This window comes from Cajanus cajan, chromosome 2 (genome assembly GCF_000230855.2).
Source record: "Cajanus cajan strain Asha chromosome 2, NIPB_CcT2T_4, whole genome shotgun sequence".
Taxonomy (NCBI): domain Eukaryota; kingdom Viridiplantae; phylum Streptophyta; class Magnoliopsida; order Fabales; family Fabaceae; genus Cajanus; species Cajanus cajan.
The window spans coordinates 17052654-17124742 of record NC_138518.1 but is presented as its reverse complement, the minus strand read 5'-3'; the positions used below and the strand labels follow the sequence as shown (position 1 = coordinate 17124742).

The following is a 72089-nucleotide window of genomic DNA, read 5'->3' as shown; positions in this document are numbered from 1 at the left end:
CTGTCTCTCCAGACTTTGAGTATCGTCTCTCCAGACTCTGAGTACTGTCTCTCCAGACTTTGAGTACTGTCTCTCCAGACTTTGAGTATCATCTCTCCAGACTCTGAGTATCGTCTCTCCAGACTCTGAGTATCGTCTCTCCAGACTCTGAGTATCGTCTCTCCAGACTCTGAGTATCGTCTCTCCAGACTCTGAGTATCGTCTCTCCAGACTCTGAGTATCGTCTCTCCAGACTCTGAGTATCGTCTCTCCAGACTCTGAGTATCGTCTCTCCAGACTCTGAGTATCGTCTCTCCAGACTCTGAGTACTGTCTCTCCAGACTTTGAGTACTGTCTCTCCAGACTTTGAGTATCGTCTCTCCAGACTCTGAGTACTGTCTCTCCAGACTCTGAGTACTGTCTCTCCAGACTTCGAGTACTGTCTCTCCAGACTTTGAGTATCGTCTCTCCAGACTCTGAGTACTGTCTCTCCAGACTTCGAGTACTGTCTCTCCAGACTTTGAGTATCGTCTCTCCAGACTCTGAGTACTGTCTCTCCAGACTTGTGCATACCTCGGTGCTCTCGACAACTGGGTAGCTGAGTACTGCCTCTCCAGGCTTGTGCATACCTCGGTGCTCTCGACAACTGGGTAGCTGAGTATTGCCTTTTAGGCTTTGAGATGATTTTGTCTCCACAGTCCACGATGCTGCTTCGACGGTTTTTCTGATTTTGTGCCGCTGAGGGCTGGATAACGCAGGGATCCGTCTAGGGGATGTGCAGTCATTCATAGGTTCCTGTGCCCCAACTTGCATTGCATTGTTGGTACCCATTGAGGAATTTCTGTTTCCTTGGGGTGTAGACACAGATGCTCTTCTTGAATTGAGCGATGCCTTATGTTTGGCTGACGTCCTTTGACGTTGGTGGAGTATCCCGGTTATCTTTATTCGGGTGACTCTTTTTGATTTTCTGGTTTTATTGCCTCTGTGTAGGCTGTTATCCACTGGGGGATTCTGTTGTGATGATTTTGTCTCCACAGTCCACGATGCTGCTTCGACGGTTGTTTTTTTGATTTTTGTGCCACTGAGGGCTGGATAACGCAGGGATCCGTCTAGGGGATGTGCAGTTACTCATAGGTTCTTGTGTCCCAACTTTCCATTGCGTAGTTGGTGCCCACTGGGAAATTCTGATTCCGTGGGGATGCAGACACAAAGATGCTCTTCCTGAGGTGAGCGATGCCTTATGATTGGCTGACGTCCTTTCGACGTTGGTGGAGTATCCCGGTTATCCTTATTCGGGTGACTCTTTTGATTTTTCAATTTTGTTGCCTCTGTGTAGGCTATCATCCGCTGGGGGATTTTGTCGTTTTGTTGTGATTAGCCTCTTCTGTTAGGCAGATCATCTTGACGCTTGATGTTTGGCTGAGAGCCGGATTCCACTTGGGGAATGATTATTGATCTTTTTTGGATTTTCTCTTTTTGAAGGAGTGCCTCTGAGTAGGCGAATTATCTTGATGTTCAATGTTCGGCTGAGTGCCGGATTCCGCTTGGGGAATAGTTATTGATGTTTTTGATTTTTTCTCTTTTTGTAGGGGTGCCTCTTGAGTAGGCGACTGGGGATTTGGGGATCTTATGTATCCCAGAGTATTATTTAGGAAGCCTCTACAGGCTTAGACTCACTCAACGCCTGAGTTGGAGAGCTATTTTCCACTGAGGAAGTTTTAAGTCCTTTGACTAGATATACTGCTTGGGTGATCGTACTTCCATTGGGAATTTTGTCGATCTTGCTTTGATAGCTCTCGCTGGGGATTTGTTCCATGAGCTTAAGCTGAGGTTTCTCTGGGGAGTATTATTTCTGCGAGCCTCTCCAGGCTCATTTATTCTAAGAGAGTATTATTTCGGCGAGCCTCTCCAGGCTCAGTTATTCTGAAAGAGTATTATTTCGGCGAGCCTCTCCAGGCTCAGTTATTCTGAAGGAGTATTATTTCGGCGAGCCTCTCCAGGCTCAATTATTCTGAAAGAGTATTATTTCAGCAAGCCTCTCCAGGCTCAATTATTCTGAGAGTATTATTTCGGCGAGCCTCTCCAGGCTCAGTTATTCTGAAGGAGTATTATTTCGGCGAGCCTCTCCAGGCTCAATTATTCTGAAAGAGTATTATTTCAGCAAGCCTCTCCAGGCTCAATTATTCTGAGAGTATTATTTCGGTGAGCCTCTCCAGGCTCAGTTATTCTGAAAGATGTGAAATCTTTGTCCTTTTTTTGTCGACTTTTGACTTTTTCTGTATGTTTGCCTTTTTTGTCATTTTTTGGCTTTTTCTGTATTTTTGCCTTTTTTGTCATTTTTTGGCTTTTTCTGTATTTTTGCCTTTTCTGTTGTTTTTCGGCTTTTTCTGTACAGAAATGTCTCAGTTATTATGAGAGAGTATTATTTCGGCGAGCCTCTCCAGGCTCAATTATTTTGAGAGAGTATTATTTCGGCGAGCCTCTCCAGGCTCAGTTATTTTGAGAGAGTATTATTTCGGCAAGCCTCTCCAGGCTCAGTTATTCTGAGAGTATTCTTTCGGCAAGCCTCTCCAGGCTCAGTTATTCTGAGAGTATTCTTTCGGCAAGCCTCTCCAGGCTCAGTTATTCTGAGAGTATTCTTTCGGCAAGCCTCTCCAGGCTCAGTTATTCTGTATGACGCTGTTGATTTTTTGAATCTTTGCATTTTGTTTGCTGCTGTCATACACAAGCAATTTTTCTATTTTTTCTATTTTATGTGATTGCCTCATGACGAGGTCTTTGAAAATTTCTTTGTAGCCAATACGGCCATATCCATTTCAGTACGCCCGTATTGAATTGAAAATTTGTTCATAACCCTAATTTTGGTACGGGTGTACTGAACGTGGTATGGGCGCATTGTTTTTTCTGAAGTTTATTTTTGTTTTTTTGTTTTTTTGTTTTTTTTGTTTTTTTTTTTTGTTTTTTTTTTGTTTTTTTTTTTTTTGTTTTTTTTTAATAAACAGAGAATAAGTGATCTTCCAGTACACCTATCATCTGTATGCATGTATGCAGTATGATGCACCTAATTCTATTTGATTCACTTTTCAAAAGAATTAACCGATGCGTTTCTCTGTTTGGATTTTTGCCATTCCTCTAGACGGGCTGTGCGCTGCCGACTTCTATAACCGAGGAACGATGCATATTACATTAAGATTTGGTGTCATCAACCAAATGATCCTTCCCTTCCTTTAGAAGATGTGTCAACCCTCCTATTGACCACTATATCTCCATGTTTCCACTAGATTATTAAAAAATCGTTGGGACAAGAGAGAAAAGAAGGAAAGGATATATTTTTTCGAAAGTTTGTGTTTTAGAGGGGTTTTTATTTTTATTTTGAAAAATGGTTTTTGTAAGAATGGCTGGCCAAGGTAGGCTTATTGTGTTTAGGCTTGTTTGATTAAACACTTATGAAGTTAAGCACGTCTTGGTTATTAACATTTGTGATTTGACAACTTGGATAGCTTTTCTTGAGCCCCTTTGTTGAATTCAGTTGGTGGTACCATCATGGATTTATTTTGTTTTTTCTTTTTTGACGGCCCTAACTTTTGCCTAAAACACCCATTTGTGGAGTTTTAGCGGGCTTTTGTTTTTGTTCATTATTTTGTAACCCTAATTTTTGCTTAGGTCACCCTTTTGTGGGATTCCTAGCGGGTCTTTTGCTCTTATTTTTGCGCAGTCCCCTTTTTGGGTTTCCTGCCGAGCTTTTTGTTTTTTAGGATTTTTGTCCTGAATGGATTTCTTTTTATCCATGACGGCACTTATTGAGGCCAAGGAAAGGTGCTCCAAGTTGTCACACACTTCCACATAAAAATGATGCGGGTTTATTGATTATTAAGATGATTTTAACCTCATTTATGTTTATTCAAACAGGGTTACATAATGCGGTTTAGAATTTTATTGCAAGCAAGAAAAGAAGCAATAAGAAATAATGAAGAATGATTTTATTATAATCGCAGCGGAAACATGTGCCCTATCGAGGCTCGGGGGTCGGGCTGTCCCCGAGGAGTGATCTCTAATAGTCACTGAGTCTATACATCCCTATCGGAAGGAGAAAAACATTTTGACGACGACGACCGGCCTTGACGCTTGTGAACCGGCCTTCCTAAAGATCTGGCTTAAAGAACGTCGAGAAGGATCTTGATTCCTCTTCGTTCTTTGATCATTAACAGGGTTGTATCCTAACCCTTGTTTCCCCGGATTGTCCTTGATAATGGGTAGCTCCGAGATTCCTTGGGAGTCCTTGCCTAATCCTTTGTCCTGGCAAGTATCCGTTCTTAGTGAGCATATGGGCTACCTTCTTCATTTCTCGGGGAAACGTCTCAACATTGGCAATTTCCAATGCTTGGAAGGCGGTTTCCAAAGCTTCCTCTGCTGCATCCACATAAGGTATGGTGGATGGCTTGCTGATGAGTATGTCATCTTCAGCTTGTACAGTCACCAGTTTGTCACCCATTATGAACTTGACTTTCTGGTGGAGCGTTGAGGGAACAGCTTTTGCATCGTGAATCCAAGGTCGGCCGAGGAGACAGCTTTATGCAGGATTAATGTCCATCACTTGGAATTCGACATTGAAAATGGTGGGCCCAAATTAGATCGGAAGATTGATTTCTCCCACCACTTCTCTTTTGGACCCGTCGAAGGCTCGAACGATCATGTTGCTCGGGCGCATTTGGACTCCCTTGATTGCCACTTGATCAAGTGTTCTTTTTGGCAACACATTCAAGGAAGATCCATTATCTACCAAGACTTTGGCGATGTGATACTCCTTGCACTTTACAGAGATGTGCAAGGGCTTGTTATGGTTCGGTCCCTCGTCGGGGATTTCTTCATCGGTAAAGGTAAGGTGATCATTAGCCGTAATGTGACTAACAATCCCCTCAAACTTGTCTTGGGAGATGGAATGCGACACATATGCTTCGTTCAAGACTTTCAACAAAGCTTATCGATGCGGTTCAGAGCTTAGGATCAACGACAGCAGAGTGATTTTCGCTGGCGTCCTGTGAAGTTGATCCACGATGGAGTACTCACTTTGTCGAATGTACTTTAACAGCTCGTCTGTCTCCTCCTTGGATTCTTTTTCCTCGGTTTTTTCTTCTTTTTCTTTCTCTTTATTCTTGGGAGCTTTGTTATGAAGATCATTGGGAGTGTAGATCCTGCCACTCCTAGTCATGCCCCCAAGTCCAGCGATGTTGGAGATATCGCTGTCGGCAGAAGAGTGGATGTCGTATATCCACGGCACAGCCTTATTTGATTTGTAAGGGAAAGGCCTTGGAACTGTGATCCTTAATGGTGTTGGACCTTCCCCTTTGTTTACCAACAACGGAGTTGACGTGTGCTCGCTTGGCGCAGTTGTTGGCTTACACTTGATAACGAACGGCGTGTGATCCATTCTTTGAATATACGCATCGATTATTTCTTTCTTTTTATTAATGTTTATTAATGGATTACTAGGAGAGATGTATGAATGACTCCTAGATCTCTCCATGATCTATATGCATGATATGAGATGATGAGGTTGAATATGCATGCATTGTGTTTATTCAACTAAGCATTATCATGTTTTTAGGATGTCCCTAAGATGATGCATGATATTGCTTGGTTTTGGGTAAATATCATTTTTCTTTTGGATATTTAATTTGTATCTTTTTTGTATTTTTTGGGTGAAAAGGGAAACTACCTATATGAATGTGATGAAGGTAGATGTTAACACCATGTAATGGAAGATTTTTATTCCTATTTATTCTTTTTTATTTAAAAAAAGAATGTTGTATGTTTAAAGAAATGCAATGTATGCTCAAACAATTTCATATAAACAATGCACAAACAATTCACTCATCCACGAACAGTCACGAGCGAATCACGAGGTAGGGGTATCCTGCAGAAATGGTGCATATTCAAGGTAGGTTCTAACTGTTCTCACCAGTCCAAGGCCCCCAAGGTGCCCCCATTATAGGGACCCAATTCCTCTCATCGTAGGTCGATGGAAAGCTCCAACGCACCGTCGGACTCAAGTTCATGGTTATCACCTTGAGTGATGTTTTCCGACAACGGTCTACGGGCACCTATAGACCCATTCGACAACCGGCCGTACTAACATCCACTCCCTATGGTTAATCACTCATGCCCCCGGGTATAGAGGGAACTGTTGTGTGCAAAGGTTTGTGTGCAGTTTTTATTTCAAACAATTGCGGAATTTAAACATACAACAGTTATTTAAAGCCATATAATAAATCATGTTATCATACAAGCAAGGGGTAACGAAGTAATTTTTAACTATTATTTGTTAAAAACAATCTGTCACTAAATGGGACTGACTCTCGAAAATTCCCCAGTGGAGTCGCCATCTGTCGCCACCGGCCCGAAACGGGGCTTTCGGCATTCGCGAAGGATGGTTGGACTCTTTTATTTGTTTAAAAAATATGGATTGCCAGAATGACTTATTCTCAAACTGAGACCTCGTCAAACGAGCAATTTTATTAAAAGGCTCACCAATCCATGTTAATCCCAAGCGGGACCCTCCATGGATTAGCGGTTTTCGTAAAAGGAGGGTTCTTTGGAGTCGCCACCAATGTTTTACTCAAAACATTGGAAAAAGGGATAAGGCAATCGATTCAAAAATCGACTTCGGCCATTACAACCAGAGTCGGGTAAGGGAGTCGGTTACGCGTGAGGAAGGTGTTAGCACCCCACAGCGCCCCTTTCGGGTTCCCTATGACAGATTATTTCTAAAAATAATAATATAAAATTACTAAATTACCCCTATTTATTATAAGCGATTATACTTTAAATATCTACATGATGACAATTTTTAATATGCACACAGAAAGCAGTAAAAGGAAGGATTTAAGAAGAAACCTTTGAAGCGTGCTTTTATATATTTCGAGTAAAACTGGGAAGCTTTTTGGCGTTCCCTCGCTCTACAAGCCCGCTCGCTCCCTCCTATAAAATTTTAACTATGGAAATCCGGAGGATTTCCCTTCGACTAGGTTCGATCCTCAAGCAAAATGGCTCGGGGCTCAAGAACTTCGTCGGATCAACTCTCCGAGTGATTTCTAGGGCAGAACACTGCTCAAAAACCCCAGAATACTCAAGGAGAGGGTTAAAACTATGTTCCAAAGTCCCTCATGACGTCCAATTGACGTCATATTTATAGGGAACAGGCCCAATACGGGCTACAGAATCAATACGGCCGTATTGAAATTTTTGAACTTCAATACGGCCGTATTGAGTTCAATACGGCCGTATTGAAATTCAGAAATTTCAATGCGCCCGTATTGAGTTCACTGCGGCTGTATTGAAGCTTCAATACGGCCGTATTGATTTCAGTACGGCCGTATTGAAGTTTCAGAAACTTCAATACGCCGTATTGAGTTCACTGCGGCCATATTGAAGCTTCAATACGGCCGTATTAAGTTTAGTACGGCCGTATTGGGCTTCATTCCCTCCACTTCCTTATTTTAAGCTATTCTAAGACCTCTAGACCTACAGAGAACCCTCCTAGGGCCTTCCAGGAGTCCTTCTGGCTGATCTTCCTTCAGTCTTCGAGAGTCTTCAAGCTTTATTTCCGACCCGGACAATTTTAGGGGTCTACATCTCACTAGAAGGATATACTACCAGAGTCTCGTCGGGATAGCTAAGCCGCGCAAGATACATCCCATGCACACAATGGGCGAGACTGGGACTTCCAAACCGAGTTATCTCCAAGGACTAATCCCCAAAGCTTTTACACTAGGGGGCCTTCTCTGGCGGTGTATTCCATATCGTACCCTTAAAACACTTATGCAAATGATGCATGTCAATCAAGACTCTATGCATTCTCATATCACATTATCATTTCCCATGGTCATATCACATCATCACATTATCTCATCATATTTCATTATCACATTTCATATCTCATGTCTCAATCACATTTCACATTATCACATTATCTTATCATATTCACCAAGCTTCACAGAGCACTTTAATTTATATCAAAACTCGTTAATTTATAAAATTAAATACATATTTTTTTTTACATCTTATCAAACAATAAATATAACAGAGCAATCAGAAATCAAAACAGAAAATATTTATATTTTACCTATTTCTCATAGGGTTTCCCGCAGGAATCCATAGAGCACTCTAAATCATATCAAAACATATTTATTCTCAAAATTAATCACATAGTTACACATTACATTTAACAAGGAATACAATAGAGCAATCAGAAATCAAAACAAAAAATATTTATATTTTGCCTATTTCTCATAGGGTTTCCCATAGGAACCCATAGAGCACTTTAAATCATACAATTAATTACATATAAGAAAAATAATAAGTAAAACATATACGATTGGGAGAAACCCCTCATACATGAGCATACAAAAAAATACAGCAAACACAGGATTGGGGGCCAATCCCACTACCCAGCATATATTCCCACACCCAGAGCAAGATTTCTCACTCCCCCCCCTTACCTCGATAAGCAGGAGTCGAATCTTGATGGTTGCCCCCTCTAGGTTCCCCTTCGTCTTCAGAGAGAAAGGAGGAAAAAGATTAGAAAATGAAGAAATGAATTTTAAAGAGTGCAAAACGCTCTATTTATAGGCACCAGGCCGCGGCCAGAACGGCCTGTTCCAAATCCGGAACGGCCCGTTCTGGATTCCTTCGTCACCTAAAAAATATGCCACCGGAACGGCCCGTTCTGGACTTATTAATGCTATGTAAAAAATGTAACCGGAACGGCCCGTTCTTCATTCAGAACGGCCCGTTCTGGATTCAAAATTTTCTTATAAAATCGTGTACCGGAACGGCCCGTTCTTAAACCGAAACGGCCCGTTCTGGTTTCAAATTTTTCTCATAAAAACATGTCTTGGAACGGCCCGTTTCGATGCAAGATTTATATGTTATTCTAGTAGTTTGGAACGGCCCGTTCCAATTTCGGAACGGCCCGTTCTGGGCTACTAAAATATAAAATATTTTTTTTGTAAATAATTATCATTAAAATATTCATATTCATTAAAAATATCTAAAATACTTTATAAAATCCATTTAATTGGTTAAAATAATCATAAGAATTAATCTCCATATATAAAAATAATAATAACAATTAATTATTACATTAGTAAAAATTTTCAGGGTGTTACATGAATAGTCAAACACACTCCATCCATTATTTATACCATAGCATGATATTAAAAAATAGTTACCTCTAGCAAACATAATAACTCATAATTGCCACTATCAAACACAACCACTTATTCATAATGCATTAATCATAAATCTCCAGATACAATTAGTCACATGTGAATATGAAATGCAATGGACACAAACTCTCAATTTTCATGCATGTGGCACTAATCTCAAAATGTGTAATGCATACTAAACAATTTATCAAGTTATCATTTTGTCGATTTTTGTGCATATGATGCATGTCACATAGACTCTCTATCATATCATGAACCACTACACACACTCAACAATTTGCCACACATACAAGTTGTCATACATACAATTTGACATAGATGCAATTTACCATACATACAATTTATCATACATACGATTTACCATATACACAATTTGCCATACAAAAGTAAATTATCTCATTAAATCAATATATCAAAACATACATGTTTATTTCATACTCATCAACATTCAAATTACTCAACAAAACCACTTTAGATTAAGTGAAGAAATAATTTTCATACATAGGTAGTGCCCAACGAAAGTCAATCCACACCTAGCCAAACTCATCTAGAGAGCACTCATAGCTCTCAGGATGACTTACGCCCGATGAGATAGCAATAGGGACTTCCCTAGAGCCCCCACACCTGAAGAGCCTCAACCTCAACTCACGCTCGGTGTGAATGTTACAAAGACTCATAGTTTTGATAGCAATTGGCAAGGCATATCCCATACCTAGTGTAAATCGAACAGAGAGCACCCTTACTCTCGACCACAACAACACCTAGCATGATGCATATGGCACTTGACGCCATTGTAGAAAAACCAATTCTAAAAAAGTGTGACACATGCAATTTACGAGTCCAACACTTGTATATTACAATTTAATCAGTAAAACACTCTAATATACTCATAATACATCCATAAGGCACAAATTTCATACAATTACATATTTCTATTAACTACTCACACATTAACTATTCAACGCATACCTTCAGGGTTTTCGTAGAAAACCATAAGCAACACAAAATATACCAAGAAGTCTCATCACACGAAATTAACTATCGAAAATTACAATTAATATCAATAAGGGAGTTGAATAGTCATGGAACAAACAAAAATCACCAATAAAAAAAAAACAATAAAGTTTCCCCCTTCATACAATGCATGCAACATGTAGAGGTTGGGGGCCAACCTCACTTTCCATCAATTATCCCATACCCTAGAGTGAGAATTCTCACTCCTCCCCTACCTCGATCAATAAAAAGTGAAGAACATGGGTCTCCTAAATTATCTCCTCTTGGTTCTTCAGAGCATAAAATGAAAATTAGAGTTTGAGTAGAAAATTAACAAGTCTATCCTTTTATTATTAAAGGTAACTCAACCTTTATCTAGCCCATCCATGGTTACTTGACCTTTTGCCAGTAATTAAGAGGGTCTCTTAGATAACTGATGCCCAGAAGTTGGCATAGGGGGCATGGAACCAGTCACACTTTAATTTAGCAAATTTTGTCCACCCAACATTGTCTAGATACAACCTTACAAGATATCCTTCATCCTACATCTTCTACACAAAAATCATGTTTCTAGGCAGAAATACATTCTCAAGGCACTCCTCTATATGCACCTTCTGACTGGTAGGGGCAGTTCTTGGGGCCATTTCGTTTAAGTCAGACGAAGCAATGCCCAGCAAGGTTTTGAATGAGACAAATATAATACATGTTGTTATTTCTAACAAGTGTGTTAGTGTTTCAAAAAAACATAAGTACAGGAAAAATGAAGAATAGAGCATGTGCCACTGCCTACACCAGAACCAAGATAAAGGATAAAAACTTCAAGCATCAAATGGAAAAGTCAACGAACCCAAGACTAGCACAAAAGGCAAATGATCAAGCTTCAGACAATACAGACCACAGATGAAAGGCCAAAACAAGTATCAAACAAGACTAAGTCAAGAACAAGACAAAAGTGGTTAAGCACCAGATGAAGTCTGAACAGATGAAGGACAACAGATGAAGCTTAATGGTCAACTAGATAAAGATGAGACAAAGCAAAGCACATCATGAGGATCAGACAAAGCAAGCCAAATGATAGATGGAATATGAAATGTGCGCCAAACAATAATAAATCAAATATCAGACGAAGGTGTGTCAAGGACAACCTAGAGTAGAACATAAGAACTCAGACGAAGGCTGGTCTAGAATCAGAAGAAAGTCAACCACGTATCAGATGAAGGACAATACAGACTAAAAATTATTCCAGATGGAAACAAAGCCTGTCCATCTATAATGTTGACTAGACCAAAGAAAGTCAAGGCATTAATGACTAATTCTTAGACGAAGATCAAGACTTGAGATGCATATTGACAATCAGACGCAGACGAAGACTGCCATGTAAGTATTTGAAGAATCAAGTCTCAAAGGACAAATCAGACATCGTCTACGACCATACAAAAGCTCTCAATAGGATCGCGCAATGAAAAGAAGAAAAAAAAGAAGAGAATCAAGCACAAAAGTGAAAGCATGCATGTGTCAAAAAAAATAATTACTTTTTCAGATAAGGACAACGCTCTACAGCTACGATGACCGGAAAAGGACAAAAAGTTCTTAGGTCTCAGTTAAAGTCAGACACAATAGCTAACAAACGTAGAATACTTCACGTAATGTCTATAAATAGGAAGCAACATTTAATGCAAGATCTAATGAATTAAATGAAAAGATCTAACTAGTCATGAACAACTACATTTTGCTTCAATGGACATGATATCAAGCCCATGAAGCGATGAAACTAGAGACAAAGTTTATAGAGTCAAATGTACCATAGTGTATTTATCTCTGTATACTAAGGAGTTCTAAGTGTAACTTAGGAACATGCACCTTAGTGAGTGTACCAAATATTTGTATCCTCTTTGTGAGAGTAAACCAAACACTCAAACCGAATCATCTATCTATCATTTGTAAAGCCTGAAGAGGCTACGGAAAGAATACTTGTAAAAGCCTGGAGATGGTTGTCAAAGAATACTCACTACGAGCCTAAAGAGGCTGAACAAAGAATACTAGCGAGTGAAGTTAGCAGGCCATGAGTGGTCGACAAACCTCACTAAGAACCTAAAGAGGCTGAACAAAGAATACTAGTGCTAATAGCCTAGGAGTGGTTGACAATACTTGGGACCAGGAGTAGTCAAGAATACTCACTGAGAACCTGAAGAGGCTAAACAAAGAATACCAGAGCTAGTGAGTGAAGCTAGCCAACCAGGAGCCAACCAGGAGTGGTTGAGAATACTTGGGACCAGGAGTGGTCGAGAATACTAACTGAGAGCTTAAAGAGGCTGAATAAAGAATACTAGTGCTAGTAGCCAACCAGGAGTGGTTGAGAATACTCGGGACTAAGAGTGGTCGAGAATACTCACTACAAGTCTGAAGAGGCTGAACAAAGAATACTAGAGCTAGTGAGTGAAGCTAGCCAACCAGGATTGGTTGAGAATACTCAAGACCAGGAGTGGTCAAGAATACTCACTATGAGCCTGAAAAGGTTGAACAAATAATACTTGTACTTCATTGAATATCTAGTGGTACCCATCATTTGAAGGAGACTGGACGTAGCTCAGTTTGAGCGAACCAATATAAAATCTTTGCACTTTTTATTTATGTTTCAAACGCAATTTCACTTGACTAACATATCATATTGAAAACTTCGTCCAATGCTTAACTTTCACTAAAACTATTTTCAGACAAAAAATACACTTGTTTCATTCATTACCTTAAGAAATAGTTTTCCTTTAAGAAACATTTTCTTTGTGCAGACAATGAATTTTCAGACGCAAAATTCTTGGTTAAGCAAATCCTGCACAGTTCTTAAGAATTGAAAATAATATTTTTACTGGACGAAAAAGATTCCCTTTGCGAAAACGATTTTAAAATTCCTCCGTTTATACACACACATATTTAACCCCCCTTCTATGTGTTTTTCATTTAACTTCATTTTGCACTTAGGATTTTGAGAGAGAAAGGCGGTTTCTCACAAGAAGGAAGATGAACGGTGATGAGTGTAGAGAGAGTGAGTGATTAAGCATTTTGAGGGACTTGAGTGGTAGAGAGAAATATGCACGTTACGTGCTTGATAGACGCACTTCTATCGTGTCTACTCTTCCATGTATTACTTTTCTCATTTGTTAATGCGCTAATGATTCCTTAAATTTAATGGTCTTCAATGCACTTATTACCTCTTTCAAAAACTTTAGATGAGACATTAGAAAAATATATATTTATTAAAAATAAATGCGTCAAATTAATGAAGATAAGATGATGCATATTAGACTTAACAATAACCAAATAAATCATTTAATATGATCAGATGAAGCATAACGAGAGGATCTATCATCATCTTAGTAAAGAAATGAAATTAAAAGATTTTTCAATAGAAGCCTTTTGTAGAAATATCAACTTTATTTGCAAATATCCATAGGAGCTGTGAACTACATCCTTCTTGTACTCTTTCTTTCAATTTTGTCCTTAGCATAATCTACATTACACAATCTTGCTAACCTGTTATTCCTTAAATGAATAGACTTAGGTTAGTAGAACTTGCAATATATCTGAGTATTTATTTTACAACTTTCAAATGAGATTCTTTAGGATCAGATTGAAATCTAGCATAGAGATAGACGCTAAACATAATGTCAAGTCTACTAGTAGTTAGATAAAGGAAGGATCCAATCATACCTCAGTAGATCACCTTATCTACTGGTTTACCTGATTCGTCTTTTGATGACCCTACAAATGGATGTAGGCTTATGCATATAATCAATCATTCTTAACTTCTTAAAAAGTTCCTTGGTGTATGCCTTTATATGTCTGCATGATCTATCTTACTTGAACCCTTTATCTTCCTTTTGATGTTTCCAAAAGACACAAACCCTTCATGTGATTGGAGATCTAGGAACATAGACCTTTGTCCCATCATGTTTCATGAGCAGCCACTATCTAGGTACCAGCTTGAATCCTTCCTGCCCACCAAGGAGATCTATAATGGGAGTAATTTTTGATTTTGGTACCCAGATCTTGTTGGGTCCTCTTGTGTTAGTCCCACTATCTTTAGTTTGTCCTTTTCATCTGCCTGGAGGTTTTACTCCTTTTCCACTAGCATAGAAGGTAGACTTATGTCTATTTGAAAATGTCTTTGAATTAGACTCAAAGCCAATACCACTTTTGTCAGAAGATAGTCTTCTATGTCTTAAAAGCATGTCTAACTTAGAAGACCCATCTACAAAAGTCCTTCCTGAGTTGTAGGTTTTTAGTTTTTAAAGCTTCTACCTTAGGGGGAACATAAGCGAATGATCTTGCTTTTAAGATCCTTTACTTCTACCTCAGATCTCATTAGATTTTTCTTGGGTTCAAGATTTTCTTTTCCTAGAAGTTTTTGTTTTTCTTTGAGTTTCTTGTACTCAAGAAAGATCATATGAGAGTTGTCAAGTAAAGTGTCATAAGACATTTATTTTCCCCCAGAGACAGATAAATAGGAATTGGATTGAGAGCTTACCTTAATATTTGTTTCAACGTCTACAATTAGATAGATATTTGCCTTATCTTCACTTGAGTTGTTGTTACTACTATCAAGGTCTTCCCAAGTGTCCATCAGACTCTTTTTGGTTTTCCTTTTGCTTGACCATCTTTTCTTAAGAGAGGGACAGTCTCAAGGGATCCAAGCTTCTTGGACCTCTCTTTCTTTATGTGGAAGGTTCTCAACCTTCCTTTCTTTTTCAACATGTTCTTGAACTTCTTAGACATGAGAGAAATCTCATTGTCTATGAGTCTTCAAAACCTCCTTCTGAGTTGGATTTAGACTCAACTTTTAGCATTTTTCCTTTTTCTTTCCTTTTGTTGGGTTGACCACCCTTTAAAGCAATGGTGTCATTTGCTTTAGGTGTTCTCTATTGTTTAGATGAACCTCATGAACTCAAAGAGCTCCATGAATTTCATCGAGAGTAAGAACTTTAAAATCCTATGCTTCACTAATGGTTGTGGCCTTTGACTCCCAGATCTTGGGTAGACTGTCCAAGATCTTTAGATTTTCCTGAGCTTTTGAAAACACAATTCCTAAGGATTTTAACCCATTGAGAATTGTTTGGAAGCATCCAAACATCTCATCAATGGTTTCATTCTTCTTCATGGAGAATAACTCATAGTGCCTCTAAAGTGTGGCAACTCATCTAAGCCTCACATCTTCAGTGCCCTCATGAGTTACCTTGATGGAAACTCACATATCCTTCACCATTAAGCAACTATAAAACTTATTATACTCAGTTCTAGACAAGGAGCAAGCAAGTATATATCTTGCTTTAGTATTGAGCTATAAGGTATTGTAATCATCTTGAGTATACTGGCTCTTAGGCTTTGTGATTGCTACATCTCCTTACATGATGATTCTCCATAGTTGAAATGGATGGATTTGATGAACATCTCCATCTTATCCTTCCATTACAGGTAGTCTTCACCATTGAAGATAGGAGGCCTTGTGAGAGAAGTTCCTTCTAGTAAGTATTGTCCTTCGTTGCTTCCTATATGGATCTTTTTCCTTTAGCACAATTAGATGCTCAACACCATCAGAGGTTGATCTTTGATACCAAATTATGGAGAAAAGGCACACACTAGAATGGGGTTAAATAGTGTATATCAAAAACTCACACTTTTGTGCAGTGAAAATAAAAAAACTTATCAGATGAAGCACTGGAGAAGAGTTAGATGAAGCATCAAAGATTTTTAAACTGGTTCGTCTCAACTACCGAGATTACGTCCAATTCTCAATCCAACCAGAGTATGTTCACTAACTTTCACAAAGTGATGGAAACTCCAAGGAAAGACTTGATTGATGTAGTTTCTCCTTCAAGCTTTTAGAATGGATCTTTCCCTTCTTGGTCTCCTTCTAGCTTCATTAATGGCTTCCTAAGGTGTTGAAAGCCATTTTCAAACACACATGGAAGGGTAGGATTCTCCCTTGGTGACACCACACTCATGTGAGTGATAAGTCCTTCCAATTCTCACCACACTAGAGAGAGGATAAGAGAAAAGGATCAAGTTTCAAAAAGAGAAAAAAGCTTTTGAGAGAGAATTTGGAGACAAATTTCGTCCAAATCAAGTATATTACTCAAAACTATCACAAAATGGGTACAAAGAAACAATTAATAGAGTTTAGTTGACTTATGGTGCAAGCTTGATTAACCATGGTTATCTATCATGTACTTAAGCTAACTAACTCTAGTTAAATGTTTATAAGTCTAGTTAGTTGTCTAAAAGATGATGAAGCAAGCTAAGCTAATCCTAGTTTAAGAATAACCTAGGTTAGCTTAAGTTAACTCCAACTATCTAACCTAATCATTACAACTACTAAACTAATAATTATTTTTAATAAGTTTGTTGAGATTTCACTATCAAAGCCATATGACTTAATTTATAGCTTGGATGGCAAGCTTGGCATGTTTTGGATGTCCAAACCAATTGCATGAGCAAGTGAACATCCAAATGTATGGGAGATAAAAATATTTGGGTCATCCAAGCCCAAATAATTCTAACAAGACTTTGCTAGTTACACCTCCCATAATCTACTAATTACACCATTAAGTAAAAAATAATAATACAAGGACAAAATTACCTACATTACTTGAACCAAAATACAAGGTCAAAATAAAGGAAAATATTTACATGGAAAATATAAAAAAGCAAGAATGAACTATGAAATAAGTCTATATCTCAACAGAAGCTTCAGCCTTGTACCTTTCACCTTAAGCCCACTCCTCTTGCATTCTTCTTGTCATTGTTTTTTTTAAAGGTCATGTACCTTCAAGAATGGTTTTCTATCATCCCCTCTTTCTTGATAATGATTTGTCCTCAGATCATAAGTTTCTTCTTCTCCTGTAAGAGAAAATATATTGCAAGCATTAGAAATGTTATTTACTTGATGATCTAAGAAACTTAGTCGATTGCTTCTCTCTAAATGTGGAATGAACCTATCTTGAAGGAGTTTTCTTTTCTTGGGATGGGGTCCTCTTGAACCCCTTTTATTCTATCTACACTTTCTATACCTAAGCTCTATTTTCCTAGAAGAGGTATACTACTAAATTGTAATATGTATAAAAGAAGAAGAAAAAAAAAGGGTTTTAGTAGCTTTCTAGCCTACTCCCTCAGAATCTTAGATAGATTCATCCCTTTCAAAGGGTTCCTTAGGTAGAATTGCATCAACCCCTCCCCCTTCGAGAGGATTTACTCTCAAATCTCTAGGCTCCTCCACAATTTCCTTAAAACCTTTAAAAGAAGTTATAACATATTCATTAGAGATGTTTTGCACAGTATAAACATGAAGGAGTGTAGCCTATAAGGGATCTTTTCCCAAAAAGCTAAAAGGATTATCTAATCTAATGAGAAAGATAGACTCCCTATTAGTAAGGAAAGCATCCTCACTAAAGTGAAGTCTATAGTGGAAACTAAAACCTAAAAAGGTAAAACTAGTAAGGCTAAAACAAAATAAGTTTCTATTCCTAAAAACAAAAATATCTTACCTAAGGTATCATGTATGTTTACCTTGGCTCCTAGAACTAAGCAAGTTGAAAACTACTAAAAACACTTCCTAAACAACTCTTAAACATGTGGTTTATTAGATGTATGTAAGAATTTGGTGAAGTGATAAGTCTAAAAGACTTAATCAAATTATATCATATAATCCAACATTAGTCTTAAAAATAGTATTAAATGTAGTTTTAATGTGTTTTGAACCACTCTTAATACTAATATTAAAAGATAATGATGCACCGCAAAAAAGGTATAAAAAATCACATACTTTAAGAGTTGGGTGCTCAAGCTTAATATATAGAAGAAAGTGTTCTACTTATATACATGTTTTCTTCCTTGGGCACCACCAATTTAGAATAGGCATAAGGATTAAAACTCTTTGAAGTCCTATCCTTCTTAAAATCATCATGCATGTGCTACTAATAAAATCACAATATTATAAAGATATCAGGATAATAATTATAATATAATTAAATAAAATAATAAAAATAATTTTAATTAATTTGATTGTCAGATTATCAAATCTATAAAATACAAAATCACGAATCAAACCAATTAAAGTTTAAATTTATTTTGTTTGAATTTGAATTTGATCCAATTTGATTATGAAAAAAAATCAATTCAATTTAATTAGTTTAGTTTGGATCATCAATTTTATTAAAAGGGGTTGTCACTCGGTATTTTATGTTTTACCAACTCTATGCAATTAAATACTACCTCACACCCCACCCCACCCCAATTGCCTTTCCATTTTATTTATTTTAACAATTGTTATTAATTTCATATTCGTGATGCTAAAATCATTATTGCTCATTTTTATTCTTTATAAATATTTTAGTATATTCATGGAGGTAATCGTTATGAAAATGATCGTTTTCACCAAGAAAGCTATAGCTTCGGAAAGCTGGTAATTACCTCAATCAGATATCGACACCACACCGTTGACGAAGCTACTAATACTATGTAGCTAGGGGGCATGGTCCCCCTCAATTTTCTAAATTTAATTTTTCTTCTATATATTAAAATTATTATTTTATTAAGAATAATTGAACATAAAAATAATAACATTTAACTATTATCTATTGTTTATTTAACAAAATAATGTATTCTCTCTTTATAGTTGTTATCGTAAATATTTTTATAAATAAATATTCTATTTTTCTTTTTATGATCTTTGTTGGGGTGATAATTATATTTTTTTTCTATTTTTAAGCAAATTATTTACTAAAAAATTAATTTTTTTAATTGGTTCTTTTCTTTATATAATTTTATAGAAAATTTAAAAGTTATAAATAATGATATTTATAATAAAATGAATTTGTTTTCATCCCTAACTTTTGCATGAATTTATTATAAATTAATTTGAGAATTAAAAATTGTTATTAATATTTATTGATAAGACAGACATTTTTACTTTATATAAGAGATTGATATATTGAACTTTAAGTAATATTAATATAAAAAAATTTGATATTTTACGACAATTTTTTTTTCTTTTCTCATCTCTTTATGGTTGAATGATATTTTACTTTCTTCAATTCTTATTGACTATTATTGTCTTAATAAATAATTTGGTGAAATTCTTTTATATATATATATTTGATAATATTGTTGACTATTATTATAAAAAAAATTGATTAGTAACATAATTTATTTTGATTTAATAGATTCTTATAACAAAATTAATAATACTTATTTACTATTAAACATATTCTCTAAAAAAAATTGTTAAACATTTTAAAAATGAATAATTATCAATATTTTATATAAATTTTTTTGATATTTATATATTTTTTAAATATTTTTTTATAAAATTGATCACTGTTATAGTTTAGTTCCGACTTCGTCAAAATAGTTTAGTTATTTTAATCATAAAACATACCTTTCGAATTTTTCAATATTTTATAATTTATGTTTTAATCTCACTGACATAATACCCATCTCACTTTTTCTTCCTCTTACTTTTCTCTCTCTTTTAGTTACCTTAAGTTTTGTAAAAGAATAAGAGCAAGAATTAAATTTCACTATAGTTATATATATATAGTAGCCATTGTGGAAAATAAACAAGAACCACTTGTTGCAAAAACAAGTCTTCAATGCTCTCTCTCCTATCTCACTAGGGAATTGTCATTATCTATTGTTCAACCACTTTTTCAACACTACACCGATTCTTCTCCACTTGTCTCCAACCATAGCCAAAAAAATCTCTCTCTCTCTCTCTTTGTGGTTTCTTCCTTCTTCTATTCCCATAAAAACACTTTTTAATTTCAGTCCTGTTAATTTTGCGAGAGTGAAAAGCTTGAAGAGCCTAAGCAAGTTGTGCAAAGGTATATATTCTATCCCCTTACTCTATCTCTTTTTACTGCCATGTGTGTTTGTTCATCATCATCCTAATCCAAATGAACATAGGTTAAATAATTTAATTTGTTGCTTTTCTTTTGGACATGCTTATTATATATATGCAGAAAGCGTCAATGATCAAGGGATGAACATTATAAACAGTTTGTTGACAGAAGATAGAGAGCACAGTTGAACATACCCAAAAGGTCTTTGTGTGTGAGCAGTTTTGTGCTCTCTGTTCTTCTGCCAACATACCCAGTTTTTCATCAACTATAGCTTGTTAGTCTCTCAAGTCTTAACTCAACATGGGAATTGAATACTCTTTAATTCGTAATAAACATGCAAATTTCTCAGGGAGAAAACTCTGGTAAGTACTTACTTTTACTTTTAACTTTTTATTCATAATCATACCAAAATGAAATATTCCTTGTCAGAAGTAAATCTCTATAAAAAATCTTGAATATATACATACAAGATGAATATTTCACTCGGTTTTGTTGCAATTGTGACGCTGCATTCCAAATTTAAAAGCTTCCTCTTTTAATTGGTACTTGCATGATTCGTTGTTTAGTTCACTGTTATAGACACTGTGCTATAATGTAGTGTTGGCTCAATAGCACTTGGAAGTGCAAAGCAGTGAAAGCACACTTTGAACATCAGAAGTTGACTTGACCGAGTAACACGTTCCTTGTCAGTGATTAAAGTGACGTATAGCTTAACCAACATGATGTAGTTTAATTAATATAGTTGATAGATAACGTGGTACAGTGTCAAATATTCGATATTGAAATTCAATGTACAGATGAATGAATATACAGTTTCTAGATTTTTGATTGGAAGATATATACTTAATTCAAGTTAAAAAAGAAAAATGTGAATTATAATTTCAACAAACAGATTTGCACCTGGGGCCGGAGCTGGAATCAGGATATGTGTCTATTCAAATGTTGATGCGATGTGTGGAAGAAAATATGAACAAAATTTGGATGATGCCAAAGTATCGAGAAAATAAAGGTCAAGTTAAAGCAAGCTGATCAAGAAGCAAGATCTCAAGTAATAACTAGATAAGTCTTGACTGCTTAGCTTAGTATGTAAAATAAACTTTTAGAATTTGCAAATTTGACTTGGCCATTAAAATAAGAATTTCAAGAAAACCTAAACTTAATACTTTTGAATATAAGAATAAGTTGTTTGAAAAGAAAGCAAAAAGAGTATTCAAAAGATTAAATAAAAATATTTTTAACTAGAAAATAGAAGCTCTTTATATCTTAGGTTTTCATAAGCCAAAACAAGTGACATGTTTCTGGTAATCAATTACCACTTGCTGTAATCAATTACCAGAGAAAAAAAACCTTTCAAAATGTTAAAATGCTATCTGGTAATCGATTACTACCAGAAGAGAAATTTCAAACTTCGAATTTGAACTATACAACGTTTCAAACATTTTGAACTTAAACTGTTGTAATCAATTACCAAGACTTGTAATCGATTACCAGAGCCTATTTTCTGAAAAATTATAGAGTTACAACTCTTCATGAAAAGACATAACTCAAGATACAATTGTCTATAAATACCTATAATTTTTCAGAGAAAGGTGACGAACTCAATTGTGAAAAATTATCTTTACAAATCACTTGGCCAAAATCATTTGCAAAATCTCTAAAGAGTTCATCAAAGATCATGAAAGTGTAATATCCACTCTTCAAGAGAGTCATTCTGTATTACTTAACAGATCATTGGATCTGTAAAGGAGAAAGGGTTTTTCTCCTTGTTGGTGTTTGAATCTCAACACAAGGAAAGGGAGTTCCGAGGTGTTGGAGGATTCATTTTCTTGTAAGGTTTACAAGAGTAGTGGAATTCTCAAGTGGGAGACTTAAGGACTGGATGTAGGCAGGATTGACCGAACCAGTATAAAATCAAGTTTGCAATTCTTCTTCCCTACACTTTTATTTATTTTTTATTTAATTGTGTTTGAGTTGTTCTTCATCATCATTCTTTACATGCTAATTTGTCTAAGGAAATAAAGTGATAAGAAAATAATTGGAAAAATTTTTATAAGAGGAAAATTTAGAAAACTTAATTCACCCCCCTCTTAAGTTATACAAGGCTAAGGGACTAACACGATGGAACAATGACAAATGCTAATGTACATATTTTAATTAACGTACTCATTTCAGCATATATTTTATTATTGGTAAATCTTACTTGGATTTCATTTTGTATTTTCTATTATTGGGAAAAATATTATTAGTAGATCTTAGTTCTTCATTATTGGAAAATTGAAAATACCAGTAGATATTACTAAACCGGATGGATCTGAGCTCATATCACTGTATAAAGAAAATAAAAAAAAAAAAACACTATCTTGTAATGATACGATATAATATTTTTTATTAAAAATTATTTTTATTTATAATTGTATTCTTATAATTGTTAATACATATTACTAAATCACATTATTTAATATCAAAATTACGAATAGATATATTAAATAGATTTATATTTATATATATTATATCTAAATAAAAATTTTTATATGTAATATTTTTTTTTAATGTTTTTAGTAAGTCTTATTAATCTCTTTAGCTTCCAGGTTCATCTAATACTTTCATTTTAAAAAATGTTTATATATATATATATATATATATATATATATATATATATATAATATTGAGCACATGATTAAGACGATAATTGATATGGTCGGTGTATACACACTTGTTTGTTTGTATTCTAATGGCAATATATATGAGGACAGTGGCATGTTCACTTTTGATGCGTTTTTCTTAAATAGCCTAGGTTAGATTTTAGGGGTTTTGTACACTTATAGATAGAGAATCTTCAAAATGCATTATGGGGAAACAAACTTTAGCTGTCATAGCAGATAAGTAAGGATACGTGCTCCCTCCTCATATCTATATATTTTGGAGAAATAGGAAAACCCTTTTGGCTTTTTTCTTCCTTTCTCATTCAATTTTTAGGGTAGATGCGTTCCGTAGGAGAGTAGAAAATGACAGAATCTTTTATCATAAACAATTCATGCCAAACACATGCACACACAACAACTGTTCAATCTTACACAAATTAATATTAAATAGTGGATTTAATTTCTCTTGCCTATGGTGCTCCAATATGATGGCCATTAGCTAGACCAAAGAGACAATTGTTAATTAATGAGTAAAGGGGTTGTCAATATCCTCGTTAAGGTGGAAGCCATATTCTTTATTGACAAAAATTCTATTTCGTATCATGAATATGCATATTGAATTTTCTTTAGCTAAAGATATGTTCTGGAAAATGTATATTTGTATTACTTATCTACTAGGTGGTAGAGGAGGCAACAACAATTTTCTTCAAGCAATTGGTTCTTCCACTGTAGATTTGCAAAGCACTATAATACTCAAGATAGGAGAGAAATTCATTGCTTGAAAGAGACCTTTATTTATTATATACTTTATAGCCTAGTAAAATGAGTAATACAAATTCTTATAATAAATACATAAAACACAATTGTCAGAAATTTTATTTTTAATAGTTATTGTGGGCTACATATATTATTTATAGTATTTATATTAGTTATTTACATTTAGTTGGGCTCTATAAAAGTGATCTAATTTTAGTGAGTATTTAGACTGTCAACAGGAAAAATTGATATTGGTTCAAATAATCAGATTTGGTCCGTTAAGGGTTAATGGAAACCCTAATAGGTTTAAAATCGTAAAGATGGTCATGGTCCCCAATATGTCAAATCAGAAATACACGTCTCTCTGTCTCCTCATCAGAAAAGTAACATCAAGTCCCATTAAAAAATTCAGTGATTTGGCTGAGGAAGATCATTGCACCAAAAGACTATTCTGCTGCAATTTTTTGATCAACGTCAATGAATACATGTATGTGTTATTAACATTAACTCTATAATCTGAGACAACGGTTCTTAATTTTGATTAATGAAAATTTTTTATTTAACTTAAGAAATTTATCCCAACAACAATAATTTAATATTAAATCATACAATTTTGACTCAAAAGACATGTAGTGCCCATTACTCTACTAAAAAATATTTGGCTTGAGGTCCAAATCTTGTTGGAGGTTGTCATCTTTGTTAGAGGTATCAAAACTGGTCAGAAAGTTTGGTAGATTTAGTTGAACTTCGAAAGAAGTAACTCAAAAAATGATTAGTTTAATTTAGTTTGACTTTATAAATTAAAAAGGTCAAGTTAAACTAATAATTTAGATTAAATTAAACATCGAAAGAAGTGACTTAAAAGTAATTAGATTTAAACATGTTAAGTGAAATTAATAATGTATAAGCTTAAAATCTACTACTTTTATTTGATCTAATATTATTTTTTATTTTCTTACAAAATAAAATAAAATAATTCAATTTAATTTTATAGCTAATCACAAAATATATAATTCATAAAACATTTGGATCAGACCATATCACTCATCAGTCCACTTACAAGTGTTGATCCCTATATGTTAGGCCGACCATTTGACAAGTCTAATCTTTGCTAAATACATTATGTAGGTAAAATTAATATTAAAATTTTTCATTATTATATAACTAATTGATGCAGAAGTGGTTATACACACATCCACCAATACATATAGTTATATATACCTATATTTATAAGAGGTAATCTCATAAATCGTAAGGTAAAAGAGCTATATTTAGCTATATAATTATGATGAATAATTAAAATTTATTTTTATTTATTCATTTTAATTGTATGACTAAGATTACTTCTCTCAAATATCTTCTCTCACCTAATACGTGCATTGCCTTTTTTCTTCCCGATCGATATATTTAAGCTTTCCATTCACGTATAGGTTAGGTTGTGTCCTATTTATAATGTTTAATTTTTACTTTTTTATATTTTCTCTTATCGGTAAAGAGTTTGTTTGGAAGTTGAAATTTTCTTTCTTATTTGCTGATTAATGATTTTTTTATTTAATTTAATCCACCTTATCCAAAATTATTAATGTCTTTTCAATGAATGAGAATGATGCAATGAATTCACATGTTGGGATTGTCAATTTATATTAATTAAATCGGCTATATTAATTAAATCAGATTTCCTTAATTTTTTGGTTACTCAATCTAATTTTCCTGCAATTTTCACTATGTACTATACATTTTTTTATTCAAATATTAGTTGTGTTTTAAAGTTTTCATGTAAGTGATTCAAAGAGACAAATTTCAAATTTTAAATAAGTAAAAAATATTTAAAATCTTGTCTTAAAATTGAAAATAAATATTATTTAAAATAATTAATTGACTAAAATTTTAAAAATAAATGATCTAAATAAATATTTTAAAAGATAAAGAACCAAATCAATCCTAAAAATAAGATAAAGAACTAAAGTATAATTTAACTTAAAATTTTATTTATTATACCTTTTTTATTTAATTTTCTTATTTTATAGGTTTTTATATGTTTTTTTTCTTTTTTACTTATTATGTAGAAAAGAAAACTTAGCTAAACATCACCTAAACTTATATCGTCATATCTCTGATACACTGAAAAACCATGTATGTACTTGGACTTCTCCAAATTGGTGACATTTCCAATATATGTTTTACCAATCAATTTGTTTGAGCTGCTATACTTTTTTCACTTGAAAGTCTATACATGCTAAAATACTAAAGTTCTTTCACATAAATAAACCCTTATAGGTTTTGAGATGTTATTAACTAAATATCATGATAATGGATTTATCCCTCCAAGGAAAGGTTTATTTTATAGAGTAAAGTAAGCATTCCAGTTATTAATTAAAAATTTAACAATTGAGATTTAAAAGATTGTATAATCGATATAACTGCACTATTTAATAACAAATCATTCAATTAGTGGTTCTAATTTCTTACTCTAATCTTTCACTTTTAAGAACGCGAGTGAGAAAGAGGCATATATTTATTTTAAAATTAAAATAAAATGAAAAGCACATATATTTGGACCTCATATGAAGATAGGGGAAAAAGATTATTGTTTAGGGCATGCATTCAAAAAAGTGATGTTTATTCATTTAAAAAATATTGAAAAAAATTTAAGTCTCATATCGATAAAATAATTAAAAGAATATATAAATGGAAAACAACTCTCACTTTATAAGTCAATTTTGTAGAGTTGAGTTGTGTTAGTTAAATAGCCTCATATAACTTAAGATGAGGGGTGAATTAAGTTTTTCAAATTTTCCTCTTATAAAACTTTTCCGAATTACTTTGTTACAAATTAAATTCCATAGATAAATTTACATGTAAAGAATGAATGATGATGCAAATTACTCAATCACAATAAATAACAAGTAATTAAAAGTATAAGGAAAGAAGAATTACAAACTCAATTTTATACTAGTTCGGCCAATCCTGCCTACGTCCAGTCCTCAAATCTCCCACTTGAGATTTTCATTATTCTTGTAAACCTTACAAGACTTGAATCCTCCAACACCTTGAAACTCCATTTCCTTGTGTTGAGATTCAAAAACCAACAAGGAGGAAAACTTTTTCTCCTTCACATATCCAATGATCAATTTGAAATTACAGAATAACTCTCTTTTAAGAGTAGATATACATTTTTATGATCTTAATGAACTCTTTTAGAATAATGCAAATGAATTTGGCCAAGATGTTTTTGTATATGACTTTTTCATAATAGAGTTCGTAAACTTCTTCTGAAAAATTATAGTTATTTATAGACAATTATTTCTTGGGTTGTGTCTTTTCATGAAGAGTTGTAACTCTTTATAATTTTTCAGAAAATATACTTTGGTAATCGATTACAAGACTTGGTAATTGATTACAACAGTTTTAAGTTCAAAATTTTGAAACGTATCTTTTAAATTCAAATTTTTGAAGTTTTCTCTTCTAGTAATTGATTACAAGGTCTGGTAATCAATTACAAAGTCTGGTAATCGATTACCAGAACACATTTTGTATTCAGAATATGAACTTTGAAGTTTCCTTGTTCTGGTAATGGATTACAAGGTCTGGTAATGGATTACTAGAACATATTTTTGCATTGTTTCAAAATCTTTTATGTAGAAAACTTCTTATCAATAATTTCTTTCACAAATCTCTTTTAATAAATGATTTGAACTATTCTTTAAAGCTTTTGTTAAGTCTTTAAAAAACATTTTTACTTCCTTTCAAAAGATTTAAAACTTGCTTAAATTTAAAGAGATTAATTTGAGGTTTTTGAAAACTTATTCTTGAGGCCAAGCATACTTGCAATTTTAAAAGATTCTTTTACATTCTTAGCTAAGTTGACAAGACTTATCTATGTAACACTTGGGATCTTGTTCTTGCATCAACTTGTTTTAGCTCAACCTTGATTCTTCTTCAATGCTTTATAATCACTTTGGCATCATCAAAACATTTGTGCATATTTTCTTCCACATTCTCCTCCTTTTTGATGATGACAATTTACTGTAAAGGGAAGGAAAATAAAATAGTATATTCCGATCACTCCCCTTTAAATTCCCCCTTAGTAAAGCATTGATTGATGTTACTTTTATTTTTATAAAAGGAGTTGTACTTATGTTTTGAAAAAGATTGTAGAGATCAATGTTTATATTATAAGACATAAGTTTCAAGTTGAGCATTAAGAATATTTTTGTCAAAATATTTTATTCAAACTTAGCCCAAAGTAAAGTTAGACAAAAATAAACATTTGCTTTTCCTTTGCGATTATCTCTCCCAATTTGGCAACATCAAAAAGCCAAGTAGAGTATTAAGATAAATGTTATTTATCTTTTTCCTTTTGTGATCCTTATCCTTTCTCTCCCCCTTTGCCAACATCAAAAAGAATATAATAACAAAATTATTCAAAGGTAAAAAGCAAGCCAAAATATTAACCAATGTTAAACAAGCTAAACATGATGTCAGACCTACTTGCAGATAAATAGAGAAGGGATCTGATCATACCTCTGTATTGTTTTAAATGGACAGACTTACCACCTTCATCTTTGTCCAAGTAGCATGTAGTGCTCATGGGTGTGGCCATTGGTTTAGCATTTTCCATTCCAAATCTTTTGTGTAATTTCTTACAATATTTGCTTTGATTTATAAAAAATTCCAATTTTGGTTTGCCTTATTTGTAGTCCAAGGAAAAAATTTAGTTCTCCCATCATGGACACTTCAAATTTACTTTGCATATCATTTGAAAATTCCTAGCTTGCACAAGTAGTCATTAGTAGCTCCAAAAATAATATCATCAACATAGATTTGTACTAAAAGAATGTCATTCATTTTTCTTTTGATAAATAGTGTTGTATCAACCTTTCCCCTTGTAAATTCTTTTTCCAAAAAAAAATTTTACTTAGTCTTTCATACCATGCCCTAGGAGCTTGTTTTAATCCATATAGAGCCTTTTTCAACTTAAAGACATGGTTTGGAAATTCTGAGTTTTCAAATCTTAGGGGTTGTTCAACATAAACTTCTTCTTGAATAAAACCATTTAGAAAAGCACTTTTGACATCCATTTGATATAGTTTGAATTCCATTATAGATGCATAGGCAAGTAACATTCTAATGGCTTCTAGTCTTGCTATAGGTGCATATGTTTCTTCATAATCTATGCCTTCTTCTTCTTGATTATATCCTTTAGCAACTAGTCTAGCTTTGTTTCTTATAATTATACCATTTTCATTTAATTTATTTCTAAATACCCATTTGGTTCCAATAATTGGATCATTATTTGGTCCAAGGACTAGTTTCCATACTTGATTTCTCTCAAATGGATTTAACTCTTCTTGCATAACATTTATCCAATGTACATCATTTAAGGCTTCATCAATGATTATTAACTTCTATTTTAGAAACAAAAACCAAATTATTGCATGCTTCTTTGAGAGAGTATATAGTAGTTACCTCTTTTGATATGTCTACAATGATATTTTCAAGAGGATGATTTCTTGAGATTCTCCACTCTCTTTGAGGATTCATGTTTGGGTTGATCTTCTTGGATTATTGATCCTCATTTTCTTCATCTTCATTGTCCTTTTGAGTTTGCTTATGAATATGAGTGTCTTTAAGGCTTTCTACAATATCATTAATAATATCTTTTCTTGGACAAACAATGTTAGTCTCATCAAATACAACATGAAATGATTCTTCTATAGTCATGGTTCTTTTATTGTATATTCTGTATGATTTGCTTTTTAAAGAGTATCCAAGAAATTTCTAGAGAAATCATCTACTAACATAGTAACTTCCACCAAAGCTCATAGTTCTAGAGGGTCCAAAAAAGTCCATATGCAAGAGTTCTAAGGGTCTAGAGGTTGTAACTATATTCTTTGGTTTGAAAGATACTTTTACTTGTTTCCCCTTTTGTCATGCATCACCAAGTTTATTTTTCTCAAATTTAATTTTTGGTAATCCTATTTCTAAATCTTTTGAGATTAATTTATTTAAGTATTCCATGTTTATGTGAGCAATTCTTTTATGCCATAACCATGATTCATCATCTTTACTCACAAGACATTGAGAATGACTCATATTTTTCTCTAATTTTATCTTGTATATATAGTTTACTCTAAATCCTATTATTTTAACATGTTCATCATTTTTATGTTCAACAAGCCATTTTTGTGAATCAAAAGATACAGAGAAACTTTTATCACATAATTGACTCACACTTGATGAACTATGTTTAAGACCATTCATAAGTAAGACAATTTCTATGGAGGTTGAGAAATTTGTACCAATTCTTCCAATGCCAAGTATTTTTCCTTTGTTGTTGTCTCCAAATATTACATGTCCACTTTTCTTAGGAGTAATGTCAATGAATTTTGAAGTATATCCTATCATGTGCTTGGAACATCCACTATCAATGTGCCAAGTTTGGTCTTTGGAATCCTTCAAGACAAAGAATGGATTGATTTTGGTACCCAAGTTTTCTTTGGGTCCTTAATGTTAGTTTTAACTAGAGAATCTTTTGGAATTCAAATCATATTCTTAAGATTGCTAATGTTCTTTCTAACATAGCATGTTGATATACTATGACCTTTCTTACCACAATAAAACATGTTATAAAAGGAGAGGTAGAAACTTGAGAACTTGTAAAGAAATTCTTGTAATTCTTTTGTTGTTTTTGTGGGTTGTATCCTAATCCTACTTTGTCAAATCCACATCTTTGTTTTCCTAAAATTATATCTAAATTATTTCTACCAATGGTAAATTTTGAAAGAGTACTCCTTAAGTTGTTAATTTCTTCTTTAAATTCATGACATGATGTACATGGATGTGTAATGTTTGTAATTTCCAAGTTACTTGTAGAGCAATGATTTCCATTCTTGGAATTTATCATTTTAACTTCTGATTTAAGACTATTTAATTCTTCATTTAATTTAGTAATTTCCTTTTCCATATTTGAATTTGTTTTCTTATAGGATGATACTAGTTTTGCAAGTTTTAAAGATTCCTTATGTAAATCATTGAATGCATCTTGTAGTTCATCAAATGAAATTGAGATATCATTGTTAGAAGATGTTACCTCTTCTTCGCTTTCGTAATCTTTGGCCATGAGTCCCAAATTTACAACTTCATTTTCAGAGTCACTTGTAGAATCCATGTCATTTTCTTCCCAAGTGATATAAACTTTCTTCCCTTTCTTTTCTTTGAAGCTTTTCTTGTTGGATTTTTCCATTTTTCTTTTAAGGATCATACATTTTAATCTTAAATGACCTGATTGATTGCATTCATAGCATCTTGAAGTTGAAGAAGATTCTTCTCCTTTCTTCTTTATGTTGAAGTTGAATTTTCTTCTATTTCCTTTATTCCTTAGGAATTTGTTGAATCTTTTTACAAAGAGACTAAAATCTTCATCATCATCATCATCTTCAATGTTGTCATCTTTTTCATTTTCTTCATGAGAGGATGAAGATGCTTTAAGTGCTATACTTTTCTTCTTTTTGTAACTATCTTCATTTTGACTTAGTCTCATCAATTCCATTTCATGCTCTTGAAGTTTTCCAAACAGAGATGCAAGAGACATGGTAGACAGATTCTTTGATTCAACAATGGCGATCACTTTTGGTCGCCATTCCCTACTTAAGCATCTCAAAACTTTGTTAATAAAATCTTCATTTGAAAATATTTTTCCTAAGGATGCAAGATGATTAATTATATGTGTAAATCTATTTTTCCTGTCTTGTATATTTTCATGAAGATTCATTCTAAATAGTTCATATTCATGAGTGAGAGTATTTATCCTATATCTTTTAACATCATTAGTGCCTTCATGTGTTACTTCAAGTGTATCCCACATTTCTTTAGCATTTTTACAATTTGAAATAGTAAAATATTCATTTATGCCTAATGTAGAAGTAATTATATTTTTGGCTTTCAAATTGTATTGAACTTTTCTTTTATCATTTTCTCTCCATTGATCTTTGGGTAAAATCCTAGTTTCTTCTCCTACCTTAGTTGAAGGGATATAAGGACCATTTCCAATTGCATCCCATATATTTAAGTCAATTGATTCAATAAAAATTTGCATACGAGATTTCCAATAGTGATATCCTTCACCATTAAATATAGGAGGTGTATTAATGGAGTTTCCTTCGGGAAATAAAATATTTGATGAGGCCATTTTTATTCTTGAAGCTTTTAAGCCTTATACAAGAAACCTGCTCTTTATATCACTTGTTAGTTAAATAGCCCCATATAACTTAAGAGGGGGGTGAATTAAGCTTTCTAAATTTTTCTCTTATAAAACATTTCTGAATTACTTTGTTACAAATTCAATTCCTTAGAAAAATTTACATGTAAAGAATGAATGATGATGCAAACTACTCAATCACAATAAATAACAAGTAATTAAAAGTATAGGGAAAGAAGAATTACAAACTCAATTTTATATTGGTTCGGCCAATCCTGCCTACTTCTAGTCCTCAAGTCTCCCACTTGAGATTTCCACTATTCTTGTAAACCTTACAAGACTTGAATCCTCCAACACCTCGGAACTCCGTTTCCTTGTGTTGAAATTCAAAAACCAACAAGGAAAAAAACCCATTCTCCTTCACAGATCCAATGATCAATTTGGAATTACAGAATAACTCTCTTTTAAGAGTAGATATACACTTTTATGATGTTAATGAACTCTTTTAGAATAATGCAAATTTGGCCAAGATGCATTTGTATGACTTTTTCATAATAGAGTTCGTAAACTTCTTCTGAAAAATTATAGGTATTTATAGACAATTATTTCTTAGGTTGTGTCTTTTCATGAAGAGTTGTAACTCTTTATAATTTTTCAGAAAATATACTCTGGTAAATTGATTACAAGACTAGGTAATCGATTACAACGGTTTTAAGTTCAAAAATTTGAAACGTTGTATCTTTTAAATTCAAATTTTTGAAGTTTTCTCTTCTGGTAATCGATTACAAGGTCTGGTAATCGATTACCAGAACACATTTTATACTCAGAATATGAACTTTGAAGTTTCCTTGTTCTGGTAATGGATTACAAAGTCTGGTAATGGATTACTAGAACATATTTTTGCATTGTTTGAAAAAAATTTATGTAGAAAACTTCATATCAATAATTTCTTTCACAAATCTCTTTTAAGAAATGATTTGAACTATTCTTTAAAGCTTTTGTTAAGTCTTTCAAAAACATTTTTACTTCCTTACAAAAGATTTAAAACTTGCTTAAATTTAAAGATATTAATTTGAGGTTTTTGAAAACTTATTCTTAAGGCCAAGCATACTTGCAATTCTAAAAGATTCTTTTACATTCTTAGCTAAGTTGACAAGACTTATCTATGTAACACTTGAGATCTTGTTCTTGCATCAACTTGCTTTAGCTCAACCTTGATACTTCTTCAATGTTTTATAATCACTTTGGCATCATCAAAACATTTGTGCATATTTTCTTCCACAAGTTGGATTCATAACTCACATTCTAAGATGGTATCAGTGTTGTCTAAATCTATTTTAAAAAGTGACTCTCACTGTTAATACATGCATTAAGCTTAATAATATTAAGCGTAGGGGATGTATTGGAAAAAAATTCAGTCTCACCTATCTTTAATTTTAAGAAAGGTTATTCATCATTAATACATGCATCAGTTTTGATGGAATCGTGTCAAGGAGGCCAAGAGGTGACACCTTGAAGGACCCAAGAGGAATGGGCTAGACATGAAGATTTTGGCCAGTCAAAGCCCAATGGGCCCGATGGGCTTGGAAGGCCTAATTTGCTCCTCACATGGGCCCCACCTTGAGATACTCACTTTCTTTTAATTTGTATATATTATATTAGTATAGGTTTCATATGTTTTGGTCTTGTATTTTAGACCACATAGAGTAGCATTTTTGGGCCATAGGCTTAATGGGCCTAGTTTTGGGCTTCATCGGTCTTTGGGCTTTTGGTACTCAATATTGGGCTCATTTTGTTTCTTTTATTATTTCCTTTTATTTGTATATGTTTGGCCATTGTATTTTAGGCCATTAGAGTAGGAATATTGGAGGAATACTTAATAAGGCAAAAGTAGCTTAAATTAGGTTTCATTTAGCATGCATTTAAGTTGAATTTGAGTCACATGTTTTAGCTAAGGGTGGCTGCACAAGTGCACACTCAAATGCAGCTTAAATTCACTCCAAATGAAGCTTAATTAGCCATGATTCATGTTTAGCACATGGCAGCCCAAAGAATTTGAATTCAAAATTCAAATTCTTGGTGCGAAAGCTCAAATTTGAACTTGGTGCCACTTTGGCTTGGCTAGTTGTCTATTTAAGTCTCTTCCTTCACATTTGTATTCACTTTGAGCATAATTAAGAATTCTTCTAAATACATTTCATATTTCTCTCCCCAAAGTCACCTAGGTTCTTAGTTTAGCTTTAGGAATCCTTCACTTTCTAAAGCCAAATCGTGAGCCATCATTTGCAATTCACTAGTGGAAAAAAGACTTTTAAAATCATTTATTTTTAACTTTTAAGATCGGTTGTTTTATAACCGATCTTAAAAGTGTGGCTATGGAAAAAATTAAACTGGAACGGGCCGTTCCAAAACTAGAACGGGTCGTTCCAGTCTGTTTAAAAGGCCTCTAAAGTTAAATTTTAGTACGGGGCATGAACGGCCCGTTCTCCAGGGAGAACGGCCCGTTTTGCAAGGAGAACGATCCGTTCTCCTTGTAGCACGGGCCGTTCCAGGTTCGAAATTTACCCAAACTGAACCTACAACGAAAATAGAGACGAGAAAAGCATGAGAAAACGAAAAGAGACACAAGAAAAACATGAGAAGACGAAAATGAAAACAAAAACGACAACGAAATTTACCTTATTGGAGACTTTAGAAAATGAGAGCGTCAGAGATTAAAAAAAGGAATGGAGGGAAAGATTAAAGAGAATGAGAATAGAGGGGAATATAAAAGATTTATGACGATACTTTTAAAATCGGTTATTTAAGAACCGATTTTGTATACTACATACAAAATCGGTTCTGAAATAACTGATTTTAAAAGTAACACTTTTAAAATCGGTTGTTAAATAACCGATTTTAAAAGTAACACTTTTAAAATCGGTCATAAAATAACCGATCTTAAAAGTACTTTTAAGATCGGTTAAATTTTAACCAATCTTAAAAGTGTTCATGTTATTTACAAAATTACCACCGCGTCACTTTTAAGATCGGTTACCTTGTAACCGATCTTAAAACTCCGATTTTAAATCCAATTTTTGCACTAGTGCTTCTAACTTGAGTGCTTCCTTCTAAGATTTGGAATTCCAAATCTTGTCTTGTTCAACTCTTCATTTCCCTGGAATCAAAGTCTTAAAGGCAAGATCCATTGCAGATTCAAGCAAGGAAGATTATCTTCTCCATTTCACCTACTTGACTCCATCAAAGTTCAATAATGTTGAACGTAGGAGCTATATTGGAAAAAACTCAAGTTTCACCTATCTTAGATCATTAAAAAAATTTATTCACCATTTATCCACGTACTAAGCCTAATAATAGTATTGGAAGTGAGAGAATGTATTGAGAAAAGACCCAATATTATTGAACCTATGGGCTGTATTAAAAAAAACTCAAGTTTCACTTATCTTAAATTATTAAAAAGGATCACTACTATTAATCAACATATCAAGACCAATAGTATTGAACGTGAAGGGATCTATTGAGAAAAGACTTAAATCTCACATTATTTAGAGATAAAAGAACTAAAAAGTATATAAGTGAGAGACAAGACAACACTCACTTTATAAATCGATTTTGTATAATTGACTTACAATCATAACCCACATTCTAAGAAAAATAATAAAAATTTATGAGTAAAAATATTTAAAATAAAATAAAGACCAACAATAATTACTACAATAAATATCTTCATTAAAATAAGTGTATAAATCCCACAACATTACTGCCTATAACCTTTATAGGATTTGCGATGCTCTCAGTAGAATATAACGATAATGAATTTAATGTCTCAAAAACAGGTCATGCATTTACAATGTAAAGTGATTTTACTCTTACGGTATACATAGAAGTTACTATTTCAAGAAATAATTACAATATATAAGTGCATGCATTTAAGTACAATATTTAATTGTTAACTTTTATTTTAACGCTATAATATAAACATCCATTATATTATCAATCAATTAAAATTTATCTTTAATTTTGTTATAAAATAAAATCATTTTTTATTTATTATTAAAGTAATTGTTTAATTAATTATACCAAGGGGTATCACACTTACATGTCCACATTGGAATCTCTCATGTTTTGATTATAATAAACATGCATTATTGATATAAAAAAATTAATTTATATTATCAATTAATTAAAAATTATCTTTGATTTTGTTGTAAAATAAAAGCATCTTTTAATTTATTATTAAAGTAATTGTTGAATTGCACCAGTATCCAACATACATGTCCACGTTGGTATGATATATTGTCTATTTTGGACTTAAGCTCTCATGATTTTCACTTTTTGTTATCTTTCAAAAGGTTTCATATTTATAAACTCATGTTTTTCCTTTATCCACAATATGAGACTTTATTTATACATTCTAATAATCATCCCCTCAAATAAACGACCATTACCCCCAAACTATCTCCACTTCAAGAAAGGATTATGGTCAACCTCTCCCTTAGCAAATAGACCACAAGTATGACTCCTAGCTTTTCAACTATTAATTTATGGCAACGAGACATGTTTCTGACCTCTATTTTGCCAAGAAGACACACTACTAGAAAAGTGTCATTTTCCTGCAAAAAGATATTCGCAGAAATTTTTTACAAATTTTTTTACAAAAAAATATTCGTAGAATTTTTTGCAAATTTATTTGTGAAAAATAATTTACAGATATTTCTTACAAATTTTGCTACAATTTTAATGATCATAGAAATTTTTTCCATGGTAAAAATTTGTAGAAAATATTGTAAGAATTTTATTTTGTTTCTTGCAGATTTTCTTTGCAAAAATAAATTTGCAAGTAATATTTACTAAATGGTAAAAAAAATTTACAGGTAACTTTTCCTGTGGATTTTCTTGCAAATTTTAATCCGCAAGAAAAATAAAAATAAAAATTAAATTTATAAGTTGGGGCAACACTTACCTTACAAGTTAATTTGTATGGTTGAGTGTTAGACTTATAATCTACAATCACATGTTGGAGGCATGGAAACAAATGTTTCGGATGAATTCATTGCGAGCATTTGAAAGTTGAAAAATTATTGATAGAATTTATAGTAATTTCTTTAATTTTTTTGCAAAAAATATTCTTGCAGAATTTCTTGCGAAAAAATTCACAGGAAATTTTCCTGCAAATTTCTTTTTGCAGGAAACTTTCTTGCAAATTTTTTTTTGCAGAAAACTTTCTTGCAAATTTTTTTCGCAAGAAATTTCACAGGAAAATTTTCTGCGAATTTTAAAATTCACAAAAATATATTATCCACGAAGATATTACATACAAATAAAATTTTGCAGAAAAATTTGTAAGAACGTTTCCTGCAAATTTTTCATAAAAATTCACAGAAAAAATCGCATGTAATAAGAAAAATTTTAATAGTGACATCCACCTCCATAATTTTTATGATTTTATTTTTTGTTATCTTTCAAAAAAGTCTTATACTAATAGAGCATGTACGTACTTTATAAAACGATGTTTCTTCCTTTGTCTCGACAAAATGAAACTTTATTTATAACTTCCAACAATAATTGTAAAAATCAATAAATTATCATAACAATTTATTATTAAAAAAACAATATTATTTTTTTACGTATTGTGGATCATAATTTAATTGTCATGCATTTTCAATTTAATAATTTTTATTTTATTAATTAATTATAAATTATCATGATTTTTGACAAAAATATTATAAAAGTCAAAACTTAATTGCTATCTATTATAATTATTTGGAATTAATTTCCTATAAAAAAGACTATTGAAAGAACTAACCATTTTAATTATTTTTAAATGCATTAACTTCTACAAACAATTAATTACAAATTATTATAGATATGATTTTTGTAAAAATGTGAATAAATTTATTATATTTTATAATTTGTCATTGAATAATGCAGTGGATTTTAATCAATTTTTTTTTAAAAAGTAAACTGTTCGTTGATTTAACCATTTTAGTTTTATTTTGGATAGCATTATTTTTGAAGTTGTTTTAAATATAATGTTATTTATCCTAGTTCTGTTTTATTATTAATATAATACTACATTCGTTTCTATATATAACATTTAAAAACTTAATTTTCAATATTAAAAAAAGTAACTAATATATTCTCTTTATTTTCTATTATAAGGAAAAAAGGATACACTTTTTCTAAATATAAGTAATTCAAGTTACTTTTGTTTCATTTAATAATATTTTTCTAAATTATTCATCTTTTAATGCATGATTATTTAATTGGACAACTTTTTTTAAAAAAATAATAATAAGATTAATTTAGAAAGAATGTTTTAGAATTAGTAAAGTTTAAAGCAAATAATTAATTTTTTAATATATATGAAATTAATTTTTTTCTTATAATCTATACCTATTATAAAAGAGATATTGAGTTATGTAACTACTTTTGGTCTCTACATTTTAGTGAACCATTATACTCTTCGAATATTTTTTTTTATATTTTTTATTAAATAATTACTCACAATCTTTTTTGTATATAACTATGAAATGTTTCAACCCTTCTAGTAGAAAATAAAGGGAGTGTAGTTGATAATAATAATAATAATTTTTTAATTTTTTTTTCAAAACTACCATTTCACTAATTTTCTCTTAATTAATAATGGTCTCTCTCTTAACCAATTACAATGTATCTCTTATAGTATTTACTCTTTTAATCAATTAGAATAGAAGTTATTTAAAGAGTCTATAATTTATGTATTTTTATCAAATTAAGAGAACATATTTTAGTTAAGAATTTAAAGATCAAATTAAGAGAACATATTTTAGTTAAGAATTATTTAAAGAGTCTATAATTTATGTATTTTATCAAATTAAGAGAGCATATTTTAGTTAAGGTAATTCGATCCAAAAATAATTAACACATCAAACATTAATTAATTTAATGGCTAAATTGTATTTTTATACTTCCAATTTCATCACTTCTTAAGATTAAATATATAGAAACAAAATTTTTAATTTTTATCTGGAAATGTGCAATTTAACCTACCAAATATTGGCTAATGATAACTGAAAAACTTTTAGGGGTATTCCGAGAATTGAACTCGGGACCTCTCGCACCCTAAGCGAGAATCATACCACTAGACCAAATGCAGTCTTTGAGTTAAGGTAATTCGATCCAAAAATAATTAACACATCAAACATTAATTAATTTAATGGCTAAATTGTATTTTTATACTTCCAATTTCATCACTTCTTAAGATTAAATATATAGAAACAAAATTTTTAATTTTTATCTGGAAATGTGCAATTTAACCTACCAAATATTGGCTAATGATAACTGAAAAACTTTTAGGGGTATTCCGAGAATTGAACTCGGGACCTCTCGCACCCTAAGCGAGAATCATACCACTAGACCAAATGCAGTCTTTGAGTTTAATGAATTGGTTATATAAATACATAGCTGAGTCTGAGTCACTAACTTAATTGATGGGTAATGTTTTCGGCGTAGCCTCGGGCATTGTTGGTGGTTCTTCGAATGTAACAAGGACTAGACATGACAATCTAACTCGCTCCTGTGAGTACTTACTCGAACCCGCCCCAATTTAGATAGAGAAAACTCGTGTATATCGGGTTCGGGTTTAAGTTTTCCTTGATTGATAAAATCGAGGGTGGGGGCAGGAGCGGGGATGTTAATACCCACCTCGTCCCTGCCCCCATACCCGTTCCCGCTAGGCATGGCAACGGGGCGGGGCAGGGGCGGGTTTTACGTTCCCCGCCTCTGCCCTCGCAAAGTTAAACTGCTCCCGCCCCCGCCCTCGATATCCGCCGGTGGTAAACTCTAGGTCCCCATCCCCGCCCCCGGCGTGGTTCGGGTTTACCCGCCCCGCCCCCATCCCCGCTCCTATTTTTTTCTTCATTTTTTATTTTTTTATTTTAAATAAATATGAACAATTTAAAACAATAAAAGAAAAGAAATAATATAAATTTTTATATATAAATATTTTTAATTTTGGTTTATATATATATAAAAATAATTTTTTAATTATATTATTAAGCGGGACGGGGAGGGGGCGGGTATGGGGGCGGGGGTGGGTATTAACATCCTCGTCCCCGCCCCCGCCTCTGCCCCTGATTTTATCAGTCGGGGAAAACCCGAACTCGAACCCGAACCCGATAAACACAGATTTTCCCCGTCCAAATTGGGACAGGTTCGGGCGGGTACCCACGAGGGCGGGTAAGATTGTCATGCCTAGCCCTCGCCCCCGCCCCCCGCCCCGCTTAATAATATAATTAAAAAATTATTTATATATATATATATATAAACCAAAATTATAAATATTTATATGTAAAAATTTATATTATTTTAGTTTTCTTTTATTTTTTTTTAAATTGTTCATATTTATTTAAAAGAAAAAAAGAAGAAAAATAATAGGAGCGGGACGGGGGCGGGGGCGGGGCTGGGATACCCGAACCCCGTCAGGGGCGGGGATGAGGACCCAAATTTCATCCCCGGCGGGTATCAGGGGTGGGGGCGGGGGTGGTTTAAATTTGCGGGGGCGGGGGCAGGGAACGTAAAACCCGCTCCCGCCCCGCCCCGTTGCCATGCCTAACAGGGACACCCATCCGTGTCCTTTTCAATATCCAATATCCGCCATTGTGTAAAAATAATTTATATGGTCGATTAATAAAAACAAATATAATAATTATGAATTCTTAAGAGAATCTCTAATGTAAGCAATTTTAAAGAGTTGTTTGGTGCATAGATTCATGTGTTTAACGATTTCCACTGTGTCACGTTAACTTTAAATAACTTTACTCTATTTTTATTCTAATGGTGAGTTTCTTCAAATAATTTTATAACGAACTTAATATTTATAATTTTTTAATCTTAAATTTCATTAAAATAGTACCTTTAAATTAAAATTTTATTTTTAATTATTGCATATCAAGTAACATTTTTTTTAATTTTGAAAAAATTAGTATTCAAAATATTTAATAATTTTTTAATTTAAAAATAATGAAATTTACATAACATATAAATAAAAACGTAACAATTGAAATATATAATAATATAAAAATTTAAAATAATTATGTTAAAAAAAAAGACATGACAATGAAAAATTCAATATTCTACATTAAATTAATTTTCTTTATTTTCTATTCCAAATCATTGTCAAATATGTTTGACCAAATCCACTTGAAGTTGTTGGTGTTTGTCTTTGTTTTGAATTGGTACTCTCCTCTCAAAGTATGTATATCTAAAATTGGGATGGTCAGTCAAAAATATGCCTAATGTCAACATTTCATTTCTAACAATATCATAATCAATATGATTCTGATAAGTGTTTCATTCATCTTCGATGATCATATTATTCAACATGATACATGCATAAATTATATTCTTCACAGTATGAGCATCCCAAAAATGTGACAGATCATAAATAATTGCGAATCGTGATTGAAGCACCCAAAATGCACGCTCTACATCCTTTCTAGTCGATTCTTGTCGTTTTACAAATAATTTTCGCTTCTCCTCTTGTGGCATTGAAATGGTCTTCACAAATGTGGCAAATTCTAGATAAATGTCATCCACTAGATAGTATCCCATATCATATTGGGTTTTGTTGACGGTGAAATTCACCGTAAGTGCATGACCTTACATAACTTTGTTAAACACATCAAATGCATTTGACACAGTAATGTCATTATTTGACTTTGTAGCACCAAAAAAATGCATGCCAAATCCATAAATATTATGATGCAACTGCTTCAAGAATGATTGTCGAGTTTGCATAATCACCTTCGTTAATCAAGTAGCCTCATATAACTTAAGAAGGGGGGTGAATTAAGTTTTCCAAATTTTCCTCTTAAAAACTTTTCCGAATTACTTTCTTACAAATTCAATTCCTTAGATAAATTTATATGTAAAGAATGAATGATGATGAAAATTACTCAATCACAATTAATAACAAGTAATTAAAAGTATAGGGAAAGAAGAATTGCAAACTCAATTTTATACTGGCTCGTCCAATCTTGCCTACATCCAGTCCTCAAGTCTCCAACTTGAGATTTCCACTATTCTTGTAGCTCTTACAAGACTTGAATCCTCCAACACCTCGGAACTCCCTTTCCTTGTGTTGAGATTCAAAAACCAACAAGGAGAAAAACCCTTTCTCCTTCACAGATCCAATGATCAATTTGGAATTATAGAATAACTTTCTTTTAAGAGTAGATATACACTTTTATGATCTTAATGAACTCTTTTAGAATAATGCAAATGAATTAGGCCAAGATGTTTTTGTATATGACTTTTTCATAATAGAGTTCGTAACCTTCTTCTGAAAAATTATAAGTATTTATAGACAATTATTTCTTATGTTGTGTCTTTTCATGAAGAGTTGTAACTCTTTATGGTTTTTCAGAAAAGATGCTCTGGTAATCGATTACAAGACTTGGTAATCGATTACAACGATTTTAAGTTCATAAAATTTGAAACGTTGTATCTTTTAAATTCAAATTTTTGAATTTTTCTCTTCTAGTAATCGATTACATGGTCTGGTAATCGATTACCAATACACATTTTGTATTTAGAATTTGAACTTTGAAGTTTCCTTGTTCTGGTAATGGATTAAAGGTCTGGTAATGGATTACCAGAACATATTTTTGCATTGTTTCAAAATCTTTTATGTAGAAAACTTCATATCAATAATTTCTTTCATAAATCTCTTTTAAGAAATGATTTGAACTATTCTTTAAAGCTTTTGTTAAGTCTTTCAAAAACATTTTTACTTACTTTCAAAAGATTTAAAACTTGCTTAAATTTAAAGAGATTAATTTGAGGTTTTTTTGAAAACTTATTCTTAAGGACAAACATACTTGCAATTCTAAAAGATTCTTTTACATTCTTAGCTAACTTGACAAGACTTATCTATGTAACACTTGAGATCTTGTTCTTGCATCAACTTGCTTTAGCTTGACCTTTTATTTTCTTCAATACTTTGACATCATCAAAACTTTATGCATATTTTCTTCCACAACCTCGATAAAATTGAGTTTTCCATTCAACAGGACAAATTTTCCATTCGTAGTGGATACAGTCAATTGAGCCTATCATACCTTGAAAGTCATGTGTTGCTCCCATTTGTAGAATTCTTTCTAGGTCTTCGTTATTGGGCTTCCGTAGGTACTCATTCCTGAATATTGCACAAATAGCTAATACAAATTGTTGCAAGCATTCCATAACAGTGCTTTCACCAATGCAAATATATTCATCGACACTATCAATAAGTGGGCCATAAGCTAAAATATGAAGAGTAGCAGTGCACTTTTGTAATGGTGATAGGCCTTTTCTACATGTTGCATTTACCCTCATTCGGAAGTACTCATCGTGATTGGTTAGGGCTGTTACAATTCTAAAGAACACATGTCTTTGCATATTAAGACTTCTTCAAAATTGAGTCTTTATATACACCAGATTGTCAAAGAAATAGTCATTAAACAATCAATCATGACCTTCCTCTCAATTTCGATGTACCACCCTTCTTCTATGTGAACGAAGAAGAGTGTTGTTGGCTCCTATTGATTCAAGGATCAACCTTATCACTTCTTCCTCAATGTTCTCTTCAAGCGAATCATCTAAGACTTGATCCAATAGTGCGTCCAAGTTGTCGTCAAAGTCCATTCTATGGATAACTGAAGTGTTTGAGTGAGAGAACAATATTGTGTAAGCTCAAGAGAAGATGTGAGAATGAGAAAGCATTACACAAATATATAACATAATTCATAACAACTAGTTTCCAACGACTAATTTCCAATAGCTACTTTTACAACGACTACTTTTATAACAACTGGTTACTGATAGAAAAGAATGGCTCAATCCAAGAGGGGGGTGAATTGAATTTAATGACACTTAAAAATTTTATCACAGTTTAAGGATCTTTATTTCAATTAAAACTTTTCTAATACAAATTTTCAATGAAGTTTATTGAACCTCTTGTAAATGGGAATGACTCCTATATGAGTTCTTGCTTAATTTTTATTGGATTAGATCACACAACAATTTATATGCAATGCTTATGTTCAAGTTTAAACCATTTTAATCATGCAAGCAAATTATCAAAACCAGCCATTTTAAAATTCAATTAAAGATTGATCAATGCAAGAGATAAAGATGAGATAAGAGTGTTGTAGCATCCCGAATTATTTCTACTAATACTAAGAATAATTATTATTTATTTTTGTATTTATGAAGATTATTTCCTTATAATTATTTTGATTAATTAAATGGGTTTGATTGAATTTTTAAAGGTTTTTAATAATAATCATATATGAAAATTATTTTGTATAATATTATTAATTATGATATTTTGTTATAATTATTATTTGAAGAAAATCATGTTTTAAATTGTATTGATATTTTATTTTAATTTGATATATATATATATATATATATATATGTTACTTATTTATTTATTAATTAGTAATCCCGGATTTTCATAGCCCCGGAACGGGCCGTTCCACTTTGGGAACAGGCCGTTCCAGACGTGGTTTTAAAGAACAAATTATTGACTCAAAACGGGCCGTTCTAGTTTTGGAACGGGCCGTTCTGGGAGAGACTTTTGTACATGTTCTATGTGCCCAGAACGGGCCGTTCCGGATTTGGAACGGGCCATTCTAGCCAAATCCTGATGCCTATAAATGCGTTCTGGCACTCCAGAAAAACACATTTTTTCACTTTTGACTTTTTTCTTCTACACTTTCTAGAGACCAAGGGGAACCCGGAGGAGGAGATCTTGCTTCAGTTTCAACCCCTGTTTATCGAGGTAAGGGGAGAGCGAGAAACCTCGCTCTGGGTGTGGGATTGTATGTTGGGTAGTGGGATTGGCCCCCAATCCTGTATTTGTTGTATGCTTCTTTATGAGGAGTTTCTCCCAATTATATTTGTTTCTTCTATTTGCTCTTTTTATATGTAAATAAATATATGATTTGAGATCTATGTGGGTTCCTATAGGAAACCCTAAGGGAATGCATTGGTGATTGTAAGAGGTGATTGTTTAAAGAGTAATTATATGAGTAAATTATATTATTTTAAATGTTTATTGTATGAATTAGAGTGCTTTGTGGGTTCTTGTGGGAACCCTATGAGAAACAGGCAAATTTTTAATGTATTATGTTTTATCTTTTGAGTTTTCTGTTGTGTTCTTTAATGTTTATAGAGTGTAAATAAGTGTCCAATTTTGAAAATAAACAAGTTTTGATATGAATTAGTTTGCTCTGGGAGTTTTTGTGGAAACCCTAAGAGAAATAAGCATATTTATAATATTTTCTGTTTTACCTTTTGATTGTTCTGTTGTATTCCTTGTTGTACGAGATGTATAAATATATGTTTACTTTTGCAAATAAATGAGTTCTGATATGAATAAAAGTGCTCAGTGAAAATTGTGAATATGATGTGATAATGCCAATGTGATGATGAAATGTAATGAGGAGATGTGATGATGAGATGTGTTGAGACATGATAATGTGATATGGGAATGAGACATGAAAATGTAATATGAGAAAAACATGGAGTCTTGATTGACATGCATCATATGCATAAATATTTTTAAGGGTACGATATGGAATACACCGCCAGAGAAGGCCTCCTAGTGTAAAAGCTTTGGGGATTAGTCCTTGGGGATAACTTAGTTTGGAAGTCTCAGTCTCGCCCATTGTGTGCATGGGATGTATCTTGCGCGGCTTAGCTATCCCGACGAGACTCTGGTAGTATATCCTTCTAGTGAGAGTGCGCAGAGGGTGTGACCCGGCATGTACTCCTAGACTACTCTTCGTGTATTGCTAGCGGCAATATTCCATGTGATGCTTTACTGGCGCCACATGCATGATAATGTGAAGTCCGTGTTCATGCATGTGTATTCTTATTATTGAATGATGATAAATTACTAATTGTATGACTTGGATGATTGGATAAGTTATTGTTGTTGATTGATCTATGAGATAACTGTATTGTTTGTGTTTGGCTGTCCGGTGTGCGTTCCTACACCGTGAGCCAGAGTGAGATGTTTTTCACTCCCTTCTTTTGTGTTGTTTCTCTTGTTTGATATACAGGAGACCATTAGCAGCATGAGGCTGAGGATATGGACGATGGAGCTTAGGCTTCTATGTGGGATTTTGCTCTGATAGGACATGTGACATCGGGACATAGATAAAATTAGAATATGACATTGTTTATGATTTATTAAAGTATATATTTTGGAAATTTTCAATTTTTATTCTTTGTAATTTTATTTGCTATTTGGATTAAGGACATGAATGTGAATTCTCTACTCACATGATTATTGGAATTGTCGTTTCATTTTTAAATATATTTTTTTATCCAATAAGATATTTCTTTTTATTATTTTATATATATATATATATATATGTTGGGGTAGAGGGTGTCACATTAAGTGGTATCAGAGCAAGTCGATCCAATCGACCGTGTGTGTTATGTGCTTATCACGACTCTATTGTGTACTCTGACTATGTCTTGTTTGTTGTGTACTATGATGATGTTTTGCTTTGATGATGATGATGTTCTTCTTGTGTTGATATTGTTGAGTTTGATATTGTTATTTTGTAATTAGAGGAATGATAGTCATGATAGTGTTAGCTAATACCATTATGACCGATCTTCTTCATTCTTATGATTGCTTATTTGTTTGATACTTCCTGCTTACGTAAGAAGTAGTGGTTGAGTGATATCGCTTGTGTTGTAAGCATATGTGCGAGTAGTGATAGACGAGATATTGTGTTAATATTGTAGGAACTATTGAGGCCTTAGATTTGGGTAAGACATTGATTTTTTTTAGTGTATTAAGAGTTTACGATTGATGGAATTTTTTAAAGCTATAGTGGTAGTGATTGAATCCAAGGATGATGTATGTTGAGAATCGGAGTTTTGGTATTCTTAAGGAGAGATTGAAGTGTTGATGATTTCTAGAGTTTGATGGTTGCATGTTGACCTTTTATGGTTTAGGTAGCATGTGAATTTTATTTTCTAAGCCTTTTGTACTGAATATGTGAGTTGTTTTGGTTTAGGATTGTAGTGGAAAGCTTGAATATGAAGTTGAGGTGTGAGTTTGGAAGGGTTGAGGTATTTTTGTGGGCTTAGATATATTGATATACTATTGTTGTTTGGTGTAGAGGATATTTTCGCTGCAGTTTTGTTGTGCCAGTATGAGTACCATATTGACAGATTTAGATTTTATGGTCTTCACAAAAGTTGTAGCCTTGGACGTTATATTTCCAATAGAACTGGAATCAGGTAAAACGGAGGTCTAGAACTCCAGTTATAGCTACTTTAGTGATCAAAGGTCTAGCTGCAAGCGTTGAATATATCTGCTGCGGTTTTTGAAATTTTTAGCTAAGAAGATGATCTTTTTAGAATCTTATGTCTTCGTAGGAGTTGTAGCATATTCTCTTAGATTTCTTTTGGGATAGGTTTGAGATCATTTGGATGATTATAAATCTCTAAGTATCATTTTCTTTGATCGTTGTTGAAGGGATATGTATGGTATCATGATATTTTTGAATCGTTAGGAAATGCAAGGATAAGAATTGATTTTGTTAAGATGTTTTGGGGTGTTTTCATATGGATTGAGAGGTTGTTTAAGGTTTTATGATGCTATGTGGTAAAGGTTGTTCATGTACATGCTTATGGATGGTATATTTGAAGGTTTAAAGTAGGTATTCTAATATGATTTAATATGCATGTGTGTTGATATGTGGATAGATGACCTTAGGGATCAATTGGTGAATGTCGTGTGGTTAGTGAGATTGATCTTAGGGTGTGATATGATCATATTGTAGTTGAGGGTGGAGATATATCTAAGACGGTTGTATGTTAAGTTATCTAAGTATTACTATTTTATTTTATCTTATTTTATTTTATTTTATTATTATTTTTTTGTATGAGATAAGTTTTCTAGTTCCTGTAAATTCCAGTTGAGGTAAACATGGATTTGTCTAGGTAGAAGTTGTGTTTAAGTGGGGAGATATCTAAGCCAGTTAGTGAAGATAAGAGTTTTATGAGATTAGCTTATTATTATTGGAGATTTATTGAAGGAATTTCTAAGATAGCATTGCCCTTAACTACATTCACTAGGAGGAGTATTGTCTTTATGTGGGATAGTAAGTATGAGAGTAGTTCCAACTCTTAAGGCAAGATTGACTCGTGTTAATATTATTGGATTTTAGTAAGCCTTTTGTGGTATATAGTAGTACTTATAAGATGAATTTGGATGCATTGTTGATGCAAGAAGGAAAGGTAGTAGCTTATGTTTCTAGGCAATTGAAAATTCATGAGAGGAACTACCTTATCTATGAGTTAGTAGTTATGATATTACATTAAGATTTGGAGACACTACCTATATGATTCTAAGCTTGAGGTATTTAGTGATTGTTAGAGTCTTAAATATCTTTTGATCAAAGAAGATAGTTGGAATTTCTTAAGGACTAAGATTTTAATCTCAGTTGCTATCTAGGTAAAGGCAATGTGGTGACAGATGCCTTGAGTAGGATGATCTTTCATCTATTTTTTTGATGATTTAAAGGTTAAATTTGATTGAAGAGTTTAGAGATTTAAGCTTGATTTGTGAGCTTACCCTTAGAAGCATTGAATTGAGTATGTCGAAGGTGACTAGTGAATTAATGGATGAGATTAAAGGAGCCTAAGAGTTAGATCCTTTCTTAGTGAACCAAGTGGAGAGGATTGGTAAGGGTATAGATAGCCCTTTTCGAGTGAAAGTTGATGGTGTTTCGTGGTTTCAGGATAGAATCTATGTGCCTAACAATCCCGAATTAAGGAAGATGATCTTAGAAGAAGGCAATAAGAGTACTCTTAGTATTCACTTAGGAGCTATTAAGATGGATTCGGAACTTAGGAGGATGTATGAGAGTGGCGTAGCGGAAGCGTGGTGGTCTAAGGTGAAGAGAGGAGTAGAGGAAGTTATGGACTCGTGTGTAGTATCCAGAAGTCTAAGCTCGAACCTTAGAAAGTCAAATGCAGGAGACATATCCATTTTTATTTGCTTAAGGTAATTTCGGGGACGAAATTTTTAAAAGGATGGGAGAATTGTAACATCTCAAATTATTTCTACTAATACTACGAATAATTATTATTTATTTTTGTATTTATGAAGATTATTTCCTTATAATTATTTTGATTAATTAAATGGGTTTGATTGAATTTTTAAAGGTTTTTAATAATAATCATTTATGAAAATTATTTTGTATAATATTATTAATTATGATATTTTGTTATAATTATTATTTGAAGAAAATCATGTTTTAAATTGTATTGATATTTTATTTTAATTTCATATATATATATATATATATATATATATATATATATGTTACTTATTTATTTATTAATTAGTAATCCTGGATTTTCATAACCCCGGAACGGGCCGTTCCACTTTGGGAACAGGCCGTTCCGGATTCGGAACGGGCCATTCTGGCCAAATCCTGATGCCTATAAATGCGTTCCGGCACTCCAGAAAAACGCATTTTTTCACTTTTGACTTTTTTCTTCTACATTTTCTGGAGACCAAGGGGAACTCGGAGGAGGAGATCCTGCTTCAGTTTCAACCCCTGTTTATCGAGGTAAGGGGGGAGTGAGAAACCTCGCTCTGGGTGTGGGATTATATGCTGGGTAGTGGGATTGGCCCCCAATCCTGTATTTGTTGTATGTTTCTTTATGAGGAGTTTCTCCCAATTATATTTGTTTCTTCTATTTGCTCTTTTTATATGTAAATAAATATATGATTTGAGATCTCTGTGGGTTCCAATGGGAAACTCTAAGGGAATGCATTGGTGATTGTAAGAGGAGATTGTTTAAAGAGTAATTATATGAGTAAATTATATTATTTTAAATGTTTATTGTATGAATTAGAGTGCTCTATGGGTTCTTGTGGGAACCCTATGAGAAACAGGCAAATTTTAAATGTATTTTGTTTTACCTTTTGAGTTTTCTGTTGTGTTCTTTAATGTTTATAGAGTGTAAATAAGTGTCTAATTTTGAAAATAAACAAGTTTTGATATGAATTAGTTTGCTCTGTGAGTTCTTGTGGAAACTCTATGAGAAATAGGCATATTTATAATATTTTCTGTTTTACCTTCTGATTGTTCTGTTGTATTCCTTGTTGTACGAGATGTATGAATATATGTTTACTTTTGCAAATAGATGAGTTCTGATATGAATAAAAGTGCTCAGTGAAAATTGTGAATATGATGTGATAATGCCAATGTGATGATGAAATGTAATGAGGAGATGTGATGATGAGATGTGTTGAGACATGATAATGTGATATGGGAATGAGACATAAAAATGTAATATGAGAAAAACATGGAGTCTTGATTGACATGCATCATATGCATAAATGTTTTTAAGGGTACGATATGGAATACACCTCCAGAGAAGGCCCCCTAGTGTAAAAGCTTTGGGGATTAGTCCTTGGGGATAACTCGGTTTGGAAGTCTCAGTCTCACCCATTGTGTGCATGGGATGTATCTTGCGCGGCTTAGCTATCCCGACGAGACTCTGGTAGTATATCCTTCTAGTGAGAGTGCGCAGAGGGTGTGACCCGACATGTACTCCTAGACTACTCTTCGTGTATTGCTAGCGGCAATATGCCATGTGATGTTTTACTGGCGCCACATGCATGATAATGTGAAGTCCGTGTCCATGCATGTGCATTCTTATTATTGAATGATGATAAATTACTAATTGTATGACTTGGATGATTGGATAAGTTATTGCTATTGATTGATCTATGAGGTAACTGTATTATTTGTGTTTGGCTATCCGGTGTGTGTTCCTACACTGTGAGCCAGAGTGAGATGTTTCTCACTCCCTTCTTTTGTGTTGTTTCTCTTGTTTGGTATACAGGAGACCATTAGCAGCATGAGGCTGAGGATATGGACGATGGAGCTTGGGCTTCTATGTGAGATTTTGCTCTGATAGGACATCTGACATCGGGACATAGATAGAATTACAATATGAAATTGTTTATGATTTATTAAAGTATATATTTTGGAAAAATTCAATTTTTATTCTTTGTAATTTTATTTGCTATTTGGATTAAGGATATGAATGTGAATTCTCTACTCACATGATTATTGGAATTGTCGTTTCATTTTTAAATATTTTTTTATCCAATAAGATATTTCTTTTTATTATATATATATATATATATATATATATATATATATGTTGGGGTAAAAGGTGTCACAAGTGCAAAGTGTTTTATCCTGGTTCAACCACTCCACATGTGACCTACACGCAGTCCTCAATCATAACCTGATCAAGATTTGTTCCACTATCTCAATGAAGAAGTTTTACAAGCATACCGCATATGCACACACTTCAACTCTCAAGATAGACTCTTTCTTGCACCCAAGAAAGCACTTCTTGTAGAAACCCACTACAAGAATTTCTTACCACTTGAGACACCTACTCAAGATTTTCTTAACACATTACACAAAAGTTTAAAGGAACAAATTCACCTGGAAGTTAAACAAATCAGACTGTGAACTCTTAACCAATCTTAATCCTTCTTTCCAAGAATGTACTAATGATGATGATTTCTCTCAAAGCATTTCGAAAAATGTTTTTCTTCTTGGTTTCACAAAGAAAACACTCCAAGAAGGTCACAAAGACTTCACAAAATCAATTCTTTACTCTCTTCTATTCTCTGTACTTGTTTCAAAATGTGAAAACCATTTATAAAGTTTTCCAAACCCAGATAATCAATTATTTTTAAGGATAATCAATTATTTTATTCTTCATAAATTCTGGAAGTCACTTAAGAACAGAATAATCGATTATTTCACAGATAATCAATTATTACAGCAAGGTTCTCTTCAACCTCTTGCTGGAATAATCAATTATAGTTAGTAATAATCGATTATTTTGAGTTGGTTTTCAAAAATTTGATTTCACACTTAAAAAACCTTCCAAGTTACTTTTAAACATCATCATACTCACTCTTAGACAATTTGGATTAAGATTAACTCATGCACAAAGTACACACATGCACAAACAATGAAATTGATCAACAAAGCAACTCAACACATAAGAACTTTTGAACTACATGTTGAATTTTGCTCCATCGAGACTTTAACTGGGTGATAGTTCTTGTTGTGAATTGGTCGTGCTCGTCATCGTTGTTGTATGATTTTGTTATTCATTCTAAATATCGATTTAACGACTGGTCAACTCCAACAATTGGATCCTTCAAAACATTCCATCACAATCAAACTAAAAGTATATCCTCTAGGATTGTGAATGGCACACAAGATTTTTTCTGCGACATATTTTCACCGCTCCCATCGAGTTGGATACTATCCAGTCCGAGAGGTGATTAAAGTTCACTATTAGGAGGGTCTAAGTTGGATGAAGGAGTCGCATGATCGATGTTTAGGATGGGTGGGGGTGGTGGAACCATAGGTAGTTGTGGTTACGAAAATTTTCATCGATGGGACATGGTGGTGGATACTAAAAATTTTGGAGATTTTCATGATTATCACCACTACAAGGTGGTTGGTTTTGTAAAAGATGGTAATAATATTAATAATTATAATTATACTAGTTATGATCCATAATGCAAAAAATTTGAGCACAAAATTTAATTGAAAATGAGATAAACAAAATTCAAGATTAATACTATTTATACTTAAATAAAAATTACTATTTTTTAAAAAATACATCTAACGACTCTTCTTCTCCAAAGTCTCTTTCTTTTTCTTTTTCTTTTTCTCCAACATCTCTTTCTTTTTCTTCCAACGTCTTTTTCTCCCGCGCTAGATGGATGACCGCTTCGCATATCGATCCACTACGTCAGATGATTGCTCCTCCCACAGACATCGTACCACGTCGCACGAACTACGGTGTTGGCATTGACCACTGCGTCTCCTCTGTTGTGCCTCCCCTGACGCACCTCCTCCTCTATCGTGCCTCCTCCGTCACTCTGCCTCTTCTCACCCCTTTTCCCTTTTGTTTCTCTCCGCCTCTTCTCTTCCCTTTTCCCTTTCATTTCTCTTCACTTTCCCTCTTTTTTCAGCTAAAAATTAATACTATTATATTTAAGCAACTTGATGGAGGACCATCCAAGGAGGATGTATACTTGAAGGCCATTGGACCTTTGACTAGGTCCGTGGTTAGGAAGCTAGAGGAGGCTTCTAAAGAGGAGGTGCTTCTTAGACCTTTGCTCATCATGAGCATTGATTATGGTTCCTCTTATTAGTCTCCTGTCATGTGTCTTGAGCAGCCGCTGTCTAAGTACCACATTGATTGCTTTGCTCTCAAGCACACCTGCAACACAAGTTATTCAATTTGATTTTGGTACCCAATGGATCTTGGGTCCTGGAGAATCAGTGAGTACATAATCTAATTTCTTAATCCATTTATATTTTCCACTAGGAATGCCAAATTTCCTTATCATGCATCTGTAGTAGTTATGACCAGATTTCATACAATAGTTACATGAGTGGGAATTAATGGATTTCATAACATTAACATTCTGTTTTTCTTTATCCTTTGCTTTTAATGCAGCATACAATGTTTCACAGTTCTCACATGGTGACTTTAGTTTAGAGATATCTGAAAGTAGTTTCCTGTTATCATTCTCTAAATCAGAAATTTTATCTCTCATGTGTGTCATTTTCTTTTTGTAAACATTATTTGATTTTTCTAATTTCTTTGCTTCAGCATACAGTTCAGCAAATGCATTTTGCAATTCATCATACGAGTCAATAGATGAGTCAGAATCATATACCTCATAATCTGAATTATGTTTGGTCATGAGACAGAGATTTGCTTCCTGATCCTCATCACTATCACTTGAAGTTGTTGAGGCATTCTCTTCCCATGCTATGTATGCTTTCTTTTTCTTTGATCTGAACTTTTGTTTCGTCTCCTCATTCTTTTTCAGGCTTGGACAGTCAGCTCTCATGTGTCCAGCTTTTCCACATTCAAAACATTTGAACTTTGGAGATGAGTTTTCATTCTTCTTGAAGGATTTCTTCTGACTGGAGAATCTCTTATTTTTGTTCTTCCTTCTCATGAATTTTCTAAAATTCTTCACCATCAGATTTAATTCTTCTTGTTCAGAACTTTCATTGCTGCTATTCTCTTCATCACTTGAGGATTCTTTTACCTTTAAGGCCAGACCTTTTGCCTTTTTATCTTTTTGTTCTTCATCAGCAATCCTTGACAAATCCATCTCATATTCTCTTAGCTTTCCAAATAACTCAGCACTTGTCATCTGAGCTAAGTTCTTTGACTCTGTAATTGCTGTGACAGTTGGTTGCCATCTTCTGTTCAGTGACTTCAGGATTTTGACATTTACTTCTTCTTCCACGAAGTCTTTCCCTAATCCTTTTAGGTGATTTATTATGTGAATGAACCTCTTTTGCATATCCATGACAGTTTCACCTTGATTCATTCTGAAGGTTTCATATTCCTGAATGAGTGTGTTCTTTCTAGCTTTTCTCACTTCTGGAGTTCCTTCATGTGTTACTTGGATTAAATCCCAAGCTTCCTTTGCTGTAGAACAAGCTGAAATTCTAAAAAATTCATCAGAATTTAGTGCAGAATGTATGATATTTAAAGCTTTTGCATCATTCTCTGCTCTTCTAATTTCACTTTGATCCCAGCTATCATATGGTTTCTCAATTTCTTTTCCTCCCTCTATCTTAGTGGGTATTTTGTAATCTGTGATTACAGCCTGCCAAATATTTCTATGAACAGATTCCATGAAAATTTTCATTCTAACTTTCCAAAAGGGATAGTTATCTCCACAAAACAATGGGGGTCTGTTTATAGAAGCACCTTCAGCAAACGGTAATTGATTACCAGCCATCTAACCTTTCTAAAGATCTAGTCTTGAATGTTTTACAAGATACAGCTCTGGTACCAATTGTTGGTCCCTACGGTTAGAATCTAGAAGGGGGGGTTGAATAGATTCTATGTTATTTTTCCTTTTCTTGTTTGCTTTCTAAATCTTTACCTAACAAATCTTGATTTTAATCAAACCTTTAAACATAAAAAGTAATTCAGAGTTATATATGCACAGCTTATCCAACAAGATTTGAATAAACACAATTAATACAAGATATGTAAAGATTGATTTTATCAATTACCAAGAATCTTTAAAGTTCAGTTTCTGCAGATAATGTTTTTCTTCATACAACATTAATCAAGAAACTTATACAGAATGTAAAGAGTGTAAGGGTTAAGAAAATCATGCACCAAGATATATACTGGTTCAGCCATCTAAAGGCCTACATCCAGTTTCAGATTTAGATACACCTCTAAATCCAGTCAAATCCACTATTGATATTCTTTACATGCACCCTGCACAAGCAATATCCAATCAATGAATTTAACAAGCAAATCTTGACACCCACAAGATTAACAAACCATTTCTTGACTCCACAAGAAACATATAACCCAAGAATATTGATCCCACAATATCCTACTTGAGAAAAACCTATCTCAAGATTTCTCTTTACACAACTCTTCCAGAGATTCTCTAATCTCAAGAGTTAAAACCATTCAAACAATAACCAAAGATCAGAAACGAGTACACCTGTTCGTGTAGATATGATCTTCAACAACGTAAACCAGTTTAGAATGAATTTTCTATATGAACTTCATCTTCTTGAATTGATCTTGCACACTTCTTTTTCCAAAAGTTGATTTTCAGCAGATATGTTCTTTCTTTCTTTTTCAGAAAATCTTTTTCTCTTTTGCAGTAATGTGTATTAAAAAAAAATCTCTCTTTTTCGTGTGTGAAAATTCTTCTTTTTTTTTCTCATTAAAAGCTTCAGTTTTAATCTTATTTAAAGACAATTTTCATGTGCAAGGAAACAGTTATTTCAGTTATTTTCATAACAGAGATAATCTATTACCTGTGATGGTAATCTATTACCACGAGTTAGAATAACTGAACTAATTATTTCAGCTCCTGTTTTAATCTATTACCTAACATGGTAATCGATTAACACGATGCCAAAATAACACAAAACTCACATTTGGAACAGAGGTAATCGATTACTTTAAAGAGGTAATCGATTAACACGATCCTTTTTCCTCTTGAAATCATCAGAATCAGTTTGATAATCTATTACCACACATGGTAATCGATTATTCCAGTATCAATCAGTTTTTCAACATGAGTCAGGTAATCTATTACCAGTTCAGGTAATCTATTCCTTAACTCAGAAAATTTCTGATGTTTTCAAGTTTTCATTTAAAGTCTCAAACACTTAGTAAATTAATACTTCATGTTCTCAACAATGAATGAAATAAGAAAAATGAGTATTATGATATTTTCACCTTCATGTTAATTACTAATTTTTAACACATAACAAACAAACACATACAAGCCTAATCTTTTAAACAATCAATACATTATCCTTTTGACATAGGCTTAAAATAAAAAGCAACATGAGCAAAACATCAAAACTAAAACTTCTAGGGAACATCTTCCAGATGTAGATTCTTCAATCTTCAACAATCTCCCCCTTTTTGGTTTTGATGAGCCAAACTCTTCATGTTGACTTTCACGATCATCATGTTGTTTTGTTTCACTTGTTTGTTTGAAATTTGAACTTGAATTTGAACCTGCATATGTCTAGAACAAAAACTTCCATACAAAGCATTATGCAGTTCTATTTCCATTTCTTTCTTATACAATACATAAACAACCATATAAACATTTAATCAGTTAATCAGTTTCTCATGAATTTCTCCCCCTGTTTGGCTTAACCAAACCAAAAAAAAACAGAGTAAACAGAGAAATAACATGATACTTATGCAACAAAAACAACAAGCACTTAATAAGACTTTCATCATATAAGCATTAAAAATGTTTAGAAGCATACAAATACTACAACTATTACAAACTTTAAGTCTGAAATATAAATCAAAGTATTTATGCAGAACAAATTAAAATGCAGTGCCTAAAATGTAATGCATAACTAAAGTTCGTCAGGGTAGGGTATGTTCATCGCATCCAGTCGTTCAGATATAGATTCAAAACAAGCCTTCAGCTCTTGATAATCTCTTCTCTGAGTTTCTCTGATGTCATCTAGCTTTGCCAGAACAGATAGCTCAAAAGTAGAAAGAGGCTTCGGCTCTTCAGCTGCTTCCTCTTCTTCAATTTGAACTTCAGGTTGAGACGGCTCTGTAGTCTCAGCAGTAGGAACATCTTCCTTTGCTATCCAACCAGCATCTGTTTTCACTAGCTTCATCATTTTCAGAGCTCTATCCTTGATATCATGAACATCTCTGGTGACCTCTCTTGCTTCACCAGTTAAGGGAACTTTATAGAACACCAATACCTTGCTTATGAACACAGCATATGGACACTTGCAGTCCATTAACCTCCTTGTCTTTAGCATTATGTCTTCTACCACATATACCCAATCAACTTGAATGTTGTTCTTAAAAGCTGCGAGCAGTGCCATATCTTCTTCACTGATTTGTGCGTGATTGCTCCCCCTTGCTGCCAGAATCCAAACAATTACATAATGTAGGAGTCTATCTTCCACTCGTAGACCTCCAGCATTATATGTAATTTTCCTCTTTTCTTTTCTTAAGAGAGTTTTTGAGTACTTAAAAAAAACACAGGGGTTCGCGTCAGGTAATCGATTAACCCAGTTGGTAATCGATTATCTCGCAACTGAAACAGGGTAATTATGCAAGTGAGTGAGTGGTAATCGATTAACCCGCGTGGTAATCGATTATCACAGTGGGTATGCATCAGAAATTGCATCAAAGTAGCAGAGGTAGTCGATTACTGAAAATTGGTAATCGATTACTGCTGTTGATTTTTCAGCAATTTCTTCATTTCTTCCAATGGTAATCGATTAACCCGATAGGTAATCGATTATCACAGAGAAATGTGTGCAGATACAGGGCATACTGTGTTTTGTGTGATTTCCTATTATGAGTGCACATACATCAAGTTTAAACCTATAAGTGCTTAGCAATTTCATGCATATTCACACAATCATACTTTAATTATGAGATTTAGGATAGATTGGACTCACTAATGATACCAAGATTGGTTCTTAGCTTGAAAAATCTTTCCTTTGGTAGAGGCTTTGTAAAGATGTCAGCAAGTTGATCTTCTGACATTATGAATTTGATGTCACAGTCTCCTTTCTCTACATGATCTCTGATAAAGTGATGTCTAACTTCAATGTGCTTAGTTCTTGAGTGTAGAATAGGATTCCTTGAAATGTTAATTGCACTTGTGTTGTCACACTTCAGTGGTATGTGATCAATCTTCAAACCAAAGTCTTGAAGTTGATGTTTAAACCAAATTGACTGAGCACAGCAGCTTCCAGCAGCTATATACTCAGCTTCAGCAGTTGAGAGTGCTACACAAGCTTGTTTCTTGCTCTGCCACGATATGAGACATTCTCCAAACGTGTGGCACGTTCCACTTGTACTTTTCCTATCCAATTTACAACCAGCAAAATCGGAGTCAGAGTAACCAGTTAAAGATGGAGAAGTACCTTTAGGATACCACAATCCAACATTGATTGTGCCTTTCAAATACTTCAGTATTTTCTTTACAGCCTTCAGATGTGATTCCTTTGGTTTTGATTGGAATCTAGCACATACACATACACTGTACATGATGTCAGGTCTGCTAGCTGTTAGATACAGAAGAGATCCAATGATCCCTCTATACATTGATTCTTCAACATCTTTTCCTGCAATATCACTATCTAGATAACAATTAGTAGACATAGGAGTATTTGATATCTTACAATTCTCCATATCAAATTTCTTTAACAGTTCTTTGCTATATTTAGTTTGATGTAGAAAAATTCCATTTTTCATTTGTTTGACTTGTAGTCCTAGGAAGAAGCTTAATTCTCCCATCATAGACATATCAAACTCCTTCTGCATATTGGAAACAAATTCTCCACAAAGAGATTGGTTAGTTGATCCAAATATTATATCATCAACATAAATCTGAATCAGCAGAATATCTTTTGATTTTCTCTTTATGAAAAGAGTTTTATCAACATGACCTCTTTGAAAGTCATGAGTTAGTAGAAACTTACTCAGCCTTTCATACCATTTCCTTGGAGCTTGTTTCAGTCCATACAAAGCTTTCTTGAGCTTGTAAACATGCTTAGGTAATTTGCAGTCAACAAAACCAGGTGGTTGAGCTACATAAACTTCTTCATCAATTAAACCATTTAAAAATGCACTTTTCACATCCATTTGATATAGTTTGAAATCAAACACACAAGCAAATGCAAGTAAAAGCCTAACAGCTTCTAATCTAGCAACTGGAGCATATGTTTCACCAAAGTCTATACCTTCTTGTTGATTGTATCCTTTGGCTACTAATCTAGCTTTATTTTTAACTATAACACCTTCTTCATTTAGTTTGTTTCTGAAAACCCATTTTGTACCAATGACATTCATATTCTTATTGAAAGGAACTAAAATCCAAACATCATTTCTTTTGAATTGATTCAGTTCATCATGCATGGCCATTATCCAGAATTCATCTTTTAATGCATGTTCCACACATAATGGTTCAATTTGAGAAACAAATGCCATATCATCACTTAGAAGATTAAAAGAGTGTCTAGTAGAAACTCCCTTATTTATATCTCCAAGAATGTTATCCAGAGATAGATCTTTGGGTTTCCTCCATTCTTTGGGTAGTGATGTGTCTTCAGATGGTGTTTTCTGCTGTTGTTCCAGTTTTTCTTCTTCTTGTGTAATACTGTCACCTATCTCATCTTCATCATTAAGAGATTTTCCTTTTTCAAGGATGTTAGTTTCATCAAAAGTAACATGTATAGATTCTTCAACAGATAAGGTACTTTTGTTAAAGACTCTATATGCTTTGCTAATTGCAGAATATCCAATAAAAACTCCTTCATCAGCCTTAGCATCAAATTTTCCAAGAGTGTCTTTTCCATTATTCAGAACAAAACACTTACAGCCAAACACTTTAAAATGTGAAATGTCAGGCTTTCTTCCTTTGTAAAGCTCATATGGTGTTTTCTTTAAAATAGGTCTAATCAAGATTCTATTTAGAACATAGCATGCAGTGCTTACTGCATCAGCCCAAAAGTATTTTGGTAAACCATTTTCATTTAACATGGCTCTTGCTAGCTCTATTAGAGATCTGTTTTTCCTCTCTACAACTCCATTTTGTTGAGGAGTTCTAGGGACAGAAAAATTGTGATTAATACCATTTTCTTCACAAAAAGTTTGAAAAGATTCATTTTGAAATTCACCACCATGATCACTTCGCAAAGATTTAATTTTCAAGTCCTTTTCATTCTGAATTCTTTTTGAAATGATTCTAAAGGCTTTAAAAGCATTGTCTTTATGGGATATAAATGCAACCCATGTGAATCTGGAGTAGTCATCAATGAGAACTAAAGCATAAGTGTTTCCACCTAGACTTTTGGTTCTTGATGGTCCAAAGAGATCCATGTGCAAAAGTTCCAGCGGTCTAGAGGTTGACATAACTTTCTTTGATTTAAAAGAAGCTCTAGTCTGCTTTCCCTTTTGACATGCATCACAAAGTCCTTGTTTAGAGAACTTGATCTTTGGAAGACCACTAACAAGATCTTTAGATGCAAGTCTATTTAACTGATCTGCATTTATATGTGCAATGCGTCTATGCCATAACCATGTTACATTATCATGTGATGTGAGACAAGAATTGGATGATGAATGCTTTAAGTCTAAGATGTATATGTTATTGACTCTTTTTCCTATAAGCAGGACTTCATTTGATTCCTTATCACAAACCATACAGCATTGATTATTAAAAGAGATATTGTAATTTTTGTCACAAAGCTGGCTAATACTAAGCAGGTTATATTTGAGACCTTCTACATACAGGACATTTTCAATGAGAGTATTGGAATTGTTACCAACACTGCCTGAGCCTAGTATTCTGCCTTTGTTGTTATCTCCATATGTTACAGATCCTCCTTCTTTTTCCTGTAATGAGATAAATTTGCTTTTATCTCCTGTCATGTGTCTTGAGCAGCCGCTGTCTAAGTACCACATTGATTGCTTTGCTCTCAAGCACACCTGCAACACAAGTTATTCAATTTGATTTTGGTACCCAATGGATCTTGGGTCCTGGAGAATCAGTGAGTACATAATCTAATTTCTTAATCCATTTATATTTTCCACTAGGAATGCCAAATTTCCTTATCATGCATCTGTAGTAGTTATGACCAGATTTCATACAATAGTTACATGAGTGGGAATTAATGGATTTCATAACATTAACATTCTGTTTTTCTTTATCCTTTGCTTTTAATGCAGCATACAATGTTTCACAGTTCTCACATGGTGACTTTAGTTTAGAGATATCTGAAAGTAGTTTCCTGTTATCATTCTCTAAATCAGAAATTTTATCTCTCATGTGTGTCATTTTCTTTTTGTAAACATTATTTGATTTTTCTAATTTCTTTGCTTCAGCATACAGTTCAGCAAATGCATTTTGCAATTCATCATACGAGTCAATAGATGAGTCAGAATCATATACCTCATAATCTGAATTATGTTTGGTCATGAGACAGAGATTTGCTTCCTGATCCTCATCACTATCACTTGAAGTTGTTGAGGCATTCTCTTCCCATGCTATGTATGCTTTCTTTTTCTTTGATCTGAACTTTTGTTTCGTCTCCTCATTCTTTTTCAGGCTTGGACAGTCAGCTCTCATGTGTCCAGCTTTTCCACATTCAAAACATTTGAACTTTGGAGATGAGTTTTCATTCTTCTTGAAGGATTTCTTCTGACTGGAGAATCTCTTATTTTTGTTCTTCCTTCTCATGAATTTTCTAAAATTCTTCACCATCAGATTTAATTCTTCTTGTTCAGAACTTTCATTGCTGCTATTCTCTTCATCACTTGAGGATTCTTTTACCTTTAAGGCCAGACCTTTTGCCTTTTTATCTTTTTGTTCTTCATCAGCAATCCTTGACAAATCCATCTCATATTCTCTTAGCTTTCCAAATAACTCAGCACTTGTCATCTGAGCTAAGTTCTTTGACTCTGTAATTGCTGTGACAGTTGGTTGCCATCTTCTGTTCAGTGACTTCAGGATTTTGACATTTACTTCTTCTTCCACGAAGTCTTTCCCTAATCCTTTTAGGTGATTTATTATGTGAATGAACCTCTTTTGCATATCCATGACAGTTTCACCTTGATTCATTCTGAAGGTTTCATATTCCTGAATGAGTGTGTTCTTTCTAGCTTTTCTCACTTCTGGAGTTCCTTCATGTGTTACTTGGATTAAATCCCAAGCTTCCTTTGCTGTAGAACAAGCTGAAATTCTAAAAAATTCATCAGAATTTAGTGCAGAATGTATGATATTTAAAGCTTTTGCATCATTCTCTGCTCTTCTAATTTCACTTTGATCCCAGCTATCATATGGTTTCTCAATTTCTTTTCCTCCCTCTATCTTAGTGGGTATTTTGTAATCTGTGATTACAGCCTGCCAAATATTTCTATGAACAGATTCCATGAAAATTTTCATTCTAACTTTCCAAAAGGGATAGTTATCTCCACAAAACAATGGGGGTCTGTTTATAGAAGCACCTTCAGCAAACGGTAATTGATTACCAGCCATCTAACCTTTCTAAAGATCTAGTCTTGAATGTTTTACAAGATACAGCTCTGGTACCAATTGTTGGTCCCTACGGTTAGAATCTAGAAGGGGGGGTTGAATAGATTCTATGTTATTTTTCCTTTTCTTGTTTGCTTTCTAAATCTTTACCTAACAAATCTTGATTTTAATCAAACCTTTAAACATAAAAAGTAATTCAGAGTTATATATGCACAGCTTATCCAACAAGATTTGAATAAACACAATTAATACAAGATATGTAAAGATTGATTTTATCAATTACCAAGAATCTTTAAAGTTCAGTTTCTGCAGATAATGTTTTTCTTCATACAACATTAATCAAGAAACTTATACAGAATGTAAAGAGTGTAAGGGTTAAGAAAATCATGCACCAAGATATATACTGGTTCAGCCATCTAAAGGCCTACATCCAGTTTCAGATTTAGATACACCTCTAAATCCAGTCAAATCCACTATTGATATTCTTTACATGCACCCTGCACAAGCAATATCCAATCAATGAATTTAACAAGCAAATCTTGACACCCACAAGATTAACAAACCATTTCTTGACTCCACAAGAAACATATAACCCAAGAATATTGATCCCACAATATCCTACTTGAGAAAAACCTATCTCAAGATTTCTCTTTACACAACTCTTCCAGAGATTCTCTAATCTCAAGAGTTAAAACCATTCAAACAATAACCAAAGATCAGAAACGAGTACACCTGTTCGTGTAGATATGATCTTCAACAACGTAAACCAGTTTAGAATGAATTTTCTATATGAACTTCATCTTCTTGAATTGATCTTGCACACTTCTTTTTCCAAAAGTTGATTTTCAGCAGATATGTTCTTTCTTTCTTTTTCAGAAAATCTTTTTCTCTTTTGCAGTAATGTGTATTAAAAAAAAATCTCTCTTTTTCGTGTGTGAAAATTCTTCTTTTTTTTTCTCATTAAAAGCTTCAGTTTTAATCTTATTTAAAGACAATTTTCATGTGCAAGGAAACAGTTATTTCAGTTATTTTCATAACAGAGATAATCTATTACCTGTGATGGTAATCTATTACCACGAGTTAGAATAACTGAACTAATTATTTCAGCTCCTGTTTTAATCTATTACCTAACATGGTAATCGATTAACACGATGCCAAAATAACACAAAACTCACATTTGGAACAGAGGTAATCGATTACTTTAAAGAGGTAATCGATTAACACGATCCTTTTTCCTCTTGAAATCATCAGAATCAGTTTGATAATCTATTACCACACATGGTAATCGATTATTCCAGTATCAATCAGTTTTTCAACATGAGTCAGGTAATCTATTACCAGTTCAGGTAATCTATTCCTTAACTCAGAAAATTTCTGATGTTTTCAAGTTTTCATTTAAAGTCTCAAACACTTAGTAAATTAATACTTCATGTTCTCAACAATGAATGAAATAAGAAAAATGAGTATTATGATATTTTCACCTTCATGTTAATTACTAATTTTTAACACATAACAAACAAACACATACAAGCCTAATCTTTTAAACAATCAATACATTATCCTTTTGACATAGGCTTAAAATAAAAAGCAACATGAGCAAAACATCAAAACTAAAACTTCTAGGGAACATCTTCCAGATGTAGATTCTTCAATCTTCAACACCATGGTTAAGGCTAGCTTGCTCTCTAAGCTTCCTACTCCTATATACTTGTAAACCTTACCTTGTAAGACACTTTTGATGTAAATGAGATAGTATTTTCTGACTTGAGTTCAGATTTCTCTCTTCCAAAAGTCCCTAAACCTCTTTGAGTGCATCCAATTCTCTTATCCCTTCCATAGAAGAGTGTGGTGAGAATTGAAGGGGCTTATCTCTTCTCCAAGGAGTGGCGCCTCTTGGGAGTGTTCCTCCACCAACCGTGGTGGCCTTAAGGCTTCCTCCTCCATAGGAAGCCTTAACCAAGCATAGGGAGAATCAAGGAGTTCAAGGTCTAGGGAGGAGCTTGAAGGGAACTCACATCAATCCGGGTTTCTCCAACAAGTCTTCCATCATTTGGTATCAAGAGTTAGGTCTCCTTGGTAAATTCGTTCCTATGCTTCTTTGTCTTGTTTTGTTCGGTTCATATCATCTTGTATTGTGTCTAAACTGTTCTCACATGTATTTCCTTTTTGAGTCTTGAGTTTGTGTTCCTTGAGTGGTTCTTGTGTCACAACCATAAATCTATAGAACACACTCACCTTGTCTTGCTTTTCTTGATTCATTTTAAAATTTCTTGTGAATCAATCTTTGTATGTGCCTTAGGTATTCTTTGTATGTCTTTTTAATTGTTTTAGGACTGCTTTTATCTGAGGGTGATCTATTAATTGCCCAAAGGTTATTAACCAACCAACTAAAAGAACAAGATCAATCACAAAGAGAGAACCTTTTTCATTCTAGATGCAAAATTTTCAAAAATACATGTTCTCTCATTATTGATAGTGGATCTTGTAACAATTTTGTAAGTCAAAGGTTGGTTGATAAACTTCACTTAACTACTATAGCCCATCCTAAATCTTATAAACTTCAATGGCTTAATGAGGATGGACCTATGGAAGTTAAGGATCAAGTAAATGTGCCCTTCTCCATTGGAAAATACAAGGATGAAGTTTTATGTGATATCATTCCAATGGATGCAAGCCACATTCTACTTGGGAGGCCATGGCAATATGATAGACAAGTCATTCATGATGGTGTCACTAATAAAATTCGCCTAGTCCATCTAGGCAAGAAACACACTTTGACTCCTCTTACACCTTCCCAAGTGTTGGAGGATCAAATAGTCATGAAAAAAAAATTGAGGAAGAAAAAAAAAAGAAGAAAAATTAGAGAGAAAAAAAAACCTCTTAAGTCTTGAGAGAGAGGGAGAGAAGGTTATAGAGTTGGAAGGAAGTGTCCCTCCCAAGGAAGTTGTCCCTAGAAGTCAATTTTCAATAAATCATTCAATAAAACAATGCCTTCTAGTTGAACAACCTCTTTTCCTTCTCTATGTTAAAGAGACACTTGCTGCCACAAATTTTGAACTTGAGTCTCTACCAAAGGGGATCCAAAATCTTTTAAAAGAATTTGATGACCTATTTCCCAAAGAAGTTCCAAGTGGACTTCCTCCTTTAAGGGGAATAGAACATCAAATTGATTTGGTGCCCGGGGCAAGCCTACCCAATAGGCCTGCCTATAGGACCAATCCCCAAGAAACAAAGGAAATAGAGACCCAAGTTGAAAGTTTGATGAAGAAGGGATGGGTTCAAAAGAGCTTAAGCCCTTGTGTTGTGCCTGTTCTTCTAGTTCCAAAGAAGGATGGATCTTGGAGAATGTGCACAGATTGTAGAGCCATAAATAATATAACTATTAAGTATAGGCATCCAATCCCTAGACTAGATGATATGTTAGATGAGTTGCATGGAGCACTCATATTTTCTAAAATTGATCTTAAAAGTGGTTATCACCAAATAAGGATTAAGGAAGGAGATGAATGGAAAACCGTTTTTAAGACCAAGTTTGGATTATATGAATGGTTAGTCATGCCCTTTGGTTTGACCAACGCTCCTAGCACATTTATGAGGTTAATGAACCATGTCTTAAGGGATTGTATAGGTAGGTTTGTAGTTGTTAATTTTGATGACATCCTTATCTATAGCAAAAGCCTTAAAGAACATTTAGGACACCTTAGAAATGTCTTACTCATTCTTAGGGACAACCATCTCTATGCTAACTTAGAAAAATGCACATTTTGCCAAGAGAATGTGAATTTCTTAGGCTTTATAGTTGGCAAAGAGGGGGTTAAGGTTGACCCCGAAAAGGTTAAGGCCATTCAAGAGTGGCCTACCCCTAAGAGTGTGGGAGACATTAGGAGTTTCCATGGATTAGCAAGCTTCTATAGGAGGTTTGTTAAAGATTTCTCCACCATAGCGTCTCCTCTTAATGAGTTGGTCAAGAAGAATGTGCCTTTTATATGGAGGGAGAAACAAGAGAAGGCTTTTCATAACTTAAAGGACCAACTCACACATGCACCCATTTTAGCTCTTCCAAATTTTTCCAAAACTTTTGAGCTAGAATGTGATGCAAGTGGAATAGGTATAGGTGCGGTTTTACTTCAAGGTGGCCACCCCATTGCTTATTTTAGTGAAAAACTTAGTGGTCCCACCTTGAATTATCCCACCTATGATAAAGAGCTTTATGCTCTTATAAGAGCCCTCAAAACTTGGGAACATTACTTAGTGATTAAAGACTTTATCATTCATACCGATCATGAGTCACTAAAGTATTTGAGAGGGCAAGGTAAGTTAAACAAAAGGCATGCTAAGTGGGTGGAATATTTAGAGCAATTTCCATATGTAATTAAATACAAGAAGGGAAAAAGTAATGTGGTGGCCGATGCACTTTCTAGAAGATACACATTACTTACTACTTTGAGTTCCCAAATTCTTGGATTTGATAACATTAGGGAATTGTATGAAAATGATCTAGATTTTCAATCCACTTATGAACAATGTCTAAAAAGGGCCTTTGATGGGTACTTGTTTAAAATGGGAAAAATGTGCATACCCAAAGGATCCATTCGAAAGCTCTTGATAAAGGAAAGTCATGAAGGAGGTCTCATGGTCCATTTTGGAGTTGATAAAACTCTAAGTTTTATAAAAGAAAGATTTTATTGGCCACACATGAGAGTAGATGTCCAAAGGTATTGCTCAAAATGCGTAGCTTGTTTGCAAGCTAAATCCAAAGTTATGCCTCATGGACTCTACACACCTCTACCTATAGCTAGCACTCCTTGGGTTGACCTTAGCATGGATTTTATACTTGGTCTTCCAAGAACCCAAAGGGGTCATGATTCTATTTTTGTGGTAGTGGAACGATTTTCAAAAATGGCTCACTTTATTTCATGCCACAAAGTAGATGATGCTAGCCATATCTCAAGACTTTTCTTTAAAGAAGTTGTAAGATTACATGGAATCCCTAAAACAATAGTTTCAGATAGGGATGTTAAGTTCCTTAGTCACTTTTGGAAAACACTTTGGGAAAGACTGGGAACTCAACTTCTATTTTCTACTACTTGTCACCCACAAACTGATGGGCAAACTGAAGTAGTAAATAGATTCCTATCTACACTATTAAGGGTTATCTTAAAGAACAACAAAAAGTCTTGGGATGAACATCTTCCTCACATTGAGTTTGCATATAATAGGGTAGTTCACAAGACTACCAATCTTTCTCCTTTTGAGGTTGTTTATGGTTTTAACCCTCTCACTCCTTTGGATATACTTCCATTGCCTAGTACTTCTTCTTATTTGCATAAAGAAGGAGTGTCTAAGGCCGATTTTATTAGAAAACTTCATGAGAAGGTTAAAAACCAAATTGAAAAACAAACTCAAAAGTATATTGAATACAACAACAAAGGGAGAAAGAAACTTATTTTTGAAGAAGGAGACTTAGTTTGGCTTCATTTGCGAAAAGAAAGATTTCCCACTCAAAGGAAGTCCAAACTAAGTCCAAGAGGAGATGGTCCATTCAAAGTCCTTCAAAAGATAAATGATAATGCTTATAAGATAGATTTACCTTCTGATTATGGTGTTAGTAATACATTTAATGTTTGTGATCTTATGCCTTTTTCAGGTGATACTGACACTGATGATGAGATAGTAGATCTGAGGACAGATCCTTCTCAAGAAGGAGGGTATGATGGAGGACCATCCAAGGAGGATGTATACTTGAAGGCCATTGGACCTTTGACTAGGTCCGTGGTTAGGAAGCTAGAGGAGGCTTCTAAAGAGGAGGTGCTTCTTAGACCTTTGCTCATCATGAGCATTGATTATGGTTCCTCTTATTAGTCTCTTAAGTTTCCATTGTACATACTTGTATAGTTGTTTTCTTGTACCTTGTATATAGTAGATACTTGTATAGGTGCATTTTTTTTTTGCCTTTGTATTTGTGAGGCACTTTATTTTCCTTTTTAGTAGCTTTTGTATATTGTTTCTAGGGTAGGTTACTTGGACACTTTGACTCCATTTAACCTAACCTAGAAATACATTCTTTTAGTTTTTCTAGTAGGAGTGGAATTAGCAAAATAGAGAGTGTCCTTAGTAAGCTAGAGTGTGCTCCTAGCAATTTAGCCAAAGGTGGTCCTAGGCTAAAATTTACATATTGGACTCATTTTACTCCTAATTTTTCATAGATTTGATTTAGCTAGGTTCCATTCACATTGAATGAACCTAACTAAACCAAATTAACCATTTTCAAACCGAATGGAGTAAATTAAATCCAATGGGCCGCCCACCTTAGAAGTGTGTTCACACTTTGTGTTCACACTTGTTCACACTTGGCCGAATTTTTAGGCACTTCTCAAGCTTGGAAGCTTGAAGCACAAGCTTCTCCTTGGCAAGCTTACCAAGCAAGCCAAGTGAGAAGCTTGCTCTCCAAGCCTCTTAACTTGGACGGTTTAGCTAGACTCAACCATGGTTCCTAATGAACCATGGTTAAGGCTAGCTTGCTCTCTAAGCTTCCTACTCCTATATACTTGTAAACCTTACCTTGTAAGACACTTTTGATGTAAATGAGATAGTATTTTCTGACTTGAGTTCAGATTTCTCTCTTCCAAAAGTCCCTAAACCTCTTTGAGTGCATCCAATTCTCTTATCCCTTCCATAGAAGAGTGTGGTGAGAATTGAAGGGGCTTATCTCTTCTCCAAGGAGTGGCGCCTCTTGGGAGTGTTCCTCCACCAACCGTGGTGGCCTTAAGGCTTCCTCCTCCATAGGAAGCCTTAACCAAGCATAGGGAGAATCAAGGAGTTCAAGGTCTAGGGAGGAGCTTGAAGGGAACTCACATCAATCCGGGTTTCTCCAACAAGTCTTCCATCACAACTATTGCTTATACAAGCAACCCAAAAAAAATTTTAAGCAACTTTCATGCCACCTAGGACTCCTCCAATTGTAAGTTTCTTCAAGGATCTGTTGCTTGGGTTAAGAAACTCTCCAAGCATTTGTCATTGGAGATGCTCTTATTATTTGTATAAAAAAATAGTATTTTAATCTACAATATACATGATAATTATTTATTTTATATAATTAATTTTATAATAAAAAATATTATTGGTTAATATATATCATGTTATAACTAAAATTTATAATAAATTTATAGTTTTGAATATACAAATTATATTTATTTTATATTTATGATAAACAATTTATATTGTGATATAAAATTATTTTTAACTATTGATAATCTATTTTTAAAATATTAAAATAAACACAAAAATGATATATTCCAAGAGACCATTGCACATTAAGGGAGTGAATTCACATCTCCGCGAGAAAAGAAATTTAAATGAGAATAAATGTGTGAGAAAATGACGATAGTGGAATGCTTACAAAGAAAATAATTATTCTAATTTATATGTATAGATAAATTAAAAAATAATACATCACTTTTTTTTATTTGATGACAATTTACAATGTGGTTACGTATACTAATTATTTTCAATAATAATACATTGTTTAAGAGTAAAATATTGGAAGATGACAATACATGCAAAAGTTTTTATTTTGCTCATTCTTGGTAATTATATTATTAGTGTGAAATATTCAATTGATGACTAAGATCTATTAGAGGATTTGACTGATTAAATCTTTCTTTCTGACCACGTTTCCATACATGAGACTTAAAAAACACAAGTTTGTTTTTGAACCTATACAAATAACATAAACAGTTTTTAATTATTATAGTCATGTCTTTTAGAAAACACTTAACTTAAAGTTTGGTGCATGTTGCCAATAACATTTTTTTGTCATTAGTGAAAAAAAAGACTTTTAAAATTGCCTTAACCAAACTCCTTATCTTGTACGTAATCTAAGCCTGCAAATGGAGAGCAATCCAATCACAAACGCAACTACATGCAAGGAGTAAGAATACTACTCATCCATGTACAATACATATAAAGCATAAGGATAACTAAACATACATATGTCATAATTAAATTTCATACATACATTTATCCTCGTCTCCACATCCAAGAAAACATTTCTCTTAGTCATACCACCCAAAATACATTGATTCATCGTCAACAACAAACAATCATTTAGTTCCATCATTCATAAATATAAATATAAGGGCTCATGCAGATGCATGCACTCAACTCTAGATACATGTGGTACCAAATCTTCTTATCATCCTTAACTTAGAATAGCCTTTGAGCCATGAAATGAGATCAACCTATCTATGGTGTAGGAACCACCTATTTATGGTGATTCCCCTCAAACCACCCTCAACCAAGGACATAATTATCAGGTTCTTTGTAGTGTTATAACTGGTCATGGTTGTCTCTCACTCCCATTAGAGGTTTCCCACTATAACACCCTAAAGAAATATGTAAATAATCTATGAAATCCTACCTGCATAGACTCACAGTATCCCACAAACAAAGTATGTGTGCATGGACTCTAACAATTGCATCACAACATTACAAATATACAACAACCATTTTCCTCATTTTCCAGTCCGTAGTACTAAACGTAACCACCACATCTCATCACATCACTCATAGTAACTCAATGCATCATGTATCAATATAATTCTCATACATCAATTCCATCTCATATGCACATCATCATTACTATTCATTCTCATAAGATATTATAACATCATTATCATAATATCTCAATCATAACATTATCACCATTGAACCTCAAACATCATCAAATATACCATAACATTATCACCATTACTCATTTTAAATATTGGTACTTAAAGAAGAACTTAACCTTGTAACTCTTCAATTATCTCTTCTTATCCTAAATTTCTACAACATCGTGTGGTTTAAATGTTATATCTAAAGTTATAACTATGATATCAAGTTGATCATAATTTTATTAGAAAGTTATAATTATCTATAACTTTTATGTTGACCTAAAGAGTTGATTTATTATATATTATTTTTAAAAGTTACAAAATCATAGTATTTTAACCTAGTTTTGACAGCTTGATCTTTTCTAATTAATTTAGTCATAACATAAGTTCTAGAACTTTCTTTTTGGCTAGTGGCCCATAATTCATTTTTTAACAATGCCTTGATCATATCCTAACACATAGATGAAATTGCATAATTGCAAGATTGAAGCAAAGCCAATTGAATAAAAGAAAATGATCTCAACATGTTATTTGTAGATCTCTCAACTCACACTGTTATGCTTTTGAAAATTCATAACACATCATGTAACGATTACCAATCTTAGAGAAATAAACACAAGAAATTAAACATTGGTTTCACTTTAAAAATGACCACAAACTACCCTACTTTTATCAAATAGAAGTCAATTATTAATTAACAAATAATAATATTGTTCACATTAAGGCTCCCAAATACAGCCCAACAATCACAAATAGAGAATAGTGCATGGTACTACAATCAAAATAGAATAGCCCAAAAAATAATGCTAAAATAAATTACTAACATAAGAAAGAAATCTTGGCCTCTCTCAAATAGGCCATTAATCTTTCAAATCAGAGTTATTCTCAACTATAGCTTCACCTCCTCCTTGGCTAGCAATTTGTTGCTCCCCATAGTCAGTTGGCCATGCCATCCGCACTACTACACTAAAAATAATTAAGCATTTTTTTACATGTACTTGCTTAGAGCGAAAATTGATGGTAGCTCTTAGCAAGACGTTAGCTCTTAGCAAGACGCTAGGTTCGAGTATCTTTTTTT

At 33.3% G+C, this 72089-nt stretch overlaps 1 protein-coding gene and 1 long non-coding RNA gene across 3 annotated transcripts; one reads left to right on the top strand and one right to left on the bottom strand.

Annotated features, from left to right (window-relative positions):
- Positions 1-18643: 18643 nt before the first annotated feature.
- On the top strand, positions 18644-23604 carry LOC109819257 (uncharacterized). 2 transcript variants are annotated; one of them, XR_002241512.3, is made up of 3 exons: positions 19802-20071; positions 20210-20451; positions 20688-23604. It is a non-coding gene; the product is annotated as an uncharacterized LOC109819257 (long non-coding RNA). The 2 variants fall into 2 exon arrangements; XR_014431358.1 differs by having other exon boundaries at positions 18644-20071; positions 20210-23604.
- A 17416-nt stretch (positions 23605-41020) lies between these two features.
- On the bottom strand, positions 41021-43354 carry LOC145954780 (uncharacterized). The gene is made up of 3 exons (XM_083069467.1): positions 43269-43354; positions 42790-43085; positions 41021-41328 (listed from the first exon to the last, which is right to left on the bottom strand). Exons 1-3 carry the CDS (start codon positions 43352-43354, stop codon positions 41021-41023), a joined length of 690 nt encoding a protein of 229 aa, XP_082925593.1.
- Positions 43355-72089: the final 28735 nt, after the last annotated feature.

Bases quoted from the DNA above. Each gene is read 5' to 3' on its own strand.
- LOC145954780 (XM_083069467.1), bottom strand. From the start codon at position 43,354: ATGGACTTTGACGACAACTTGGACGCACTATTGGATCAAGTCTTAGAT. The intron at 43,086-43,268 runs GTTGATCCTTGA...TGTGTTCTTTAG, and splicing joins ATTGAGGAAGAAGTGATAAG to AATTGTAACAGCCCTAACCA. The intron at 41,329-42,789 runs GTATGATAGGCT...AAGTTATGTAAG, and splicing joins AGCAACACATGACTTTCAAG to GTCATGCACTTACGGTGAAT.